General features: G+C 35.4%; 1 protein-coding gene and 1 pseudogene across 2 annotated transcripts; one reads left to right on the forward strand and one right to left on the reverse strand.

Moving 5' to 3' along the window:
* Window positions 1-8614: 8614 nt before the first annotated feature.
* Window positions 8615-60549, reverse strand: Katnbl1 (katanin regulatory subunit B1 like 1). Of its 2 annotated transcripts, none has more exons than XM_047539111.1 (10): window positions 60417-60549; window positions 37108-37238; window positions 35855-35895; window positions 34030-34309; window positions 32690-32808; window positions 32071-32121; window positions 31869-31958; window positions 31431-31520; window positions 30528-30621; window positions 8615-9508 (listed from the first exon to the last, which is right to left on the reverse strand). In XM_047539111.1, exons 2-10 carry the CDS (start codon window positions 37222-37224, stop codon window positions 9446-9448), a joined length of 945 nt encoding a protein of 314 aa, XP_047395067.1. In that variant the 5' UTR covers window positions 37225-37238; window positions 60417-60549; the 3' UTR covers window positions 8615-9445. The 2 variants fall into 2 exon arrangements, with proteins under 2 accessions (XP_047395067.1, XP_047395069.1); XM_047539113.1 differs by lacking the exon at window positions 8615-9508 and adding an exon at window positions 28608-29157.
* Window positions 47016-47349, forward strand: LOC124976210 (dynein light chain Tctex-type 1-like; annotated as a pseudogene).
* Window positions 60550-69689: the final 9140 nt, after the last annotated feature.

The raw sequence follows: 69689 nt of genomic DNA on the forward strand, positions 1-69689 counted from the left end.
TAGGAGGCCTCAGGAAAAAACAACCTTGCCAATACCTTCATCTAGGACTTCTAGCCTTCAGAAGTATGAGAAAATAAATCTATTGTTTGAGCAACGCAATCTGTGGTATTTTGTTATGGCAACCCTTGCAACTAATATAGCATCTTTGACCTCTCCCCCACATTCATCGATGTTAATGACTGACCCACTAGAGAAGTTCTTCCTCCTGGTTTTTATCCATCCTCAGCAACATAGTGAATTAAATCCAAGTTGTATTGTAGGATTAGTAGAAAGTGACTAAAAAGGAAAAGACATGTGTTCAGATGAGGATGTTTTTCAACAAAAAGTAATGTCTCAAATGCCAGTTTTAAAAATACAAGACTCTGCACATTGTGTTCATTCCCCAGGATATATGTTGAGCTAAGACTGAAGACAGCTTCAGTCTTGTTTCAGACCCAGCCAGGGGAGGAGTAAGTGTTCTTGGAACCATAGTAGAAGGATCATACTGTGCTACAACCCTCTCCCTGCATTACCACTATCTAAAGTATGAAATAAAATTTAGTCTTTCTTATGTGATTGAAGAATTTGCAAATATGTTGAAATGAAAATGACTTCACCCCAAATTTTCTAATTTTTCTTTCATATACTTCTTGGCAACCCTTCTTTGTTGTTGTCTTAGATACCTGTTAAGTTTGTAATAGGTAATCAGTGTTGGTCTTAATAACCCAGGCAGGAGCCAGGAAGTGAACTTTTTCTGTGGGACAAAAGGTAGAAGAGGACCAGTTGCAAACACCAACTGTGTTTGTGTCCCCATGTCTTACTTTTTCCCCTTATCTGTGTCAATCACACCCAAGTACTTAGTGCTTTAAACTCTTCAAATGCCATGTTTATACTTCTTCAGGTATTAGATGAAAAAGAATGTTTTTAGATAGTGTAGAATTCTGTTATCTCTGCTGTTTTCTAGGTAGGCCACAGAAATTGCACAGATGTTCAATTCCAAATTATACAGGAGGTATTCTATAATGCCCTGGGACTCAGGTTTTATAAAAGAAGCTAATTTTAATGAAATATTTTAGAAAGATCTTGTGCTAGATTTGCTCTGTTTGCCTACCTGATCCATCCTCTACATATCAACCCTGCTTTGTGGCCTGGGAGATTGGCTCTTGGAGGACTGCAAAACCTCACTTCCCCTCCCTTCTGGCATCCAGTTGATAACCAAGGGGCAGTCAGTATCAACAGGACTTCTCTTTGAATTCCCCTTAATATCACCCCTACTTCAAAGAAAGTTTAATGAGGGGATAATTTATAATCACACTTTTCAAGTATTCCACAAATTTCCTGCCAAAACCCTGACCCATATAGATTTCAAGAGGACCTATTTACCTTGATTATTATAAATAGTGTTTAAAATGAGTCCCTTCACTTCTTTCTCTTATTGGTGCCTGGCCCTTGGCTACTTTACATCATGGCCACAAGGGGGTGAACAAGGATAGGGACAAAAGCAAATCTCAAAACCCTGACTAGAAATTTTTATAAATGTTGGATTATGCCAACAGAGTTTAACTCTGGGATTTACAGGTAATAGTTCTTATCCTTTAAAATGTGTTCTTGATGGGGGGGGTGGTGTAGTTCAGTGTTAGAGTGCCTGCCTAGCAAGCACAAGGCCCTGGGGTTCAATTTCTAGTGCTGAAAAATAAGGAAGGAAGGAAGGAAGGAAGGAAGGAGTGTTCTTTATATTTCTGATTTTTTGCAACATGTTTATAGTCAGGAAAATATAAAGCTATTTTTAAAAATAAAGGAAGAAGCTAAGATGGCTAAAATACAACATACAATAGAATTTACTTTGAACTCTTAAAATGTGAATCAGTCAAAAACTAAAGTTCTATGAGCTGGGGTTGTGGCTCAGTGGTAGAGCACTTGCCTAGCATATGCGAGACACTGGGTTTGATTATCAGCACCACATATAAATAAATGAGTAAAATAAGGTGTATATATATATATATATATATATATATATTTTTTTTTTTTTTTTTTTTTTTTTTTTTTTTTTTTTTTTTGGTTTTCCGTCCTATCTGGAGTTTTCATGATCACTAAAGTGGCAGCTGTGGGAAAGGTTTTGGTCTTTCTCCTCTGTCTCAGGATTCTGCTTGTCAACATCTCCTGGTGTCACACAGTGCCTCCCCAACTAAATTTCACACATTAAACAGAAGAGATAGTAGGGGATAAGGTATGACTACAAAGTAATGACAATCATACCTTTAGTTACTTCTCTTTTATAGTTAAGTCAATTTTGTTTTGTTTTGTTTGTTTTTAATTGGAGTAACACTAGCAGGGTGCTTGGGAAACTTCAGCTGTGCTAATCCCTAAATTCCCTGCTATTTATTTGTTTTTGGTACAGGGGATTGAATTTAGGGGCACTCGACTTTTGAGCCACATCCCCAGCCCTATTTTGTATTCTTTATTTAGAAACAGTTGCTTAGTGCCTTGCTTTTGCTGAGGCTGGCTTTGAACTCTCAATCCTTCTGTCTCAGCCTCTAGAGCTGCTGAGATTATAAATGTGCACCACCGTGCCCAACTTCCCTGCTATTTATTTTAAGTGATTTTTAGCCTTTGGGTTTTCAAATCTCATTGACTTCAAGTAGCTTAGCTAATCTTTTTCGCTCAAGTAAACTGTAACCAGTTCCTTAATGTTTTAAAATGTCCATCATTCACTAGGGCCCTGGGTTTGGGTCTCCATAAAATCATCTTAAGTGGGATGGTCATGAGAGTTTCAAGAGAAATTCTAACTTACTCAATATGTTGCAAAAATAAATTACATTGGAAATACTTGCCTCAATATCTTGCAGAAATAAATTACATTGTAGATACTTCATTTTCTTCATTTGATTCTAAGTTCTCATCCCTTTTTATGGTGAAAAATAAAATAAGTGGGGGAAGTATGAAAATATGCTAAATAACCTATAAACATCTTTGATACTTGTAAATGATCCAAAATTTTAAATATCCTGGGATATTCTAGCTAAAGTAGTTTGTAAATGCTAAAATGCAATGATTAGTTACTGTATTTGAATAATAGGGACCAAGAAGTCACAGTCCTAAGAGGAAGGAATTATGTTAAAATCTTTGTGCTTTTAGGGTCTACAAGAAGAGAAAGAAGTGAAGGAATTCATTTTAAACACTTTTCAATGACCTATGGCTGCATATAAGAATGTTTGACATACCACAGAGAGTTAGGCAAAAGGATAGTCACAGAACCTGAGAAATACAGTGCAGAGGTTGAGCTCCAGCTTCAAACGGACAGCCCCACACCCTTCCTGGGCAGACCCTGTGTTGTCTGCCTCGCATGCCAACCCTTACAAGGCATTAGCCCTATATTCACATCTGTTTCTAAATACAAAATCACTCACTTAAAAAATACTGTAAAATACACATAAAATAAGATTTATCCTATTTTCAGTGTACATTTCAGTAGTATTATGTATATTCCCACTGTTGTACAAATCTCTAGAACTTCTTTATCTTGCAAAACTGATCCTATATTCATTAAACAAATTCTCATTTCCTCTCCCCCAACCTCTGACAACACCATCTTTCTGTATCTGTGAATTTGACTACTGTAGATGACTCATATAAGTGAATTCGTACAGTATGTGGCTTTTTGTGACTGGCTTATCTCACTCAACACAATGTCCCCAAGGTTTATTCGTGTTGTAGCACATGTCAGTTTTCTTCCTTTTTAAAGCTGAATAATATTCTATTGAATGTGTATACTGCATTCTGTTTATACATTCATCTATTGATGGGCATATGTTCCAGTTTCTCTACATCTTACCCACACTTGCTATTTACTGATTTGCTTTTAATTTTTTTAATAGTAGCCATCCAAAAAGGTGTGAGATAGTATCTCATTATGGTTTTGATTTTGATTTGCATTTCCTTAATGATTAGTGTTGGCCTTAATGATATGCTTCTTGGCCATTTGTTTATCTTCTTTGGAGAAAGGTTTTTTCAAACCCTTTACCTTTTTTTTTTTTTTTTTTGGTACCAGGGTTGAACTCAGGGGCACTCAATCAGTAAGCCACATCCCCAGTCCTATTTTGTATTTTAGTTAGAGACAGGGTCTCACTGAGTTACTTAGCACCTTGATTTTTTTTTTTTTTTTTTTTTTGGTTAAGGCTGGCCTTGAACTCAAGATTCTCCTGCCTCAACCTCCTGGGCCGCTGGGATTACAGGTGTGCACCACCGTAGCAGCCTTTTCCTAGTTTTTAATCAGATTTTTGTTGTTGTTTAGTTGTAGAAGTGTTTTATAGACTTTGGATATTAACCCCTTATTGGTTATATCATTTGAAGTTATTTACTTCCACTCTGAAGGTTGTCTGTTTATTTTGTTGATCTTGTTCTTTTATGCACAGAAATATTTCACTTTTATGTAGTTCAATTTATCTATTTTAATTTTTATTGTCTGTATTCTTGATTTCATGTTCAAGAAATCATTGCTAAATCCTAGGCCTATGAGACTTTTCCCTTGTGCTTTATTACTAAGAATTTTATAGCCTTTTTACTATCTTTTTATGTCTGTCTTTTCCAAATTCTTATAAGATTTCTCTGCTTCTTGTGGAATCTGAATTATTTGTCCCTTTGTGGGTAGAGTTGTTGGTCAAGGATTTTTTAAAATGCAATCATATCACTTTTGGAGCAGTTTTAAATATTTTCCTAGTGATAGATTCTTCTAAAATTGACAGTACCTTTCCATTTTTTGCATGCATACGAATCACATGAGGATTTTGTAAAAATACACATTCTGATTAGGAAGGTTTGGGTTGAGTCTGGGGTTCTACATCTCATAAGCTCCTTCAGGCTACTAGTTCATGGGCCACACTTTGAGTAAGAGGGGAGGAGACATGTGATCATCAGAGAATGGTTCTTTATTTCTAGGCAGAATATGAGGATCCTCTAATCCACATGCTAAAATACAAGTTTTTTCTTTAGTTCTTGTGATCATATGACAAGCAGTTCCATAGAATTTCATGCAGCACTAAATGCCATATTTTGTGTTATTAAGGACCATTAAAATTTGGTGTCTGTGAACTATATTTGCAGATGATTAGAGTTTACAATAGGGTCACATTATGATTTTGTGGGGGGGCCCTAGGCATTTTTGTCTTTGTAGCTCCCTTATAACACACACACACACACACACACACACACACACACACACACAATTATATTTTATAACTGCCTTGTTATAAGGATAAATACAATATAGGCTGATTAATGACTATATGTATATTCATTAGTTTTAGTTATTTCCTTCTTATTTTAAAATAAGAATTCTTGTGGGTCTCTAAAAGTATCCTGGGTCCTTTGAACTGCACTTACTGTGCTTAATAGATAAGTTGTCCTTGGTTTATGGAAGAGTAATTCAGAATTCCACAAGTAAGGCTGGAAGCCATACAATAGTTGGCAGGTTGCCGAGCTCCCACAGTTAATGGGCAGAGGCAGATAGTTCAGATTCCTACAATTTTCAGGCAGGATGCTGTCTGAAGCACTGCATCAGCAACATTGTTGTGAGTTGGTCATGATTTTTAATTGCTGCTCTTCTTGCTTTCTTAATTATATTAAATTCTGTTGATGTACTTTATCTTATAGTTTGTATGGGGTTAGCCTAGAAAGTTTCATGATAGCATTCCCCATATATGTTTTCCAAACAACAGATTTTAATTCATGTGCTATTGCAGTTCAAATGTCAATAATTTAGTCACTTATTGCTAAAGCAGGGACATTATATATGTTACATATTTTATATATGAAATTTCCCACAAGGTTTTTAGTTGTCAGAGCATGTCTATCAAGTTCATAGTCTTCTCTTATAAAATAAATACAAATAAGTCATGTGTTTCCTTTTCTGTATTTTGTTTTACATCTGCAGAATTAACTTGAATGCTGAAGAAGTAAACAATGATAGTAGAACAAACAGTAGGTAGAACCAGAGGCCAGAGAGATGGTAATAAAATACCTTGGACACATTGAAAGTGATGAAAAAGAGATTACCATGACTTCAGAAAAGAAGATCCATGGTGGAACAAAATTCTGGAAGCATAAGGGGAAATAAAGAGGAGTATGCTGACTTCTCATCCTACCACAGGAAAAAGGATATTGCAGAAGGGACTCTCTCCTGGGTTCATAAACACTGACTTGACCATAACTTATAATGAAACTGCATATGCTTTTATGCTAATAAACAATGTTGTTTCCTCCTGTGACTAGCATATTATAGCCTTGCTCTGGCTGGTCTATCTGAATGGTCACAGTAGTAACTATACTTGTCCAGCTTTTCTTCTAATGTTGACTTTACACCCAAAGGTACCAAAAGCAAAGAGTACTTACAGGCATTTTCCTGATTTGTTAATCCTGGGATTAACCTGATTTGTTATCTTAGTTGCTGCATTTGACTCTAATTGGATCCAGAGCTTTGAAAGTTCACATTCAGACAGAATACTGGTTAGTGATGCATTTGACATTAACTTGGGTTCCAGGTCAAGTTCTGGTGTATTAGAAAGGGGGGTTAAAAGGAAGTGTATACCCCTAGAAACGAGTGTTAGGACCAGAAGTTTTTAGGTAGTGATGACACAAATGTTCTTTTTAGCTTCAAAGGAGCTCATGAATCACTAGGATCTGATGTAGAATATATTTCTTATTTAGAAGAGACCTATTAACAGCTACGAACTTTTTAGAAGGTTCTGAACAACTCAGAGAAATCAAAAAATTTCTTAAAGTTTAAATCTGGTTGCTAACATTGTATCATTCTAATGATATGAATGGAACACTTACAATACTTTGAAAGAATGTAAAGTCACATTGCTTTTTCTGTCATTTGGGCATCTCTCTATAAATATCCCATGACAAAACTCATTATATAGAATTACTGAAATTTATACAAAGATGTGAATCATGAATTTAGTTTTATCAATTATATGTGCACCTGGTCATGGGACAAGAATAGGTAATTGTCAAATAGTGCGGCATGCCACCAACCTCCAGAAAATAGCAAGCGATCAGGGAGTCATTTTCTTGAGCAAAGGTTTTGGCTGATTTGAGTAAGACTTTCTGACAAGGAGGTTAGAAATAGGACTAATGTATGGAAGCTCTAGAAAAATAAATTTCACCATCTTGTGAGGAAGAACCTTTTTGGTTAGATAGAATAGACTGTTCCTGGCTTGGGCAGGGGTAACTAACAGGATGAGGACAATTAGCCACTTGGTGGAGATGCTGTAAAGAGAATTCAAGTAACACATGGCTGTGCATTATGACTTTAATCTTGGGATTTTGTGATTCTTTATTTGGAGTCTGAACAGCTGTTGTTTTCAACTGCTTGAGATTTTATTAATAGTGGTTACAGGAAAACAACCATCATTTCTCACATACCGAGTAAAAAAAGACTAAACATGTATTAAATAGAGTGCTAGCTATCATCATTAATACACAATCTTTAACAGAAAAAAAGAAAATGAAGCAACAATCATTCCATTAAAATAGGTTGTAACAGCCCAGCTGCCATAAGGCAATGCCTGCAATCCCAGCTATTAGGGGAGATTGAGGCAGAAGGATTTTAAGTTTGAAGGCAGCCTGTGCAACTGAGCTAAAAAAAAAAAAAAAAAAAAAAAAAAAAAAGGCAGTGGCCTGGGGATGTAGCTCATCAATGGAGTACCCTGGCACCCTGGGTTCAATTCCCAGTACTGCCAAAATAAATAAATATAGGTCATATCACAGATTTGCCATTTGACAACTATACTATAAATTTAGACAGGATGATGGTTCAGAATTAGATTTAGCTGTTTGTAAACTTCTGTGAGGTCATAAGTAAATCTACAGACCTCAGAAATATCATTCTCATAAAGAAAAAAAAAGAACAAAAATAAAACCCTACCATTCACAGATTTCGGTGATTTTCAAATTTCTGAATGTGCATCAGAATCACCTGGGGAGCTTATTAAACATCACATGCCTGGTCCCCACCCACAGAGATTCTGACTCAGTGGGTCTGGGTGAGAGCCTTGGGCATGTGCACATTTACAAGCTCCTTAGGTCATTCTGATGTGTACCAACTTGAGAGCTGTTGACCTAGGAGAGTAGCATTTGCATTAAGTAAGAAGTAGTCTATTAAAATTCTTAGAAGCCAGGCACGGTGGCACTTGCCTGTAATACCGGAGACTCGGAATGCAGAGGCAGGAGGATGGCAAATTCGAAGCCAGCCTGGTCAATTTGTTGAGACTCTCTCAAAATAAAAATAAAAATAAAAAGGGATGGGGATGTAGTTCAGTGGTAAAGGAACCCTGGGATCAGTCCCCAGTAAAACAAAACAACACACACACACACACACACACACACACACACACACACACAAAACATTGCTTAGAAAATGAAGTATGAGCTTCTCTTGCTTTTCTCTCCTACACACTTGCTTACTTTCTCCTCCTCGCTTTTCACACTCTTTCTTGAGCGTGCCCTTTCTCTTTCCCTTTCTTTTCCTCTCATTTTATCTCTTACTCTGCGGGGAGATACTTTGTTTGTTTAATAAACTCCCTTATGTGAAAAAAAAAAAGAAAATGAAATATGAAAACTGAGCACAAGGCTTCCTACATGGCTCAGTCATTAGCAACTTTCCAGAAGCAGAAATTAAATGTTCACACTAATACATTTGTGTCCTGGTGCTACTGAACACTTAAAAATAGTGCAGGAGACAAACCAGAGTTTGAATCCTGGCTATGACAGTTATTAACCATGACAGCTTGACTGAGTGGCTTCACTTTGCTAACCCTCAATTTCCTCATGTGGAAAAAAGAATTGCTTATTCATGTCATAGCGTTGTTAAAAGAATTAAATGAGATAGTGTAAATGAAGCAGTTGGCATAAGCTATAGGCAAGTGGAAAACAATCCATAAATGGATGTTCTATTATTATTACAGTGACTAGTCACTAGATTATTTCAGTGTGATCTTGCTATGATTAATGTGGGATTAGAAATAGGATCAATTTAATGAGCTGTATGCAACTAATATTTTACTCCAGGGGTGGGTGGAACACACAAGTGTTTCCATTATGTATGCTATAATCAAATGTTTTATCTATTTTAATTTTCTCCAGACTCTCCCATTCTTCATTTGTTTACATTGCTTACTCAGAAATAAACTCTCCTATAATTGTATAGCGAGATCATTTCACAGAGAGAGAGAAGAAAAAAAAAGGCCTGAAATGGCCACCTGTGTCACATTCTAGGCCACATAGCCGTCCCAAGATTTGGAAATCCAAGATTTGGGAGACTGATTTTATATCCAAGGCCAGAACGCCCTTCTAGAATCAGAGAAAATAGTTCTCCAGTGGTGAAGGCATATATCATAACATCACACAGAAGAGTGGTAACAGTATTCAGCAATCAGCATTAGTTTGTTCAGGCTGTTCTATCACATTATTCAGCAATGACTTCCATGCCAGATCGACTGGTAAAGATCCTGATGAGCTGCTGGAGGTCCTGTGGATGAAATTATAATTATCAGTCCACATCTCTCAAGCAATGAAAATGTAAAGGATATTGTGCTGGTTCTCAGATTGAGCAATATGCTATATTAATTCTGCAACAAAATATTCAGTCTTATAATTAATGATCCATGTAAGTCAACAAATCCCGTTGGCAGTAACAGTGTTTTCAGATGTGTTAAGGGACACCATGGCAGGGTCTTGTTTCACTTCTATTACTGAATCAATCTTCTCTTGGTATAAAAACAGGCAACGATGGATAACTGATAGGAATAGGCACATGGTTTTTGTCTGAACATTCTGGTTTAGTACAAAAATTCAGTAGCTCTTTGATTCTTTTTTTAATCATTTATTTAACAAATTTATAATGAACATTTATTTAGGCTGTACAGAGCTAGGAGCTGGAGACACAAAGGTGAGTTTGACAGACACCAGTCTTGTCTAAGAGACTAACAATACGTAAAATTAAGTATAATCAATTACATTGTACCATGATGGAGGGTATACAGGGTACCCTCAGAGCACAAAGGAGGAGAAAAGGATGGACTTAAATCAAAATTGGAAATAAAAGATAAACTAAGATTTGAAGCCCCAAGGAAGAGGTTTTCTTTTGTGGGGAAGGGTATCAGGGATTGAACTCAGGGGCACTGGACCACTGAGCCACATCCCCAGCCCTAGTTTGTATTTTATTTAGAGACAGGGTCTCACTGAGTTGCTTAGTGCCTTGCTGTTGCTGAGGCTGGTTTTGAACTTGAGATCCTTCTGCCTCAGCCACCAAAGCTGCTGGGATTACAGGCATGTGTCATCGTGCCCAGCTAGGAAGAGTTATTTTGAGAGGAAGTGGAGGGATAGTTCAAAGGAAAAAAGCAGAGGGAAGAAGTATTCTTAAAAGAGGGAACATTAAGTGTGAAGGTTGGCAATGAAATTGTAGGGTGGGTCAGACTAATTGGTTGGAAAGCATGCTGGCACCTAGTGTGTGTGTGTGTGATGTTGAGATGAGATGAAGCTGGAGAGGAAAGCAAAGCCAAGAACATGGAGGGACTAGTGAGTAGGTTATTTAACCATTATGTTCAGATGACACCATCATCTTCTACACTGGGCAGACTCCTCCGTTTGTCTGTTACAAAGGATAAGAGACAACAGTAATTCTTTTAAACTCCTGCCTCAAAGACACTTGTGAAATAGTTTCATCAAAATGTAGCCTATATGTTATTTTCTAAATTTACGGAGGTCAGATTAAGGTGCTAGGAAGTTCTAATTAGGTCACTAGCAACAGTGAGTCCAGGTCATTAAATCTGAGCAATTTCTGGACCAAATTGAAGGGAGTTAGGCAATTTTGTTTCTACTATAGGCATTGGTGCTTTCATTCCTTTCTCTCAAGGCCTATCCCCAAGTAACTATAAAATATGAAGCACACAGCAGTTTTGTGTATATTGGTAATAAAACTATACCAGTTAGAAGACAACGATGAAGAGATTCTTTCCACAGGAAGCTTATAAAGACTTTTTCTGAATGGATCTGATATTTGATATGTACTGTCTGAAATTGCTAGTCCCAGTGCAGACACCAGGTTTTCCCAGATTTCTCCAGACTGAAGTCATCAATCCCTATCCAGCTGTACCCATCAAAAAGAAAAACAGAAACAGCAAAGATGATCTCACGAAAACTGAAGGGAGATAAGAGGGAAGGACGAGAGGAGGGGGAGGAGGAAGGACAAGGGGAACAGAAGAGGAAAGACTAGGGAACAGTACTGACCAAATTATATCATGTGCATGTAGGAATATATAATAATTAATCCTACCATTACGTTTAAATATAATGCACTAATTAAAAAAAGAAACAACACTTATACAATCATATCTCCTCATGGGCTTTATGGTACCTGTTTTCACTTTTTAAATGTGTGTATCTCTTTATAAAGTCTACAAATTTTGGATACAGCAGGGATATGTAACATGTAACCAGGTCCTTTTTCAATAGATTTAAAAAAAATTTTTTTTAGTTGTCAATGGACCTTTATTATTTATTTATTTATATGTGGTGCTGAGAATCAAACCCAGTGCCCCACAAATGCCAGGCAAGTGCTCTACCACTGAGCCACAATCCCAGCCCCAAATAGTTTCAAACTCTTTGTTTATGTGCATAACGATCTATTAGCAGCAATACGTTTAAATATCTGATTAATTCAGAATGCATCTTTCCACTTATGTGTTGAAACAGAAAAAAATCAAGTAGTAATAAATTCTAATTAGATCAATTCAAAGAATTTCATCCTCAAAATGGACAAAAGAGAGTTGCTAGAGAGCCCCTAATTATGCTCTTGTTCTCTCCTTCCAAAAATAATGTCATTTAAAATATCTGAAATTATCATTAGTGTCCTTGATAAGCACGTGACAGAATCCTGTGTTTCTCATGATGCTGTGGCATCTCTTGGTGTAAACTACATTTCTTTTCTGTTAGAGCAGGTCACAAGGTTATGGTCACATGGGAAACCTAACAAAACTGGTTGGTAGAGGGTTGCCTTCCTGAAGCAAAAGAATGTTCTAGTCTTCATTTTCCTGCTACCTCTCACGAAGAGATGCATGCTAATAGCTCATTCTTTATTTTAAAACCTCTGTAAAAAAGTAAAACAAAACCAAGTACAAAATTCTCTTTAAGAGATAATTCTGATGCTATTTTTTTCCTTGTACCTCTCTCTAAAACTCAACTCAGGAAAGTCTGATTTGTAGCATTTTCCCACATCTCTGATGTAAATTACTCCCACTGCTAAGTATAACTACCAAAGTGCTGACTCTGAAAGTGGGATGTGCATAACTGTCTGTCCCCAGAGGTGGTAAAAACTGGTTCTAGTACACTCCTGCAAATGACCAAAGCTAAGTCCAACTCTAACCAGCTGTTACCTCCACTTAGGATCCAGTCATCAAGAAGAGGAGCTTTCTTTGCCCTGCTCTACCCAAACTTCTGTCTCCCAAATTGTGAGAATAAGAAAATAGGCATTGTTTTATGCCAAGTTTTTAAAAAACGAAACAAAAACAGCTTTAGATATAATTCACATAAAATACAATTCACCCATTTAAAGTGTACTGTTCCACAGTTTTCATTATGTTCAGTTACATATCCATCACCACAACTTTGGAACATTTTCATTACCCCTCCTAATCCCTTCTCCCTTAACTGTTACCCCAGATTCTCACATCCCCCTCCACTCTTCAGGCAAACAATAATCTCTTTATTGATTTGCCTATTCTGAGCATTTCATATAACTGAAATCATACAATTGTGGTCCTTTGTGACTTGCTTCTTTCACCTGTCACAATGTTTTAAAGTTTCATTCATGTTGTAGCATGTATTAGTGTTTCAGTCCTTTTTTTCTGGCAAATATTCCATTGTATGAATATCTCACATTTTACTCATCCATCACTTGATGGGCATTTGGGTGTTCTTCACATTTTGACTATCGTAAATAATCTTGTTGTGGACATTCCTGTTCAAGTTTTGTGTAGAGAGGTTTTAATTTTTCTTGGTATTCTCTTGGGTGTATACCTGAGAATGGAATTGCTAATTTATATTTCTCAGATCAACCATTTAAGAAACTACTAGACTCTCTTCTAAAGTGGCTGCAGTATTTTATATTTCTACTAGCAATGTATGAGAATTCCTATTTCTCCACATCCTAGTCAACACTTGTAACAATCTGCCTTTTTAAAAAGATATCAATTCTGGTGTATGTCAAGTGGTACTTCGCTGTGCTTTTTGACTTGCATTTCCCTGGTTGCTAATAATGTTCAGTACCTTTTCATGTGCTTAATGCTCATGTGTATCTTCTTTGGAGAACTATTTAAGAGTCTTTGCTCTTATTTTAATTGGGTTATCATTGTATTATCAAGTTGCAACAACTTTATAAAGGCCTTTATTACACAGATGATTTGGAACAATTTCCCCTATTGTTTTTTCACTTTTAATAGCACAAACTTTGAAGCACTAAAGTTTTTAATTTTAATTAAGTCCAATTTATCTTTTTCTTTTGTTGTCACATCTGAGAAACCAGACTAGTCCGAGGTCACAGAGATGTATACGTTTTCTCCTAAGAGTTTTATAGGTTTTGCTTTCAAATTCATATCTGACTTAATTTAGGGATATAGGTTGTGGAGTTCAAATTCATTCTTTTGCATGTGGATTACGTTATGGTCTCAGAGACAATTCTAAAAAGACTATTCTTACCCCAGTTGTTTTTAAACCATTGTAAAAAATCAACTTATCATAAACATGGAGGTTCCCTCCTTCCCAGGAATTCCAATTCTATTTGATATTTGTCTGTTCTTATGCTACTACTGAACTTCCTCCCTCTCCTTCCCACTGTAGTACTGAGGATCAACCCAGGGCCTCATGTATTCTATAAGGCAAGTGCTTTACCACCAAGTTATATCCTCAGCCTTTTTGAGGCAGGGTATTGCTCACTAAATTTCCCAGGCTGGACTCAACATCCTGAGTAGCTGGAATTATAGGTCTAACTACTGCCTCTGGCCACATTATCCTGACTGTAGTTTTGCAGTGCCTTTTTTCATTGTTTTTATTGGGGATTGAATCCAGGGACATTTTACCATTGAGCTACATCTCCAGTATCCTCTGGCTCCCCCCAATTTTTTTTTTTTTTTTTTTTTGAGATAGGCTCTGCTAAATTGCTGAGCTGGCCTCAAAGTTTCAATCCTATGTCAGTCTCCCAAGTGGATGGGATTCCAGGCATGCACCACCACACCTGGCTTACAGTAGTTTTGAAGTCAGGAAGTGTAAGCCCTCTGACTTTGTCCTTTTTCAAGATTGTTTTGGTTCCCCTGCATTTCCATGTTGTGTTAACCAGAAATTCTTGAGATAATCAACTCTGAACAGTTTACTTTAGCTCATTTTGGGAGGTTCCAGCCCATGACCAGTTGGTTCTCTTGCTTTGGGCCTGTTGTAAAGCAGCACACCAAAGAAGTACATGGTGAAGCAAAACTGTGCACCCTATCACAGGACAGGAAGCAAAAGAGTTAGGATTCCACAACTCCCCTCAAGGGTATGTCTCCAACAACCTAAAGATTTCCCTGTAGACCCCATCCCTAAGAAGTTCCACCTCCTCCCAACAGCATCACCCTGGGGACTTGGGGAGGGGTATGTGGTAAGATCCAAATTATAGCACAAATTTTAGGATCAGCTTTTCAATTTCTGCAAAGTCACCTGGGATTCTGATAAGGATTACATTCAATCTGTAGATCAATTCTGGGAGTATTACCATCTTGAGTGCTCCAAGCTATTTAACATGACCATTTTTATAGGTCTTCATTTTTTTCCAAGTTGTTTTCAGAGTAATATTTTGTTATATTTATTTCTAAATATTTTATTCTTGATGCTATTATAAATGGAAAAATTTTCTTAAATTCATTTCTGGTTTGCTCATTACCATTGTAGAGAAATGCAACAAATTTTTCTAGGCTGATCTTGTATCCTGCAACCTTGCTGATATGCTAGTTAAGTTTTAGGGCAATAAGTAACTGGAACACTAATCATTCACTTATTCCTACAATGTCCACCTTAACCTCTTATGTTGGCACTGCTGTAGCTCAAGGCCTCACTCCTAGCGGCTTGGGTCATCCCCCTCCCCACTTTTTTGTGCTAGGGATTGAACCCCGTGTCTCATATGTGCTAAGTTACTGAGTTAAACCTCCCAGGTTCCCCACCCCACAATAGTCTTATTTTTGTGGTACTGCAGATTTAACTCAGGGGGGCTCTACCACTGAGCTACATGCTCAGGTCCCCCATTCAAAGGTCTTTAGTAGACCTTCCTGCTGCCATTGAGTATCCTGTAATTCTTCTTCCACATTACTTTCATAATCAGTTGTCTGAAATACAAACTTGCATGCTATTGACCAGCCTTAAATAGTTCATATCAACTCCAATCTGACTCAAAACACTATAGTTTTAAAGCTCACAAAAATCTTTATTATATGGACCCTCAAATATTACTTGTCACCTTTTGGGGTAACTTTTGCTTCCTACCACAAACCTTCAAACAGTATATACTTTGCTGGGGTTATCTTTCCTCAGCTCCTACTCATCTTTCAACTTGTGGATGTGTTCCCGCTGGTCTTTCCCCCCACAGTTTGTTTGGATTTTCTACTTTGTGAGTTCACAAAGTCCTATATTTCCTTCCACTATTGAGCTGAGCATACTAGGCTGAAGTTGGAAATTGTGTGAAGGCAGAGAATAAGCCTGACTGATTTTTGTATTTCTAATACTTAGCTTCCAGTAAAATTTCAAATAAAAGCAAGAAAATGAGGCCTAAAATTGCATGCAAATAAACGAGGGTAAGATAATGAGATGTGAAGTGATTTAACTGCAGAGTTGTCTCCTGACTCAGTTTTAGGGAATGATCTAGAAAATGGAACATATAATTGATTCCTCTTCCTGAAGCTTTTTGTAATTAAAGGAGGCTGCCTTTAGCAAAACTTGGACTTCCTCTCATGAAATGTGTATCTCTGGCAACAGATTTCACAGGAAAATTAGACTTGTGTTTATTTTAAGAGTATTACTGGGGGTGCGGAGAGATGCAAGTCTCTAAATCAGGGAATTAAGGTTAGGAAGAAAGCTGGTATCCTAATTTTACTTTCAGATTAGCAGTCTCATTTTCATTTTGTGATTCTTAATATGGTGTGCCATATTCATAAATATGAGAAAAAGGTTTTCTGTATACTTTGCTTATAGATGCTTTGCTTTATGTTTACATTTGAATAATCTATACCTTCCAAATATACAAAGAAAGTGCAACAAGAAATATCTAATAAATACTAGTAAAAAACAGCTTTAGATTTAAATCACTTCTGCAATTGAGGAAAAAACATGAGGGAATACCTTTGATTTCTTGCTAAATTTTTAGCAAAATAAATTTTAAATGGAATTTTTTATTTTCCTGCTCCACCTGTAAATGGAAAGATATGGCACCATGGTTAAAAGAATTTATGTAACAGGCATGAACATGTGAGATGTACTTTAGATTGCTATCAAAACACCTGGCACTTCGTAGAAACTGATTAAAACATTAATATGATTTAATACTTCACACAAATTAAACAAATATTAGACACAAGAGAATAAAATAGGCTCTTTGAAAAACACAAAACTTGCATGAATACCATATTCTAAGGTGAAATTCTGTCAAGACTACCCTACTTTTATTCTTTACTTACCTTCTTTCTCTTATATTTTCAATGATTACACAAACATGTTCAAATGTTTAATAATTAGAAAAATATTCATTAATGAAATGCCAACAACTTTGGAGAAAAATAAAGGAGAGAGGGAAGATCACCTCATATTGCAATGCTGACTTAAGCAAGTCATCTTGGGTACAGGTATAAAATTCTGGAAGAGCTTGTGAGTGAAAATTAAGATTTGAATGCAGGGGTCAAAAATGTGATATGGGGACACAATTACAGCTTTCTTGGTTCTTCACACAAATAATGTTTAAGTAATCCCGAAGTGTTGAATGGATCACAAACTCAACCAAGTGACTCAGCAAATCTTGTTAGAAGGCAATGCATTTATTGAATGCTCACCCAAAGAAAGTGTTGTAATGTTTCTGTCAACACAGAAATTCAAAGCTTATAATCAAGCAATATTATATATTTGAGATCTTTAATATCTTAAGTATACAAAAAAGGGGGCAGGTCAGGCCACAGTAAAAGCATTTAAGCCCATTAAGGATTAAGGATTTAGATTTGCTTCTGGTCCAGTCTCCAGGAATATAAAAAAGGTTTCAGTTGATATAAAATGTTGACTAAATATGTCAAGACAAATTTGGTGTAGATTTATCAAGATAATTCTCCACAGTGCTATCAAAGCAGAAGTTGTACAGTACACTGGGGACTTATTATCATAGACCAGAACTAATTATTATTTTGGAATGTTGATGTGAAGTCAGACACATTTCTCATAATCCAGGTAAATAAAACTGATTTCACCTGATAATCACTCTGAGCCTCAATTTTAAATGCTTAAAACTTAGGTCCCCTGATCCTGCCTAGACCAGTGCTCTGTCTCCTTCTAGCACATTAGTGACTCTGCTTTTATTAAAGAACACCTCCTTCTGAATCCTTAAAAGAAAAATTTGAGGCTGAGGGTGTAACTCAGTGGTTTCTAGAATCTGTTTATCATGCAAGAGGCCCTAGGTTTAATCACCAACACCAAAAAAGAAAAGGGAAAACTCAAATTACCTAGGACATAAATGACTTTTGAAGTTAAAAAAGTTCAATAATTTCATTAGAGTCAATTCAGGGAATTAATTTCTTCTAGGCTAACCACACCCCTACAAAAGGAGTGCTTCTCAGGTCTTCATTTTGTGTTAGAAATGCAATCTGCAGTAATTGCATAACCACTGTACACTGCCAATTTCACTGTGTAAGGTAATTTTAGTTAAAATAGTATTGAAGAGAAGAGTAGGAACATTTAAAGACTATGGTTTTACATAATTTATATGTATTTTTCTATAAAAATGATATCACAAACTCAAAGATGCACTATGCTTTTACATATCATTTATAATTAAAATGTGAATTTTTCCTGGTATTTAGAAAGAGTTAGCAATTTAGAAGAAATGTTGCTGCAAAAATTTAGGAAAGAAAAAGTGGAAAACTTGACATCTAGAATTTACCAAGCAGCCATATACTCAGTATAATTCAAGATACATTGAATAGTAAGTAGTCTAGCAGATTTACAATCTAAATTACATAGGGACAAGGATTTTATATGGTATGTGGATGAAAATAAAAATGCAAATATCAAAAGGGAAAAATAAAGCAAGTTTATTTTAAGCAAAAAACTGAATTTCAATTATATTAGTTTATTTAAAGGAACATTCACCTCTGGTTTCCAAGGAGTGGTGGTGCATGCCTGTAATCCCAATGACCAAGAGGCTGAAGCAAGAGGATCGAAGTTAGCCTCAGCAATTTGGCAAGGCCCTAAGCAACTTAACTAGACTGTTTCAAAAACAAAAAACCAAAGCAAACAAAAAATACTGCTGGGGATGTAGCTTAGTAGTACAGTGCTCCTGGGTTTAATCTTCACACAAAAGAAAAAAATAAAAGAAAAAAGAAATACAGGAATTAATGGCTAAACAAGATAGTCATTATTTCAGTGTGATACCAAAGAACACTAAGCGGTGTTTAGTAATTTTTGAAATTCTTAGCCAAAAGAAGGAAACATGACCTGGAAATGATGTAATCAGAATTTTTCTGGTCATGTTCTCACGAGGAAACCTTCCTGGCAGCTATCAGTTCTACAAGTCATAATATGTAGGGTAGAAGTAAAGAATTGAAGATGAAATGTCCTTGAAAGTTATACCTTGATTCACTGGATGCCACTATTCTCAAAAGACATCACAATGTAGACAACATGCAATAGGTTAAGTATGAATACCACATATCTAATTAATTCTGTAATTTTTACTAATTTTTTGTTGTACTGAGGATAGAACCTAGGACCTTGCACATGCTTGGCGAGCACTCTACCACATTACCAGCCCATTTATACCTGTAACTTAAAAATAAATAGGGATGACCACAATTTATAAAATTCCTATTAAATCTAATTATCACTTGAATTTTGATATAAAGGTCTATCAATACCAGGGCAAATAATTTTTTCCTTTCCTGCAGCTTTCACTTAATAAAAAGCAATGCACTACATAAAGAAAAACTGATTTTAAAATGTGCAATACAGTTTACATTTGAGTGTGCAATTGCTTAGATCTGTATCTTCTTAAAAGTATAGGTAAGAAATAAGGTTTCTGAACACTTTTCCAAAACTATGGCTTTAGAACTATGGCACATCTATGGCATGAAATAGAGAACCTTAGAATACCTTTAATCATACCTAAAAACATTCCTTTGGATGTAAAACCACATTCTTAATTTTCCAAGAAAGTTTCAGAAATTTACGACACTAGAGAATTATGTAACCAGAATGACAGGAAAAAGGAGATTAGAATTAGTCTAGTTTGAAAAATGTACTCCACAGAGTCTATTTGAATTTTTAGTTTCCATTCTTTACATACAACTTAATTAGTATACAATTAAGTGAAAAGATACCAAAGAAATATTTGGTTCAACATTCAATAAATAAGTTGTGACAAATGCAACTCAATTGTACTTGTCACTACTTAATTGTTGAATGTTAAACCAAAGTTTCTTTGTTATCTTTAGCAGTTGGCTTATAATGGTTCCACACATATATTTCTAAACTCTCAATGTTACAAGCTACTGAGATCACTACTAATGATCATTACTGGAATATACTTGAGGAAGCTTGTTCTACTATTCAGTCAGCTGTTGCTTTTTTCTTAAAAGATGGAACAAAAGACTGATTAAAAGTAGCAGAGTAGAAACTCAAATCACATGAGATATGACAAATGGGGGTGCCAGCTGCTACGAAGTAGCTCATGGAAGCTGTGTATATTTTATAAATATTGTTTAATTAAGGTATTTGATTTCAGAGATATAATGTAGTTTCTCAAATATCATGTTAGTCAACAGCTGCATTAACATTTGAATGTCATTTAAACACAAAAGCTGTAACTCCTGTATCAGCTTATCTGAATAAAATATATGGGGTAATACTATTCCAAAACATTAGCTACCCTCTTGAAGAGTACATGGAACACATGTCAATTACTATAATCACTGGAGCTTTTACTTTAATTCCAAATTTATGTCTTCAAATAACTGATGAAATCAATTGTAATTTAGAGAATTTTATAAAAATATACCTTATAATTATCATTTAAAAGTTATCAGGAACTTTTAAAGCAAACTTAGGCTATTTCATATTTTGAAGATTTGCGAATGAATTCACTATACTCACTACATGGAGTCTGACAAAGCAGAAACAGTTAAATTATTAGACTAAGCAAACAATAACCTAAATCTTTAGTAGCAGATTAAGTCTTAACATGTTAGGTTTACTTTGTTTCAATGGCTATACTTTTATGTAGTTACTTTTAACAAATTAATTTTATCTTTTCTTTTAAAAGCTCATAAATAACGAAATTGTAAAACATTTTGATTCTTAAAAATTACTAGCACCTATGCAGATCCAGGATAATATTCAGAATTCACACATGTGGACATATTTATACATAATTACTACCTATACTTACCCCAATTCTTATTAATCATCATTAACTAATTTTTATTCATTCCTATTATAAAGTGACTTTCCTCCAGGACAGAATGTAAGAATTATTTTAAAATTAAGGACAGAATCTAATAAACACCATTTAGGCAGGGGAGAAAACTGTTCAATTAGAAGAACCTTGTTAAATAAACACTTTGTAGAAAATATTTTGAGATCAAGATTACTGGGAATTGATTTTTTTTAGACAAGACTGAATCCTAAATATTGACTCAATATTCATAGTACTGCCTAATGCTGTTAGTTTTATACATAAAGACTGAGCTGATGATACTCATTGAGAAAATTGTTGATGGCTTGAGAAACAGACTATGGTATAAGCTGAAACTCTGCTCCCAAATACTTAGGATCACCTTACATGTTACTTCTCAAAATATAAAAATCACATTATTTTCCCTTATAAGTTCTCTCCCTGATATTAAAAAAATAGATAAAAATTAGCAAGAAAGATAACAGAATCCTATACTAAGACTGCTTTAAAAGTAATTCTCAGAAACTTTTGGTCTCCTAGTTTCTCCAAGAAATTAATGGTAACTGCTCAGAACATATGGCTTTTTTTGTTTTGGTACTGGGAATTGAAACCAGGGGCACTTACCCACTGAGCTACACCCCCAATCCTTTTAAATATTTTATTTAGAGAGAGATCTCACTAAATTGCTTAGTACCTTGCTAAGTTGCTGAGGCTGTCTTTGAACTTGTGATTCTCCTGCCTCAGCCTCTCAAGCAGTTGGGATTACATGCATGCAGCACCGCACCTGGCAGAACATACAGTTTTAACAGGCAAAAAAGTTTTCCAGTTACCCTCAAGCTCTTCCAGTGTTTGAAAAGTAGGATACAATGTACCAAATATCAATATGTAGACTATAAAATCATTTGGATTACAAATATACGTAACACACAGAAGAAAATCTGGAAAAGACAAGACACAGTGATTCCCTTTGGGTAGATTATAGGTGTTTCATTTTCTTTTTGCTAGTGTTTTCCCAAGTATGCAGTACTTTTGTTAACTTTAAAAAGAAACATAAGAAAAATAACTGCTGTGCTCCCATATGATTCTCATTTTTTTGATAATAGTAGAAAACACCCAAGGGCATTCTCAATTGCAAGGAAATTATGCATTTCACACATTACATGAAAGTACCTTAATTTTGCACTTTATAGGTTGTCCTTAATTGCATGGATCTCATGTAAATTGTAGAAACCATACAATAGGCACAGAAGATGGTAGCTCAGTGGTACAACATTTGTACATAAGGCCACAAATTCAGTCCCCAGCAAAGTAACCAAAAGAAACAAATCATATAACAGAAAAACATATACAACAACCGTTAGACAAGCACACTTTAGCTAAAGTTTTATTTTGTGGCAGCATGAACAAAGTGAGAAGAAAACTTGGGATCTATGATCTAGAACTACTCATTTTTAGTTCCTATGCTATCACAAATGCCTCTGAATTTCTAAATTACTTCATTATACAATTTATATCCAAAGATCCCACATCCTTGCTTTACTCAAAAAGAATAAATGCCAACTATTTGTGTTAGGTACTGGGAATGTGACAAAGAACATGGTTTTTGTCCTCATGGAGCTATCAGTCTAGCAGGGAAGACAATTAAGAAATTATAAAACAGTGGCACATAGTGGTAATAAAAGAGGGCTGATGAGAGTGTATGGCAAAGGTTACAGAGACTTTCCAGGGAAACAGACCGAAGATTAAGAAAGTGATTAACTGGGTGAATTAGGGGAATACTGTTCAGATGAACAAAGCATTTGTAGAGGAAGTGTGATGTTTCCCACAAATTCAAGCAAGTTCATTCAGGCTGGTGGAAAGATGTAAACCACATACTATGGTTTGAATGTGTACACAAAAATTTCATGTGTTAAAAATAACCCCCAGGGCTGGGGAGACAGCTCAGCTGGTAGAGTGCTCGCCTTGCAAGCACAAGGCCCTGAGTTCGATCCCCAGTACCACACACACACAAAAAAAAACCCCCAAATTCATAGTTAATGTCATTTAGAGGTAAGGTCTTTGAAAGGAACTTATGATTAGATGAGGTCATGAGGGCTGGTCCCTCCTGATGGCATTAGTGGTTTTATTCAGAGGAATAAAGACTGGAGGCAGCATACTTGCTGTCTTACCATGTGATCAAGTCTGCTATGTTACAATAGAGCAAGAAGGCCCAAGCAGATGTGGAGCAGATGCTTTTACCATGCTCTTGAAATTCCTCACCTTTGCAACTATAAAATAAACAAGCAAACAAAAAAATGCGTGTGTGTGTGTGTAATTTATAAGAATACAACACACACATATACACACTTGGTCTCAGGTATTTTGTTAAAACAGAAAATGAACTAACACACTATGCTTTTTTAGACTCTCCTAAAAGGTCTTAAGGAATGACATGGTAGGATTTATGCTTTACAAATTACTCTGGAGCAGTATGTATGGAGAGTACACTGTAGGGATGCAGGACCAAACCAGAGAGACCAGGAAGTCTGCTGCAATAATGTAGGAAAACAGCTGGGTTAGTGGCAAGAGAGAAAAAGAGGTAGAAAGATAAGAGAAAATTAGGGGCTGCACCAATCCTTTTGGATTTGGTGAGTGATTCAGAAATGTTTCAAAGATCATTCAGAGGCTTGCAGCTTGACACTGGATAGGAGGGCTATTCAATGAGAATGGAAATCCAGGACCCAGGAGAACTTTTTATGTCTGGACAGCAGACAGGATGAAGGTGTATGAAGGTGTCAAATGACATTAATTCTGGAAGTATTGAATTTAGGATGTCTATAAGATATCCCAATGGATGCTTTCAATAAGCAACATTTTAGAGTCAGGAGTTAGGTTCAGGGCAACATACATATTTAATGATAAACATACAGTTTAATATCTTCTTAATTTTTAAAAATCCATGTCTATTTGGTCAACCTCTAAAATGAGAATGATAAATGCAGGTGGTAAAAGCTGCCGAAGGAATGAATGATGTTTTTCAGGGAAAGAATAGTGAGAAGAGAAAAGAACCTTATGATAGAAATTTGAAGAACATCAACATCTAAGATATGGGCCAAGAAGCCTTCAAAAGGAAAAAGACAAGACAGGTGGCCACAAAACCAGGGGTCTACACCACAGAACTGAGTCTAGAAATAGAAGGCATTTCTCATAAAGAGAAAACACCAATATGCTGACAAACTATAGAAATTGTTGGTTCATTTAAAACTTCTTTACTTGAAATAACTCATAAGGAGACTTGAGATTTTCAACTGAAAATAAATGGAGGAGAATACTTTAGTGATTTGGTTTCTCCCCTTTACTGATTTCCTATTACTTATCCTAAGTAGAGAGAAAGTAATATGGATTGCTAAGGGAAAAAGATAAGCTTTCTGAAAGTTCTTATGAGTTCTAGAACTTGTACACAAGAGAGATGTCAACCTTCACATCTCCTGCTGTTGTTGAAGCTAAGCTGCAGCTATACAGAAAGGAACTGGCAAGTGTATTACAGGGAAGGAGGGGGAAGAGGTAGGTCTTCATTCACTTGTTTGTTTCAAAGATCTAATGAAGTTTTCTTTTTCTTTTTTGAATGGAAGTAGAAAGTAAGTGGATGTAAACTTTACTCATGATTTCTGGAAGGTGAGGTCTAATTCTAATCCAAGCTCCATGTTGCAGATTTGGTTTATAAATGCAATAGAATAATTCTGGAAGCAAGTAATTCTGGTGATTCACTGTATTCCAAGGACTCACATAATAACTCTTTCTTATCCTAAAAGATACTTTGGATCAACTCTTTCTAGAGCTTTGGTGTAAATCTAGTGTCATAACAGTCTTGGGTGGGCCCAGACGTTTTTTAAAAATCCAGTTTAAATATTAATAAGAATATAGATTATGGGGCTGTGGTGGTAGCTCAGTGGTAGAGTGCTTGCCTAGCACCTGTGAGGCACTGGGTTTGATCCTCAGCACCACATAAAATAAGTAAATAAATAAGATAAAGGTATTGGATCCATCTAGAACTAAAAAAAATTTTTTAAAGAATACAGAATATTTTAAGGCTTAATAATCAAAACAAAAGTACATGGAGGCTGAATCCTTACTTGGACTCTTGGCATCTTCCATCTGAAAACTTCTTAGTTCAAAGAGTAATAATTCTGTACATCAAAGCAATAATAAATAGCAATTTTTGCGAAGAAAACCACATTGACATCTGCGGGTTAACCTGGTAATCAGCAACTTTTTGTTTTATGACTAATTCTAATATGCAAAGGAAAATACCATAGTATATGGTATGTTTTACTTGTACTTCATTTTAATTGAAATTTGGTTTTAAAAGATATTGTTAAGGACTCAGTCCAGAGAAATTTATGATGAAAATTTTAAATAGATTATTATTTAAAATACAGCATTGGAAAATGTTATCAGAATACTGGGCATACAATATGCATCATTTATTTTCATTATTATAGTTGGTGCTATTCATGAAACAAGTTAGAAGTATGCAGTGTGTAGGGATAAGCTATTTATTCTATACTCCTATTCCATAATAAAAAAGGGGGAAGATTAGTTATGTCACAGAGGTTTTTTTTGACAATCTCTGTGACTAGAAGAATTAGAAATTAAGGGAGAGCCTGGCATGCTGGTGAACACCTGTATTCCCAGTCACTCAAGAGGCTGAGGCAGGAGGATTGCCAAGTTTAAAGTCAGCCCCAGCAAGTTAGCAAGGTCCCAAGCAACTTAGCGAAATTCTGTCTCAAAATAAAATATAAAAGGGGCTGGAGATGTGGCGCAGTGGTTAAGCATTCTGAGTTCAAGCCTTAGTACCAAAAGAAAAAGAAAATTAAGAAATTAGAGAAAGTATTATAGGAGTAAATACCAACATATGATACTATTTCCATCTGAAGTAATCTCAAAAAATAAGAAGTTATGTATCCAATGGGGGTTACTCCAGGTGAACTGAGTCAGTTGCTTATAATTTTAATTTTTTTCATCAAATCAACAAAGGCATTTGGCATTACTATCTTATTCTTAAATATGAAGAAAGATAACTGGAAATGACTGATAAAATATTAACTCAAATCTTGCTTTCTCAAGCTCCTTGACTAATGTAATTAAGCACTTAAATATGATTTCTATTATCAGCATTCAATAGTTAATAGTCATCACTGTGATTAATTATCCATTAATGTTATCAACTTGCAAAATATAGAAATGATCTGTTTAGGAATACTGTTTTAAAGGTTAGCAACAGAGCACTGAACATACACAGCCATGTTTACTATTAGGACATGACATGTACTAAATATGTTTAGAGGGGTTAGGATTTAATTCCTCAGTAGCCCTTAATGTTTATTGCTGATACTTATATGATTCCCCAGTGGATTTAGATCCTTATATCAAAATACTCACATCTCAGGATTCATGTAAATAGTCAGTGCCAATTATCTTTGAAATTATTGACAAAAGTTAATTTAAAAAGTCATTAGATAATACTGTTTTCCTAATTTTTATCGCTTATTCTGGTCATGATCACTCAATACAAAATCCATTCATTTTATCTCTAGTAGAAGTAAATTACTTGATTACAATTCTCTATCACCTCAATAAACTATATGTCCCTATACCTGCAAAATTAGCAAAGTAAAGTATAGAAAACTTAAAGTAGAAAAGCTAAAAAGCATAGAGACCTTGGGTAGTTCCTCAGTTCTGTATACTGCTTGGCAGCAGAACAAATGAGCAACTACAGATAGCAATTGTCCTAAACTAGGTCAATACAACAGCCCAAACACTTTGTAAACACTTTCTTTGGCTCTTTCTGGAGATCAACACTGTTCTAATTAAATGCTGTAGCACAGAAGAGCTTAAGAGCAACAAAAGTGGTCAACAATAGTTATTTATCTAACATCTTTTATCCAAGAATCTTAGGAATCACCTAATGCTAATCAAACTCAATAACTGGGAGAGAGAAATACTAACATAAACTGCAAAGGCCAAGAAGAGAAATTAGGAATGTGTGTTTTTGAATAATCTTTGGGCGCTAAAGATTCTGCAGTTATCTAGTTCTGGGTAATGGAGTATTATTTGCCTTCAATAATCCTAAATTTAGGCATAAGAATGCAGTATTAAAAGTATAATACTACTTCTTACTATATCTCATTTGTTTGTATTATTTATTTTTTACTGATGTTTGATTTGTTGAAACTTGATTTTAAAAAATACTGTTTTAACGCTGTGCAATTCAAATTTACAAGATACCTTATTTTTAATATTTCATCTTAATATTCATAGTCTACAGTATCACACACCAATCATTTTATTTATGTTACCATTTAAGGGCAAGAGTTTATGATAAACTATATATACCATTTTCCTTGTGACCAACAGTAGAGCCTGTGAGATGGGACACTGAAGAAAGGTGCAATCTGTAGCCATGAAAACATTTTGTGCATGAGTGAAGTTAATGAATTTACAAGAAGATCAGACATATCCTTAGTCTCATTATCACCATAGTCCAAGTACACTAACTTGTTCAAATTCTTACATGAGATGATAACTGAAGGAAAAAGAACAAAAAGGTTGTACTTCACCATCTTAAGGTTCAGAGGGATGATGATGCTGGCTTATGATTCAATTCCCATATCGTAAAAAAACCTCATCTCTCAAATCATAAAAATTCAGTACTCTGGGATTATTATAAACTAAAGGCTTAATAGCCAATTACTACAACTGATGTTCATTGTGAGGGATTCATAGCTATAAGAAGCATAACTATACACACAAATAGAATTCAGTAAGGTAAACTTTCAAACATTTTTTACAGTAAGAAAGATGCTAGAGATTCTTATCAGTAGTTACTAACAGGTAAATGCTAAAGATCTGCATTCTTAAGATTACTAAAAAGAAATTCAATTTTATCTTTGCTCAGATGTCTGTTAGGCCTATTAAAGATAAGATAAATGTATGAACCACCAGTAGTGGTATTAAACCCAATCACTTTCAAGACAGGTTAGATTTAGAAATATCAAGAGATTCCAGAATTTGGTTGACACTAAAAATGGAACTAAAAAAGAAAGACTGCATACACTCTGCTGGCATGTCATACTAACCATTAGAGGAGGTAGTAATGTAAAGTGTTGGAATTTAAAGTACAAGGTAAGCATTAACTGTAAACAATTTGAAAGTATAAGTAACTCTACAAAACGTAGTAAATAGTTAGAATTCATATAAAATTAGAATTAAAAAAGCAAAAAAATAGAAATATTTAGTGAATTTACTCAAATGAAGGAAGTTTACATGATACAGAAATGAAAAATATTAGAAATCTATATACAATAAAAAGCGAATATAAATTAGCCAACTCCATGGACATTTCCAGTTAAACATTCATACAAATACATATTCACCTTTTTCTTTATAGATATAACACATACATACATGACATGAACATTCTGGCCAAAAAAAAAAAAAAAAAAAAAAATCAGAGCTTCTAAAAACATTCTCAAGTTTTAAAAATAATATGGAAAATGTTTCAATGATAACATTCTACATGAATGTAACCCCCTGACTTAATTATTTTCATGATTTCATCATGCCAGAACCATGGTTGTTTTAATTTTTTTTTTTAATTTCTTTTTTTGTTACTGGGTATTTAACCCAGGGTACTTTATCTTTGAGCTATCTCCAGCCCTTCTTATTATATATTTAGAGACAAGGTCTCCCTAAATTGCTGAGGCTAACCTTGAACTTGTGATCCTCCTGCCTCAGTCTTCTGAGTGGCTGGGATTACAGGCATGCACCACCATGCCTGGCAGGTTTTTTATTTTTTTAAAACAGATAAGGTATCATAACACATTGGCTTATTAATAATTAAGGCATTTGTATACACAGTATCTCAGTGTGGACAAAAGATTTTTAATATTGATTATTTACTATGATGTTTTAAACTTTCAAAGTCTATTCAACATAAGAAAATAGCTGCACACATTCAAGTGTTTTTTTATAAAACACAATAAAAAATTAATGATGATTGGTCTTTGTGGTTCCTAGTAGTAAGTCCTTATTTTTTCACATAGTATAAATTATATTCTTATGCAGGACTGCATTAAGATCCAGTAGTTCTTAAACAATGTTACCAGATAACCACATAAATCCTGAATGCAGCAAAGGCGAACAATCTTTGTAGTGCACTTTCACCTCATTGAAGTTGAAGCTGCTCCTTTTGGATATTTTTCCACTTCAATGTGAAGCAGATTGTTACGTTTTCATTAGTGGTTTCATTATGTGGATTTTTAAAAGAAAAAAATGGTTTCAATTTCTTCCACAGTTCACAGTTCTCAGAAGAGACCTATTTTTGGAAATCAGTCCAGGATGTTTTGAATAACCAATTGCTCTTTAGTAGATGAAATCTCTCAATGCAACTGTAATAAATAAGCATCTACGTCCTTAGAGGATAAAACAAAAATATTTCATTAGCCAGCATGGTAAATACAAATATATACATCCCATTTTCTCTTCACTTTTGTTGACTGATTTGCCTTAGTTTCTGTTTGTGGCCTGTGGAAAGTACAAGACCAGTCTTACTCGACTGGTCTATGTACTTGTTTAACACAGGCACTGACACACAGCAAGTGTTCAAGAAATGCCAGTTAAGTGCTGAGTGAATGTTTTGGTTCTTATGCTCGACCACTCTGCTTTCATGATTAACACTGACAGGAATTTAGTCAGTGCTATGTAAACTCAAGGGCTAGAGCTTAATGATAGCCTCTCTGTTTACTACCTCCAAAAAATTACAAATTAATTGAGGGTTTAACCTAAGGCCTGTTATTGGCCTTCAATAAATTGGTCATATATCACTCAATAGTCTTCAGTAATAAGCATAATACCTTAAGACCATGTTCACTATAAAGCTTTTCCTATTGTAAAAAATTAAAATTTAAAGCAAATTTCTTCTACTGTCTAGAATGCAAGATTTCTCTAGAGTAAGTAGATAAGTATATTCTAAAAATCTAAAACAACAAAAACTAAATTTATTTCTTTTTGAGTATCATTGTTAAGAATTCTATAGAGTAAAATCATACACTGTGATAACACACTTGCTTGATGTCATTTTGTTTCTGTTTTTGAAGGTATCCAAGAAGAATCCATGACATAAATTCTCTTATTTAGACTATTTTCTTAAACCAAAGACTGCATTTATAATTTTGGTTAATGCTCACTTATGATAGCAGTACGTCCAAAAATAGGGTGGAAATGTTTCTTAACAATAAATTCTTCTGTAATACAATTACCAACGGTTTATGGGGTTAAAATACCGAAATCCAAAATAGTAACATACCTTTTCCTTTAAGAGACAAATCAATAAAGATCAGTATTAAATTTATACTGAGAATTAAACAGTTCCCTTTTTCAAAAAGAATGATAAAAAAGCAAAGTAAAAATTAATACTCCAAGACCATTTAATTGTGCTCATCTTTTATTTCCTGTCATTATTACTAGTTTGATATTGTCTTTATCTGAATTTTTAACTTTTTTTCAAATATTGCTCTCTGATTGGAACTAGATTATTAAATGCTGTCTGGCACAGCATTTCTATGGTTATATATTTGAAACATATTCAATGGTTAATTCCTATTCTTACTGCCCAGGTCACTCACAAATCCAGAGGACTTTATGCCATCTGCAAATATGAGATTGATTTTAGACCTTCTTAGAATAGTACCAAATTATATTACCTAAAGATTTGAATAGTTTGTTTATAAATGTACAAGAGTATTATTTCTAATGTCTAACATTAAGCTTTAATATGAATTACCTTAGCTATATTACCAGTATATCCTGGAACCAAAGTAAGATGGTTTTCTTGTTCCCACAAGCCACTTAATTGTTGTTTTAAAATCTGAATATTTCTAGGAGGAAAAAAAGAAGAGACAAATAGTAGGATATGAACTTTGATAGTGAACACAATCCAATGAACATAATTTTTAATGTCCAGATTTTACCAGGAAAAACTATATTATTTGAAGTCAGGTTAACTATTTAAAATAGGACATGTCAATCACAGAAATTCAAGGTTATTTAGCTGTCTAAATAGATAAGAAAACAACTAAGCATTTGCAGCATTTGGAGAACCTGTTCTTGGGTATGAAATGGGAAATTCTGAGAGCTTATAGAGAAAATTGTGGGTGTTAAGGAGATTGTTAGGAGATTTTTGTGGCTTCATGACAATCTGGCTCATTTAGTCAATACCCACACATTTTCACACTAAGGTAATTCTCAAATATGATTATAACATAGTTTTTAGAATTGTAATCAACATCAGACTCTCAGGTTAATATCTAGATAGCCAAAGAACCCTGCAGAATTCCTCCATTCCTTATTCTCTTCCCCTATTCATAGAATGGATATGGGGGTTAAACCACTGTTACATTTTTTCTAAAATGAAGGGTGAGGGTTCTGCCCGGAAGGACACAGGGGATTACTGGGCTCTTTAATTTAATTTCCATGTGTGATTTTCAGAAACGAACAGTGTCTTAATATTCCTTCGAAAATGAAGAGAATAAATATTATATACTGATGATCATAGGATAAAATTACCACCCTGTTTAGTTAAATTGCTTTTCTGAAGAAAATTTCAGCAAAAATAATTATTATTATTTTTTATTTATGGTATTGGAGATTGAATCCAGGATGAATTTATTCTTAAAGTTATACTCACCCATCACTTATAATTTCTGTTTTGGATGATAGTTCTGACCACCACCTTTTTATTACAGCTTGAAGCCAGTTTAAACCAACTATCACATATCTGAAATGACATTGTATTACAAAATTCAAGTGTTTTCATCTAAGAAGTCTTTATAAGAGATAATACTATCCCCCCAACACACATACACACCGACCTTTCTACTTTTAAAAATATTTCACTACTTTTATGATGTATATCACCAAACTGTATTTTATGTAACTTGTTTATAGATGGTTTTATAATTGTTCATTAGTCATTTCACATTCTTTTCCTAATTTACTATAAGCTCCTTGAAAATAGAAACCATGTATAGCCCATGGAGCCAAATCCACTACTTATGCACTCACAACAAACAAAATCAAGCATGCTGAAAGAGAAAACTGAATTGAAATTTAGATTAGAACTTACTCTTCAAATTTGCTTTTAAGTAACGACTTTACAAGAGGCAACAAGTCTACACAGCAGCCAAGTGAGATATATTGTTTTTCTTCCTGTAAACTAAAAGAAATCCTTAAGTTATGAAAATACAAACAGGCCACAAATCACCCTTCTTTAAGCTGACTTTACTTTTTTTTTTTTTTTTTTTTTCCCTGAAAAATACTAATATTACCTGTTAGTGAGTACAGGCAGGCAATCTACCACAACTCCAAGATCTTCTATCCTGGGGGTACAAAAAGTATAGTATTCATTACTTAGCCAATTTCCTTATATTATTTCATATTATAATCTTCATACTGATTTTTAGAAATTCATTAACAAATAATCCCAGTGTCTAAGATGAGTCAGATACTGGGATACAGCAGAAAACAAAGATAGGACTTGCAGTCCAGTTTCTGAGTGTGTGTAGGTGGTAAGGGTGGGTCAGAGGTATACAGTAAACAAACAAGTAGAATATACAAAGTTTTGATGATGATAAATGCTATGGAGAAAAATAAAACAAGAAAGGAAGATAGGGAGTGACAAAATAACTTTTTAAATAAGACAATTGAGGAAGTCCTCAATAAGGTAATATTTGAGAGACTTGAATAAAATGAAGGTAATATACAGAAGGTTTTCAGTGTTCTGGTTGCTGTTAGACTGGTGATGAATATAATTTAAGCCATACAGTCTCTATGTATACTAAACATAGAAGTTTAAGTTTTTAGCTTATAAAAACAAAACAAAAAAAACCCCAGGCATTTCTAATATCACACTGAAAATTACTTGTACTGAACTAAGAGCATACTTACCTCACCAAATAAGCTACAAGTTCACTTATACTTCTCTTTCTCCAGAAAGTTAAAGCTACATTCAATCTCAAATTCCTGCTAAACAAAACTTGGGCCATTGTTTCATGATCCTGAGAAACCTGAAAGACAATAATCTAATTTGTTAAAAGCAAACTGAAACAGGATATTAAACTATTTTCTTCAATGGAAACAGTCTACTGACATAGTTTTAAATTATGCAAAGGTGACTCCTTATACTGAGCTCAAAAAGGAATACTGCAGTTGAACATAGTAAACAAATGATGTGAACAAATATAAAATCGTTTTTTTTCTTGCTACCATTTTTCTTTTAAAATCCAATAATTTATATGACAAATTATTTTTAGCTGACTCACAAACCTAGGGACTTAATTTGTAAGTGTGGATAAAAGGAAAAGGTAGACATGGGCTAGACATTACAAACTGAATGGTATAAGAAAGAAACCACAAAAACTTGGTTCTGTGACAAGTGATATAATATCATTTAAATGTGTCTACTTCTATATAATAAGGCAATACAATTCTGTTGTGAAAAGTTTAACACAGAACTAAATAAGATAAAAACTGGATATTCTCTATTGGCCTACAAAAAACATCCAGTTTCATTCCCCAGAAATAGTCATAGCTAATAGACTGATATGTATCTTTCCAAACCATATGCTAGACAAATAGGTACATATGGTTATACTCTGAAAAATTAAAATAAAAACTTATCTATACTTTTTAATCTTGCCTTTTCACCTATACTATATGAACATATTTCAACATCAAAACATAGGTTGACTTCATTTTAAAAAAATCAACAGTATATTCTCCAGTCTTCATATATCATGGTTTATTTAGATTGATTCTGGTTTTCATCTATTAATACCATGTATCAGTGAACATCCTGAAGTTTGTAAGTATGTGCACTTTTATTATGATTAATTTTATGATTAGAATAGCTAGCTGGTTTGCCTGAATAAAGCTTCCTCTAGGCAATTCTGAGGGACCAGCAAATATGCCTAGACTAAATGGTCTTTGGTGATCCACTCTTAAGGCAAGATTTGTCTGTTTCCCTTCCTTTACATCTCTATTGGCCAACTTGTTATTCTGAATATTTACAGCAGCCTGTCAATCTTACATATTGCTAATTTAGAGAAATGAAATAAATTATTGATTCAAATTTGTTCAATCTATAAAACTGTCTCAGCGAGTTACGATCACTCAAATAAGTATGTATTCAGTAGGTGCTAAATTATTCTGATAGAAGTATAAGGCAAAGAAGATAGCCAATAATGTCACAGGAATAAAGCTAAAAATGATTTAGAAAAATTACCTACCTCAGAAAAAAACCCACTGTATTTAGATGATGGGCTTTCTGTCTGTGAAGAACCAGAGTCACTGGAATTAACCAAATATGTTCGACTATCATGGCGTAATTTTTCAGGCAGGTGGCCTGCACAAGCCAGTTCATTTTCTTTATTTGCCATGTCACAGCCCCCACTTATAGGGGACTGTCTTTTTCTGTAACAAGGATTTGGAAAAGGATGTTGAACTTTCTTTCTGCGATAGATCACCTTTCGTAGTTTATCTGGGCTTTTCACAGCTTGTCCAACTGTTCTGTAATAAGAATTTATTTTCTTAAGTGAAAAGAATATGAAAACTTTTAAATGTTTAAACAGAGATTTAATAGGCCATATGTGTGACTGTAATTCACTAAAATCAGAAGTTAGAATTTAAAAAAAAAGTGTTAACTTTTAGTTGAGGAAAATAAAAAAGAAGTTACAAATCACCTGGAAGACAAATAAAAATAATAAAAATAAAGATCAAGTGAAAATAAAGACTTACTAGATATTATCTATTAAAAGGCCATTTGGGAAAAAGAAAATCACAACTCTTTTGAGATATCTGTTCTTTCTCTAACAAAGTGATAAACTCTGTCAGAATATTTTTAACATTATTTTGATTAAGGAGAAGTATATTTAATTTGAGTATGACAGAACACAAAAGAGCAAACCTCATAGAATACTGAGGTTCTCAAATGTTTTGGTGATAGGTTGGCTTTGCATTCTTAAAATTTTTCAGGGCTTAAAAATTTTTTTATATGATATTTACTGTATTAGCAAATAAAACTGGGAAAATTTAAAAATATTTGTTAATTCATTTAAAAATAATAGACTTATTACATATTATTATGGTATGAATCTTAAAAGTGCCCCAGAGGCCCATATGCTAAAGGTCTGGTCAATAGGCTGTGGTGCTAATGGGAAAGGATAGAATCTTTTCAAATAGAAGGAAGAAAGGTCATTGGGAGAATGCCCTTGAAAGTGATCCTGGACTCTTCGGTTGTCTCTTTTTCTCTTCCCAGCTACAATAAGACAAACAGTTTCTTTTGCCACATGTTCCCTACCAGGATGTATTGCTTTGCCACAAACCCCAAAGGCAACAGGGCCAAATGACCATGACCTCTAAGACTGTAAGCCAAAATAAATCTTTCCACCTTGTAAGTTTTTTTTATCTCAGGTATTTTTGCTGACCAACATACAGACTAACGGAATATTTTACCAGCCCCAAACAACTAAAAAAGAAAAGAAAAAAAGAAAAAAAAACTATTTTATAGATCAAACAACAATACAAACAAAAACAAGTAGAATAGCAATGTTTTGTTTTTGCAAATCTTTTAATGTCGTGTCACCCCTGGAAAAATACCATGCATTTGCAAGAGAGCAAATATAAATATAAATACATTTTAGTATTGTTATGAAAAGAGTTTTGACCTCACAAACTCTCTGAAATGGCTTCAGGAATTCCTAGGTCCTTGGATCACACTTTAAAAACCAGTGCTTTTGTAGAAAGGTGATTTTTTAGAGTTAGGCAGATCTGAGAATGCATGCCATGTTTACCACTTTTTGACTGACCCTGAACAAAGCAGTTTTCTTGTCTGATCTTAAGTTTTCTCACTATTAGGGGTAAGGGTACTTATTGAGTAGGACTGTTAGAAGGAAAAGAGATAATATTGATATTCGTATTAGTGCAGAGTCTGGATCAAAGGAGCTGTTAATAAGAAGTTAACTATTATAACAGAGTGTTTATTTTCCCCATATTTTCATCTTTACTTAGTTTTTGATATTTGCTGTTGCACACAAACTTTAAAAAAGTTCTTACCTATTTATATAAGCAGCCAACTGTTTTGGAGATTTCTTAACCTGAAAAAAAGAAAGTAAACAGTGGCATATTCAATACTTTACGACTGATGTCAACTAAATTAAAATTCAACAGATATATTTTTAAAAATGTTTTTAGTTGTAGATGGACACAATACCTGTATTTCATTTATTTTTTATGTAGTGTTGAGGATTGAACCTACTGCTTCCCATGTGCTAGGCGAGTGTTCTACCACTGAGCCACAATCCCAGCATTCAACAGATATATTCTGAGGTTAAAGCTTTTTCTGTCCTAAAGTTCAATCATTAGGCATAAGCTGGGTATGGTGGTGCACGCCTGTAATCCCAGCAACTTGGGAGGCTGAGGCAGAAGGATCATTAAGTTCAAAGCCAACCTCAGCAACCTAACAAGGCCATAAGCAACTTAGCAAGACCCTGTCTGAAAATACAAAAAGGGCCAGGATGTGGCTCAGTAGTAAACTGCCTCTGGTTTCAATCCTCAGCACCAAAAAAAAAAAAAAAAAAAAAAAAAAAATCATTAGGCACAACATTGTAGTTAGGTATTTGTGACAGAGCAACAAACTAATCTGCCTATTTTTCACATCTCTAGTCACATATGATGCTTACAGGGTGCTTAATATGTGAGTTGAGGTTTAATATGATTTAAAAGAAATTGTATCAATACTAATAAACTTTGTAATGGTGAACAAAAATAATTCTGAGCTTCCTCTTTTTTCGTTTGTTCTTTCTTAAAAAATATATTTTAGTTGTTGATGGACCTTTGTTTTATTTATTTATTTATATACAGTGCTGAGAATCAAACTCAGTGCCTTACACATGTAAGTGCTCTGCCACTGAGCTACAACCACACCCTTTTATTTGTTCTTTATAGTTATACATGACAGTAGAATGTATTTGGATATATTATACATATATGGAGCATAACTTCCCATTCTTGTGGTTGTACATGATATGGAGTTACACTGGTCATGTATTCATAAATGAAAATTATGTCTGATTCTGAGCTTCCTCTTGTATCAAAATATTAGAATTATAGCCATATCAAAACAGTATACTTACCAAAAATTTTTCAGAGCTTTAGGAATGTAATGGCTATACTTCTATAATTCTACTTAAATCTAGGACATTAAGCAAAATTATTACCCTTCCATTATTTAAACAATTTAACCAGAACTATCTATAGACCTGACAATTTAAACTGACCTACTTATTTCTTAGAAACCATGGACTTACCTCCTTCATGTTCTTATTAGTGAAATTAGAGATCTTTTTTCTAGGAAGATCAATAGAATGATCCTCAATAATATTATAAAAGTTCCGTTTTTTACCATTGTGAGTTTCAGATGCCATAATCTCTTAAATACCTAAAGAAAAACAACAGAAAATACAAAAAAGCAAAGAATCTGATCATTTCTTGTTAACACATAAACATCAACAGCTTCACACTGTGTAAAAGAGGGATATGAGTTAAAAAGAAGACTATCTTATACATTTTTAAAACCTTAAAACACAAAGGAAGCACAAGGCAGGGTATGCCAGGAAATTAAAGCTCTATCTGTTCTCATTCTTTAGTCACAACCAGTTGCAATAGTATTGCATGCTTCTGCCAAAGCAACAATTCAATCTCCCATTTCCCACATCACTAGGCATTTTAATGAAATCAGAATTCAGGTCCATACATTTCAATGGTATTCATGATATCACAATATATAGAAGCCTAAAATTTTAGAACATGCCTATAAAATAAAAAAGAAAAACCCTATGCAACCAGAGGAACCAAAATCAGATTGCATATATCTGAACATATATCTGACTTGCCCTATGCCTAATCTTTAAATTTTTTCTTTTATTCTTGTAGCCAGTTCTCCAAAGTTGTCCAATTCTTTTGGGGAAAAAAAAAAATCAATCCTCTCCTATTTACTTAATAATATCCAAAAGTGGAGGTGGTAGTAGAAATAGATGTTATCACTTCATTTATGAAATAAGAAAATTAGTGATTTCCCTACTTGTACATTGGTTTCACATAGGAAATTTATTTTAGGTCATATCCTGAACATAAACTCCTCCCTCATTCTTTCTTTATACAATAAAAAGTATTCACTATATGCTAGATCCTGGAGTTAACAGGATGATACTGAGATCCTGTTCTAAAGAATCATTTAGGAAGTTTTTTTAAAAATACATCTTATTGAGCCCTAATGTTAGAGACTCTACTCAGCATGTCTCTCTGGAGCAGAGTCTAAAGCAACTGCATTTTCAAAAAACTCCATGGGTGGTTCTGATGCACATTCCATATTTTCTAAAAATATGCACACACATCAAATCTTGCAAATAATTTTAGGGTACTGTAAGATGGAATCTTGCAGCTAAATAATGGACAGCCTTCCCACCTGTATCCCTAGGTTAAGAAACCTTGAGTTTTTTTGTTTTTTTAAAGTAAATAAATAATTCCAATAATTGCATAAGCATTCTGACAGAAAGGCACCTGGACAATTAGCAAAGCTTAAATGAGTCATAGAGGACAAACAACACACTGAGAAAATAGCATTCATAGAACTGAAAGGTATAAAGGAACATGGTTTATTTGGCAATCTCTTAAGTAGATACATGTGGTTGGGGCTTAGGCTGGGGGCCCGTTGTGGTAGAGAAATGAGGCTAGAGAAATAGGCAGCAAACAGACCATAAAGGGTTTTGTCCACAAGAACAGCACCCTCTCTTGTTTTTTTTTTTTTTTTTAATAAAACAAGGATACTTTTAGTTAAGTATAATGGATTGAACACATATGATTACTTCCATCCTTTCCAAAAACTTCATTAAAATGGTACTAGGGGTTTTTTAAAGGCATAAAACCTATGAGGACAAAGGAAAGAAGAAAAGATGAAGGCAACATTTTATAAACTGCAAAGCAAAAGTGGTCCTTGACTTAGCAGATCTGGGAAATCCAAATTCTAAATCTGCAATGAGAAAAGGTGAAAGCAGAATCTCTTAAAGGTTTAGGAACTGGCAATATCTACTCAAGAAGTGGGGATAAAGGTAACCTAAAACAAGTAGATCAAATGAATATTTAATTCATAGCTAGTTCCTTTCCCCATTTCAGTAAGAGACTGGAATTTTTTTCTATAATCAGTAAATGGGCTAAGGAAATGAGCAAACTTCATAGAAGAAGATTTACAAGCAATCAACGGATATATGAAAAAATGTTCAACATCTCTAGTAATAAGAGAATGCAAATCAAACTACCCTAAGATTCCATCTCACCCCAATTACAATGGCTATTGTCAAGAATACAAGCAACAATAGGTGTTGGCGAAGATGTGGAGAAAAAGGTACACTCATACAATGCTGGTGGGATTAAAAATTAGTGCAGCCACTCTGGAAAGCGGTATGGAGATTCCTTAGAAAACTTGGAATGGAACCACCATTTGACCCAGCTATCCCCCTCCTTGGTCTATACCCAAAGGACTTAAAATCAGCATACTACCGTGATGCAGCCACATCAATGTTCATAGCTGCTCAATTCACAATAGCTAGAATGTGGAACCTACCTAGATGCCCTTCAATTGATGAATGGATAAGGAAACTGTGGTATAAATACACAATGGAATATTAATCAGTCATAAAGAAGAATAAAATGATGGCATTTGCAGGTAAATGGATGCAGTTGGAGAATATCATGCTAAGCGAGATAAGCCAATCCCCCCAAAAAACAAAGGTCGAATGATCTCTCTGATAAGTGGTTGATGATACAAAATGGGGGTTGGGAGGGAGGCAAGAATGGAGGAAGGATGGATTGTATAAAGGAAAGAGGTCAGGGGAAGGGAAAAACAACAGCTTGAGACAAACACCATTACCCTATGTAAATGTATGATTACACAAATGGTATGACTCTACTTCATGTACAACCAGACAAACAACAGTTGTACCCATTTGTGTACAATGAATCAAAATAAATAAATTTAAAAAAAAGAAAGAAATGTAAAATAGAGTCCTTGGGATGGGAAACACCAGGCATAAATATGGTCAAAAGGAACATATTCTGAATCAGAGAAATCAAGTAAAAGTTTACATGCTAAATGATGAATCCTTTTACTTTCTTTCTATCACTCATGGCAAGTGGGTTTTTGGAACTCTGACCAGCCCTACAGAAATGAACGAAAGAACAACGAACACACACAGACTCCACACCTAAAAAATTGGCATTATGGTGATTAGAGCTCCCAAAGAACTGTTCTACATCTTGATTATGGTGGTGGTTACCTGTGAAAAGTAATAGAACCATACACTAAAAAAGTTGATTTTTTTTTTTTTTTTTTTGGTCACCTTGGGTTGCTTTACCACTTCAAAATTTTTCAAAATTTTGAAAATTAGGCCCTTTTCAAAATTTTATTTTGAGACAGGGTCACATGAAGTTGTCTCAGCTGGTCTCATACATAAGATCCTCCTGCTTTAGCCTCCTGAGTTGCTGGAATTACAGGTCTGTGCCATTCCCTGTAACAGTGAATTCAAGGATGAATTTTCATTTTGCATAAATTATACTTCAATAAACCTGACTTTAAAATCATCTTCAGGAGAGAAGATGAACAAATATCCATGAAATAGAAATGAGAAAAAAACAAAGCAACAAAAAAGATTGGTGGAAATTAAAAACAGAAAAATATAGTAGAAAAACTCAATAGAGGTTGGAAGAGAAAGCTAAGGAGCTCTCCTAGAACAAAGGGCAAAAAGACTAAAAAATATGAAATAAGAAGTTTGGTTTATAGGTACCTGATAAAGGGAATATGATAAAGACTAGAGAAAAAACAAGGGAGAAATTTTAAAAGAAAACTGTACAAGGTTAAATGACATGAATTTCCGGATGAAAAAGGGCACACTTCGAGTCTCATAATGGATGAAAAGGCATATCTTTGTCAAATTTCAGAGCACCAGAAAAAGATACAGAAAGTGAAAATCTATAAAAAGAACGAAAAATATGCCCTCGAATCTGAACCTGTTCATATATTAATGATAAAGACAAGGAGGAATGACTGAAATTCTCAGGCAACTTAAAATTTTACATCTAGCTAAATTATCAAATCAAATCTGGGGGCAGAAGGAAGATATTTGTAGATATTCAAAGTTAAAAAAAAATTCTTCCCAGTAAGCAATATGGGGAGGGGGGCAAGAAATGCAGATCCAACAGGAGAGATGGGATTGACGTCCCCGAACAGTCATAAAGGAAGATCCCAAGATAAAAAGGAGGTGCACCAGGAGCAGAGGACAACCAGTCTACATCAGAGCAGGTTAGGATTGGGAGAGAAGTCTTCACAAAAATGAAACTGATTTATAATAACCATCTGATGTTCATTAGAGAGAAGATGGAGACAATTGGGAAAGTGTCAAAAGAAAGCAGTACACATTTTTCAAGTGCTAAAAGAAAAAAAAAAAAAAAACTCAATCCAGAATTCTGTAGGCAGAGAAAATATTCTTCAGGAATGAAGGAGAAACCAAATGCTCTCAGATAAAAGAAAATTAAGATGATTTGTCACCAGCAGATTGACCTTAAAAGAATGGCTAAAGAAGTTCTCTTTAGCCAAACAAACAAAGGAAATGATAAAATAATAAATCTTAGAACATCAAGGAGATGGAAAGAAAGTGGTAACTGAAAATACAGGTAAATGCAACAGACTTTTGTCCTCATTTTCCAAATTATTTTTGATGGTTGAAGGAAAATTTATAACATTATACGATATGGTTCACAATATATGCAGAGAAAGTATTTAAGACAATGTGGTGAAAGGAAAAAAGGATACTTTGCTCAAACTAGTAAAATGACAAATACCAGTAAATTGTATTAAGATATGTACATATAAGGTATTATCTAAAGCCTCCACTAAAAGAAAAACTTGGGAGGCTGAGACAGAATTGCAAGTTCGAGACCAGTCTCAGCAACTTAGAGAAGCCCTAACCTACTTAGAAGACCTGTCTTGAAAGAAAAAACAAAAAGAACTAGGGATGGGGCATAGTGGTTAAGCGACTCTAGGTTCAATTCAAGGTATCCAAAAGAAAAAAAGAAAAAAGAAAAGGAAAGAAAACTGTATCAAGAATTATACTAAAAAATCCTACAGATAAATAAAAATGGAATGATAAAATGTTCAAGTAACCCATAAGAAAAGAAGAAAAAGAAAACAGAGAAGTCAAAAAACAGAACAGAAAACAAAACAAAAAAAAAAAGGTAGACTTTAAGCCCTAATATAGCAATAATTACAATATATGTAAATGGTCTAAGCAAACCAGTTAAAAGCCAGAGATTGTCAAAGAAGATTAAGAAACAACTGAATTGTATGATGTCTATAACAAATTCACTTCAAATGTGATATAAACAAAGTAAAAGGGAGGAGAAAAAATGTCATGTAAATGTGAACGTCCAAAAGCAGAAATGGCTATATTAATATCAAATAAAAATATTAGAGAAAACAGAATTACCAGAGACAGAAAAACATTACAGAATGATAAAAGGGCTTATCCATCAAGCAAGCATAAGCAATGTTATTACATGTGCACCAAATAATACAGGTAAAATATGCATGAAGCAAAAACAGGTTTAAAACAGAGAAATCTATAGACAGAAAATACAATTGCTTTTCTATGCAATTTAAATGTTTAAACTATATGATAAGTAAATTATATCTGTTTGTTTTTTTGGTACCAGGGATTAAACTGAGGGTGCTTAACCACTGAGCCACATGCCCAGTTCTTTTTCATATTTTATTTAGAGACAGGGGCCTCACTAAATTGCTGAGGTTGGCCTTGAACTCGCAATTCTCCTGCTTCAGTCTCCTGAGCCACTGGGATTAAAGGCATGTGCCACCACACTTGGCAAGTGAATTACATCTTAATAATGCAGTTACAAAAGTATTTTTTAAAATGATGAAACTATCTTTTGGGAAAAAAACAGAAGAAAGTATTTGAAATCTTGGATGGGGCAAACTGTTCTTTAAAAAAATTCAAAAGCATGATCCAAGAAAAATATGATAAACTCAATTTCATAAAAAATTAAAAACTTGCTTGGCAAACGAGAAAATGATAGGAAGATACGTGAAAAGACAAGCTACAGACTGGCAGAAAACATCTGCAAACCACTTATTCAAAAGTGGACTAGTATCTTGAATAAATAAAGAACTCTGAAAATAAAATCTTCAAACATCCTATTAGTAAATGGGAAAAGAGCATGCTAATTCCAAATACACATTTTTTTCTACCAAAAAGAGGGAGGAGAAAAAAAGATATTTCACTAAAGAGGATATATACATGGCAGTTAAACATATTCAACATCATTAGCCCATTAGATAAATGCAAAAAATGGACAATACTACACAACTATCAGATGGCCAGAATAAAATAAAAATAATGACAGTACAAAATACTTACAAGGATACAAAGAGAATGGATTGCTTATATGTTGCTAGTTGAAATACGAAATGGCATAGCTAGTCTGTAAAACAGTTTTGGCTATTTCTTTAAAAAATTAAAGATGTAGCTAGGTAATATGGTGCTTGCCTATAAATTTCCAGTAGAGTATCCACAGATTCAATCCCCTGAACTGACAAAACCAAAACAAAATGAAACAAACAATAAAACCCACCTAAAAATGTAACTACTATATGATCCAGCAATCACACTCCTGAAAATCTACCCCAGAGAAATAAAAATTTATTTCACATAAAAAATCATCATGGCTGGGCATGGTGGCACATGTCTATAATCCCAGCAACTCCAAAGGCTGAGGTAGGAGGATTGCAAGTTCAAAGATAGCCTCAGTAACTTAGCAAGGCCCTATGCAACTCAGGGAGATGCTGCCTCTAAATAAAAACATTAAAAGGGCTAGGGATGTGGTTAGTGGTTAAGAGTCCTTGGATGCAATCCCTGGTACAAAAAAATATACATATCATCATGAATGTTTACAGCACTTTTATTCATAATAGTTTAAAACTTCAAACAACCTAGATTTCCTCTGATGAGTAAATGGCTAAACAAATTGTGGTAGATATTTACCATGGACTATAACCCAGCAATAAAGTAGAATGAAGTAGTGATATATATAATAACCTGGATGACTCTAGAGAATTATGCTGAATGGAAAAAGTCAGCCCAGAATGGATTCATATTACATGAATTCACCCAGAACATAATACATGAATTCATTCATACAGCATTTGTGAAACAACAAAATTATAGAAATGAGAACTAGGGTTGTGGTTGAGTGGTAGAGTGTTTGCCTAGCATGCGTGAGGCACTGGGTATGAATCTCAGCAGCACATATAAATAAATAAATAAATAAATAAATAAAGGTACATCGACAAGTAAAAAACATTAAAAAAATGAATCAGTGATTGCTAGGTATTAAGGGGAAATTTACAATTATCTCAAAATAAAATGTTTAATTAAAAAAGTGAGTTGGGCATGTGGTACACACTTATTCCAGCAACAGAAGGCTAAGGCAGGAGGATTGTAGTTTGAGGCCTGCCTGGGTAACTTAGAACTGTCTCAAAAGTTTTCTTAAAATTGTGTGTATTGTTGTGGGGGGTGCACTAGGGATGTGGCTCGGGGATAAAGCACTTACCTATTAAGCACAAAGCTCTAGTTCAAGCTCCAGTAAATTAAAAAAAATACAAAATAAAAAAAGTAATGCAAACTGTAATCAACATCAGCTGATAAAATCTACTAGTTTAATGTATATTATGAAAAACTTAGAATGAATGTACTGACTTAAAAACATTCTGAATTCCCCTGATATCAAAACCAAAGACATTGTAAGAAAACTACTAATTTCTCATGAATACTGATATAAAAATACTAATACTAGCAAATTGAATCCAACCATGTAGAAAAGACTTAGTACATCATAACCAAGTAGGATTTATCCTAGGCACAGACGATTTGGTCAGCATTAGAAAATTGACTAAACTAAAGTAATCCATCATGCTTCAATAGGCTAAAGAAGAAAAATTACATGATCACATCAAGAGATATAGAAAAAATTATCTGACAAAATCCAATAACCATTTAGAACAAAAATTCTTGGTAAAGCCAGGAACAGGGTTACTTCTCAATATGATAAAGAACACCTAAAAAACCTACAACTAACATCATCCTTAATGGTAAAATATATGAAGCTTTCCCACCAGGATTAGGAATAAGGCAACAATGCCCCTCTCACCACAGCTTTTCAACAGTGCATTAGAAGGCCTAGCTAATGCAATAAAGAAAGAAAAAGGCATACAGATTGGGAAGGAAGAAATATGACTATCTCTGTTCACAGATAATATTATCTACAGAGGAAACGTCAAAGAATCAACCAAAAAAACTCCTGAAACTTATAAGGGATTAACAGCAAGTTACCAAGATACAAGGTTAATATATGAACTTGATGGTTTTCCTATTTATCCGTGATGGACAAAGGGAATTTAAAATTAAGAATCTTGATCACTTATTTTAGCACCCTCCCCCAAAATGTCCTCAATTCAAACTAGATCTCCTGAAGAATGAAACTAAGAGTCAAAACTCTGCTCTCTCAATGAAGTAAAAATGAGCCAGATATCTAGGTACATAAATCAAAAGAATGAAGATAAATATGTTTAATATTACAAGTCTTTGAAACTAGAGGGATTAGAAGAAAATGAAAGGCACTGACTCAACTAATCTCGTCTTTTTGTAATATGTGTGAATGTTATGGTAAGTGAAAGAAGCCACTTTTAAAAGAGCACATCTTATACTGCATGATTCCATTTATATGAAATGTCCATAAAATTAAAAATTTATAAACAAAAAATAGATTAGTAGTTTTTTAGGCTGGAGGGGAGTAGGTATAACTGCATATGGGCAAAAGGTTTATTTGTGGTGTGATGGAAATGTGCTAAAACTATATTGGGGATGATTGTAAAATTTGTTCATACACACTATGAATTGAATATTTAAAACATTAATTTTATGGAATATATGTTATACTTCAATGAAGTTTTTTTAAGTGGAAGAAAACTGTCAAATTTTAATGGTAAAACCTCATTGTAAATTCATATCTCATGAAATCTCATAGCACCTTTCAAGGGCAATAATATGGGATTATCCTTTTCCCCCCAAGAATATTTGTGGTGCTACTAGTGGTGAAACTAGTTTAAAGTTCTCTGTGTGCCACTGAAATTCTATTTGGTAATACAACAAAAAGAATCTGAAATGGCATAAAAAGTTTGGAGACAGTGATTATAGAAAATATAAAGAATGGTCTTTTAATGAAAAAAGAACAAAAGAAATAAGGTCCTAAGAAAATAAAATCAAAGACTAAGAGACTGTGAAGGGACCAACATACTGCCTTTACTTAAAGCTATTCTGGACATTAAGTATTTTCTTAAAGATTACAGTATTTTTCTTGGAAAAAAAATGGTGGCATACAGAAGGAACTGAAAGGAGGAATTTTCTTTATATAGTAGCTATTGCCTACCAGAAAGATAAAAAGGGATTTATTCATATAATCTGTTCTGATGGCAGACAAATCAAGAGGTTAAACAGCTCTAAATGTTCAGATATTCACAATTAGAAAAACTCATCACATAGGAATGAAATACGTCTGGATTTTTGTCTGTAATATCTTAAGTTACAACTCAAGATCAAGCTAATTCAACTTTTTAACATTAATATACTACAGTATACTATTTATACGTATTTATAATTTCACTAGGCGATTTCTTCTTGAAAAGTAAAACATGATTATGTCTCTAAAGACTGATTTTCCTCAAGTCACCATCACAGTCACTCCTATTATCACAAAGGTATTTCTGGTTACTTCCTTAAGGATGAAGACAGTTTATAACCATTATCTTATAATGAAAAAATAGATAAGAGGGCTGGGATTGTGGCTTAGGGGTAGAGCACTTGCCTAGCGCATGTGAGGCACTGGGTTCTATCCTCAGTACCACATAAAAATAAATAAATAAAATAAAGGCACTGTGTCCAACAAATAGAATAGAATAGAATAAAATAAAATAAAATAAAACAAAACAAAACAATAAAATAAAATAAAATAGATAAGAAATAAAGGGGTTTCAGAATTTAAAGTTTTGGGCAGTCCCCTCTACTCAAGGCATTGGAGGCGACGAGTTGGAGGAAAGATGGAAGACTACCAGGCTGCTGAGGAGACTGCTCTTGTTATTGATGAAGTGAGCAACATCGTGAAAGAGGCTATAGAGAGTGCCATCGGTGGTAAAGCTTACCAGCACAGTAAAGTCAATCAGTGGACCACATATTGTAGAACAAACTTTAAGCCAACTCACCAAGCTGGGAAAACCATTTAAATATATTGTGACCTGTGTAATTATGCAAAAAGAACAGAGCTGGGTTACACACGGCAAGTTCCTGCTTCTGGGACAGCTCTACTGATGGGAGCTGCACTGGGAGAACAAGACCATGTGCTGCATTGTCAGTGCCTTTGGACTGTCCATCTGACCTCTTTGTCCAGTCTATGACTTCTTTTTGTCTCAATATTTCTATTCCATCGTCTAACCCACCAACCATGAATTCAGTGGACACCTTTCTCTTATGTTTTATAGCACTCTCAAAACGTAGACAAATAAACCAAATGACTGCACTGTTCCATGAGTTGCACACCTGAAGTCAGATGAATGGTTCTCCATAGGTAGACGAGTTTGTATTGCCACTTGTCTTAACTCTCTTTCTTTTCAAAGGTGCTAAAAACTACAATCTGCTAGCAGAAAACTCTTTACTCTCTGAAATGATCCAAATACACTAACTTTCCATACTTTATACTTTTGTTAGAATAATAAAGTATTCAAATTAAAAAAAAAAGAATTTAACATTTCAACCAACTTTTTAATTTAACCCCAGGATATCAAGTAACTCATTCAAAGATATTAGCCAGTTAGTGGCAGATCATAAAGCTTGGAATGCCATTCCATCATACCTGTTTTTGCTAATTGAAACAATTTATTTTCAACTAGAGTATAATCAGCATTTTTAATCTGAATAATCAAACTTTAATGCTTTATTCAAGCCAAATGAGTACTACCTTTTAAGAAAATGACAACAAATCAACAGATAAACAAGCTATAAGCTTTCTCCCACCCTTTCCTCACTTCATTTGGGTAAGCCAAATCTCCTATGAGGAGATTTATAGGGCTTAAAGACCAACAAGAGATTTCCCCATGAGGCAGCTGCCAACAAAAAAATGACAGGGAAAGATGAACATACACTTTTCTCAAGAATTTCAGTGCAGGGGAGAGGAGAGAGAAGGTAAAAATGAGATATTCTGGGACAATATTTTGGGTTTGGGGATATCAATTCCTACCTCTTAAATTCAGCTATCAGAATCTTGCTAAATGCTATGGTAGCTGTAATATTTAACAGTGAAATCTGGATTAGGTTAAAAAAACAAGGTGATAAAAACAGACTTAAGAAAGCCAAAGCTGATCCACATGGGATCAGTGCCTATAATAGAACATTAAAAACACCATTTTCAAAGATGTTTTGAAAAGTGGAGGAAGGGTCAAAACATAAAAATACAGGATATGAAGCTGAGGGGTAGGGTGCTTGCCTAGCATGTGTAGGCCTTGGATTTGATCCCCAGCATGTGAATATAAACAAACATAAATAAATAAAAATAATATAGAATAGTGAATGCACCGTATGATCCAGGTTTTTCAAACAAGATATAGATAACATCTATCTATTCAAAAAGCTCTAAAGCAAAGGAAACAAAAGCAAAAATAGATAAATGTGATTATATAAAACTAAAAAGCTTCTGCAAAGGAAATAATCATCAGAGAGAAAAGACAATATACAGAATGGCCAGGCATGGTGGCATATACCTGTAATCCCAGTTACCTGTAGGCTGAGACAAGATAATCACAAAGTTGGGGCCAGTCTGGGCAATTTAGAAAGAACCTGTTTCAAAATGGAGGGGGGCGGCTAGAGATATAGCTTAGTATAGAATGTTCCTGAGTTCAATCTCCAGTACCCCCAAGAATATAAAAATTAAAAAGGGCTGGGGATGTAGCTCATTGGTAGAGTGCTTGCCTAGCACATACAAGGTCCTGGGTTCTATCCCTAGTACCATAAAAAAAATAAAAAAAAAAAATAGTACAATCATATAAACCAGCAATCCCACTACTGGGTATATATATATCTAAAGCAAATGAATGACAAAAATATTCCTGTATTCATTGTGGCACTATTCACAATCACCTAGAGATGGAAACAACCTGTGTCCATTAGTTGGTACCTGGATAAAGAAAACATATACATATACACAATGGAATACTATATAACCATAAATAAAAAGGATGAAAATGTATAATTTGTCACAACATGGATAGAAATGGAGATCATTACAGAAAGACAAGTAATACAAGATCTCATTCATATGTGAAATATAAAAGAGTTATCTCATAGGAGTTGATAGTAGAATGGTGGTAATCTGAGGCTGCGAAGAGTAGGTGGCAGGAAGAACAGAGAAAAAGGTGACCAATAGGTACTAAATTACAGTTAAACAAGAGTAAGACGTTCTGGTGTGCTCTTTCATAGAGGGTGACTATAGATAACAGTAAGATACTATACTTCTCAAAAGGGTAGAAGAGGATTTTTAATGTTTTCACTGCAAAGAAATGATAAATAGGGGCTGGGGATGTAGCTCAGTTGGTAGAGTGCTTGTCTAACAAGCACAAGGCTCTGGGTTCAATCTCCAGCACTGTAAAAAAAAAAAAAAAGGATAAATGGGGCTGGGGTTGTGGCTCAGTGGTAGAGTGCTTGCCTAGCATGTGTGAGGCACTGGGTTCGATCCTCAGAACCACATAAAAATAAATAAATAGAAGTATTGTGTCCATCTACAACTAAAAAAAATTTTTTTTAAATGTTTGAGTTTGTAGACCGGTATGCTTAACCTGATTTCAACACTGTACAATGATACATGTATCAAAACATCATGACACCTCATTAACATCTAAATTTTTTGTATTTTTTATGTCAGTTAAAATACGTTTGATTAATTTAAAATTGGGAGAAAGTTCAATCCAAACATTAACCATGGGCTGAGGCTGTAGCTCAGAAGTAGAATGCATGCCTACCACATATGAGGCACTGGGTTCAATCTCTAATGTCCCCTCCCCCAAACACAAGTTAACTCTTTATTCTTTATTGTGGGTGGGTTCAATCTCTAAGGTCCCCTCCCCCAAACACAAGTTAACACTTTATTCTTTAATGTGGGTGGGACTACAGGTGATTTTTCATTCATTTACAAGTTTCTCTACTTTCTACAAATGAACATGAATTATCTTATGATTTCTATAATCTGAAAAAATAAACATTTTAATGAGATCACTGTCTTTAAAAAAGTGGCTAAATTGTGTTAACTCTGAAAGTAATCAAAATAAGGTGGAAATACCAACACACAGAGAATCTATTTTAATTATTCCAAAATGAGGGTAACTTCATCTAATTTTCTCAATTCTTGACTTCTTACCTCAACTTAGACTTTACTCCCACTTTAAGAAAAAAAATCTTCAGTTTCTCCCTTTGAACTGATTCCTCCCCATCTGCTTTCAAACATGCTCAGGCTTCCCCTATCAACTCCTATACCCTTTATCTGTTTTCCTTTCCTGCCAAATTCTACAATGGGTGCTTTTTAGCTTCCAATTTGTCTTTAACCCTTTACAATCTTGCTTTTTATTTTGCCCTCTCATTTGAAAAAGTTGCATCTTCAACATCACTGAAAGCCATATGGGAGCCTTTATAGCAGTGATGATGCTCATCAAGGTCAGCCAAGCCAACTCTACAGACTGCTCATTCTTCATCATCAGTTAGCTCTTTTATCACTTCATGACTCTGCCCTGACAGTTCACACACTACAGCTATACTGATTCTTCAAGCTAATTTACCATTCTCTGGGTTCCTTTTCCTTCAGCAATTCCTCTTTTTATACTAAAACAGAGGAAAAATGATTTCCTGGTTTCAGCTATTTCTCCTAAACCCAGTCTCTCCCTTAACTTTGTCCTCGGTTTTTTTCGGTCTGCCTGCCACTGCTAGGTTCTAGTCAATGTGTCTAAAACCGCTTCAGTCTCCTCAATGTCCATGTGGGCTACCACATTTGAAATTAATGACATTAAAATTCTCTTAGACCAGAATCCTGGGAATTATTTTTGTTCCTCTCTCTAGCCTTCTAATAGTCACTAAGTCTTCTTAAATCTTCCTTCAAAATATTTCATGGATACATTCATTCTGACTAAAACTCTTCCACTGTCAGAACTATAGCCCCTCAATTCAAGCCAAATTATTGTATTATTTGATTTCCTGCCACCAGTCATCTCCTGTTCCCTACAAATCATCATATACAGCATCTGCCTTTAGTAATTGTGGAAAAATGTTACTGAAGATTTTTCCAAGGTATGTTTAAAGCATCTATACAAATTTTAATGGATGCTTTATTCTGTTCAAATAATTGTGGATATGCTACATGTAAACTCTTTCTTTAAAATTAAATATATTAAAAAGGCATTTATAACTGGGTACCAAATACTGAAGGTTAAAATGATTAATTTTTAATTACAGGTGAAAACACAAAGTAGTCCTATTTTTTCAATGGGTGGAAGGTTTTATTTTGGGGGAAAAGGAGAGTTTCACTGCAATAGTGTTAAATAATAATATCATACTATTGGACACCATATGAAGGGCTGCAGATATAGCTCAGTGGTAGAGTGCCTGCCTTAGCATGCACGAGGCCCTGGGTTCAAACTCCAGCATTACATACCAAAAAAAAAAAAAAAAAAAAAACCATATGCCAGCCACAGTGTGCACCACTGCACCCAAGCTCCATTACCTATATTATTAATCAATATACTATACTTTCTCCCAACAAATATGAGAGATTAAGGGCCAAATGTATAAACAGATATTGCATAGATCTTAGAATACACAAAGTTTCTAATGCATGATTTTTGGCAGGTCATTTATTCTATTCTGAATCTGTTTCCTCAAATGAAAAATGAGAATATTGTAGTAAAGATCAAAATGAGATTACTTGTTAGTATTGCTACAATGTTTATATAAAATGTAAATATACATATTATAGTGTTTTGGAAGGTAATTTGGACAACAATGGAAAGTAAGTGAAATATAGCCACATTTTGCTACATACTTAGACTGGAATTATAATTTATCATCCAAACCACGAGTCTTTGGGAGTGAAAGGAGGTACTATTAAAAATTATGCTGGAGCAGGGTGCAGTGGCACATACCAGTAATCCCAGCAGTTTAGGAGGAGCTGAGGCAGGAGGAATGCAAAGTTCAAAGCCAGCCTCAGCAACTTAGTGAATCCCTAAACAACTTAATGAAACCCCTTCTCAAAATAAAAATTAAAAAGGGTTGGGGATGTACTCAGTGGTTAAGTGTTCAATCCCTGGTACCAAAAAAATTTAAAAATTAAAAATTATGCTGGGACAATAGGCATAAACCAAGTTCATCTCAAGCAAAATTAGAATGCAAGGATATCCCATCACAGTTCAAATGTTTAATTTTCTAGATCAATTTTTCTCTATAAAAATAACCAGCTACTCAGCAATAAAAGGAACTATAGATCCACATGCAGTAATGGATCTCAAAGGCATCATACTAAGTGAAAGAAGCCCAACTCAGAGGGATACAAGCTATACAATTTTATTTGTATGATAGTCTGGAAATAGCAAAAGTATAGCCTGGGGCAGGGAAAAGTTGACTACAAAGGGATAAGAGGAGGCTTTCTGGTAGAGGGACATATTTTAAATCTTGACTGGTAGTGATTTCACAACTGTGTGCATGTCAAAACTCACAGAAACGATACTTCAGTAACCTGACTTAAAGAAACTGGGTCCAGAGCATGTATCCATGGCTTTTCACAGGGGTCCTTGGGCACTAGGGACTTGCTTGACAGAGCTGAAAGATTATGGTTCCCCTGGGCCACATCCTCTCCTCTCCTCTCAGTCCTGGAGGTTTCAAAACATTCCTTAAAATATTTGGAATATATACTTGTTTTTAATGGCAATCACCAAGACCAGCCCTACTGGTTTTGTGTACTCTACTCAGCTGTGTGGGCTGGGTCAGTCCTGCAGACTAGGCTGGAGATACACTGGATGCCCTGTGTATGCAAGGGCTTGAAGTGAGTATTCTCACTTGGAGGATTGTGGGAGTTAAAAGTTTAATCTCAAAGGCCTTGGTGTTCCTACTGCCTCTCTCAGCTCTCTGGAAAGATTTGTGCTATTTAGTAGGTATCACAACTTACTAATTGGTTAAAAAAAATTAAGACTCATTCAACCTTAAAGTCTGGTGTAACCTGAAGTTTAGGTCAAAGAGACCTAGGTTCGAATTCCCAGCTTTCCCACATACCTGCTGCTATATAATCTTGGAAATGGCTGAGTCTCACTTTCTTCATTGATGAAAGCAAAAATGTTTATATATCTACCCAGCCTTACTTCAAAAACAGTGAAAAAATCTGCAAATACTGAAATAGAATTTGTTTTCTAAATAGAGGAAACCAGGATAAAGAGAAATGGGAGTAAACAAATCAAACAAACTGTTGAAACTTGAGGAAAGGATATTTTGAGTGTCAAAGAGATTTCAGAGCAGTAGGCAAAGTTTGGCAGAATACTGGAATATCACATAGAGATCAAGGGAAAAGATGGCAAAAACTTATGAAAATGACACATTAGACCTTTTACAAAAGGAAATGGGAGGAAAATTGTGAACTGTTATAAGTATACCTGAACATAAAACTTAATTTCCTAACTTTAGATCTCATTTTCTATAATTTTGCAATTAAAACTTCCTGTCTCTCCTAATGTTTCATTTTTCTTGAAACAACATGTTTCTACTCCCTGAAATACCTCCTTTCCTGCCTTTCCTATTCATAAAAGCTTCTCTTATCATTTTTTACTTCAAATCTCCCTCTCTGAAGCATTTCTATCTCTTTTATTTTTTTTAACAGCACTACAAATTGAACCCCAGGACTCTACCATTGAGCTACATACCCAGCCCTTTTCTCTTTACTTTTTGAGACAGGCTCTCACTAAATTACTAAGCTTGGCCTTGAATTTGTGATCTTCCTGTCTCTCCCTCCTAAGTCCCTGGGATTATAGGTGTATGCCATTTTGCCTGGCTCTGAAACAGTTCTTAATTATTGTCTTCATGTTCTCTTTACTTCACCCACCTCTTTTGTATGTAGTTAATATGGCACAATTTAGTTCTTAAACAACTACATGACTGAGGACCTAAATTTAAGATATGACTGGGTACTAATGGATCCAAGATGTATGGATCTCTTCTTGCCAAATTAGACTGAAAAACTTCTCATGGGCAGGGATTGCATTTCTATGGCTTAACATAAACAACATAAAAAGTAATTCAACTATTAATGTAAAAACACATATATACACCCTTCAGTGAGCAAATGAATATCATCACAAAGTACTAGTATTTTAAGGTTCATTTTTTAAGTTATTAAAAGAAAGAAAGCTATGTATTCATTTCAGTGTATTAATTCAGCACCTACTATTCGTCAAGAGATGAATAAGAACAACATGTCTGCCATGCGCTGTGGCGCACACCTGTAATCCCAGCGGTTTGGGAGGTTGAGGCAGGAGGATCTTGAGTTCAAAGCCAGTCTCAGCAATGGCGAGGTGCTAAGCAACTTGGTGAGACCCTGTCTCTAAATAAAATACAAAAGGGGCAGGGGATGTGGCTCAGTTGTCGAGTGCCCCTGAATTCAATTCCTTGGTACTCCCCACCCCCGCCAAAAAAAAGAAATTAAGTAAAGCTCTCTAATTAAGCAACCACAGTAAAATTCTTATATACTCAAAAATCGGAATCTAGAGCTTTCCCTATTTTGATATTTATAGTTCTTCTCCAGAAACAGTTGTCCAATCTGGGCCTGAATGGAAAGCAAAAGCAGAGGCGATTCAATGCACACAGCAGGTTGACAACAACCAAACCACTTATCTATCTTAGCATCACAGCCAGACATTATATGCCCCCTGACATGATACAACAGGAAATACGCATTAGTAATAAATATTTTTGCCAAAAAAAAATCTAACCTGAACATAATTAGCTGGTACCAGTTACCATCTTAAAATACAGAAGAGAAAGGAACCTGTTAACACTACCATGGTAATGCAACTAGACAAATGTGAAAATGGAAATCCCTTGAACACATGACTCAGTTTCATTAATTGACATCTGCAAGAAAAAAAAAAAAAAGAACCTATGTATTATAAGAGTCTTAAGAACTACATTAATTAAATACAATGTAAAAGTTATGATGAAAAGCTATTCTTGAAAATTATTTATATTCCATTTGTGGAATTAGAATGACTGAAACAAGATGACCAAGAGTTGCTGGGTACTGTGGTGCATGTCTATAATCTCAAAGACTCAGAAGGTTGAGGCAGAAGGATCTCAAGTTTGAGGTCAGACTCAGCAACTTAGTAAGATCCTGCCTCAAAACAAAAAATACAAAGGACTGGGAATGTATCTCACTGGTCAGGTGTCCAGGTTTAATCCCAAGCAACACCACCCCCTGCCCCCCGCCCCCCCAAAAAAGTCAAGAGTGCAAGTTTTTAACTGTTGAGCCGTGAATCCTCCATGGATAAAAGACCAACAGTTTATCAATATATAAGATTTATTTGTGGCAAACTGTTAATGATGATGATATTACTAGTATAAGGAATGAGATGGGCATAGGCTTTTGCAAACAAGAGTAAAAGGCAAACTGAAATGTCAAGTGTGTTCTGAAGTAAGATCTGGTGATGGACAATGCTGTACTTTGTGATTAGGAGGAGCACTCAAGGCAGTAATTGCTTAATAGTTCTGAAAGGCTACCAAGTGAATGATGGATGCTTTACTATTACCAAGCAGCATTTTTATACTGTTTAAGGGTGACTCAGTTGTACTCCAGCTGGTCTGTGGTCTAAGTTCTTTCAAGGTACTTGGAGCATTTGTGTTCTACTCTAGCAAGTTTGTCTTTCCCCAACAACTCATTCCTTCATATCTTCACTCATTTAATAAATATTAATGTATGTCATGGGCTAATTACCACTCTAGGAACTGGGAAAATATCAGTAGACAAAACAAAGATCCCTTCCCTCCTGATGCTTATATTCTAAAAGAATTTAAATTCCATTCTAAGATTCCTTTTGGAGCCTATCATATGGGAAGAACTTGTACAAATGCCTCTAGAAGAAATCACCTATAATTAATGCACAGAAAGACATGAAAGACTAACAATTGCCCCATTCTCCAGAGGTCTCCCCTTGAAAAGTAACCATTTCATAGATTCTCACAGCTGGACCTTGAAGATAATTTCAATTTAGAATGAGATTAAGTGACTTGCTTAAGAACACACAGTTACTAATAGAAGAGCCAGTCTTTGAGCTGTGACTTCAAGTACCAGTGCCTTTCCCACCATAACATCAAACCACAAGTCCTAAAGCTGGTGAAAAGGGAAGATGCTAGAATGAACTCAAGACTCATACATAGATGGTACTTTCTGAGTAACTTGTTCATGGCAAAAAGAACTTGAGGCAGTGTGTAAAACTGAATAAAACAGAGGTGGTTACACAAGAAAGCAGCCAAATTGGGGGATTTTTCAGAACACCCTTGATCTCTACTCTTATCAGGCCTCAAGAATAAGAATGGTAAGTTTAATACAAACTTCTCCAAAGTAAAAGGATATAAAGCAGTTAGTGAGAAAATACTTAGAGGTGAGCAAGAAAGAATAAGCACAGTATTTGACCTGGTAAAGAAAAGTCAAATTATACCCCATCTAATTTGAAAAGTATACACTTCTAGTAAACACTTTTTGTATTATGCTTAAGGTATATTTCCCAGAAAGCACCAAATTAACTGATATTATTAATATCTTAGTCTATTTTCTGTTGCAATTACAGAATACCAAAGATTAGGTAATTTGTATAGAAACTTTTTTTGTTTTGGAGGTCAAGAAATCCAAGATCAAAAGGCCCCATGGAGTGAGGGCTTTCTTGCTACATCATAACATGGTGGAAGGCAACACAAGGTTAAAACAGAGTATGTGAGGAGAAAAGTGAGCAAGACAGCAGAAAGGGGGATAGAACTCATCAGAATTTAATCACTAACCTATTCCCATAATAATAGCATTAACCAATTCATGAGAGTGGAGCACTCAGGATCTTAATACTCTTACAATGGCAATTAAATGAGTGGGGGGGGGGGGCGTTCAAACAATAGCAATCAAGTATAATGACTGATAAAACATCAATGTAATTGATTGGCATATGTTATGACACATTCTGTTACTGGTCAAGCATTTTTTTTTAAAGTTGTAGATGGACACAATACCTTTGTTTTATTTTTATTTATTTTTATGTGGTGCTGAGAATCGAACCCAGTGCCTTACATGTGCCACTGAGCCACAACCCTAGCCCTGGTCAAGCATTTTTAAAGATAACTCCTACTCCCTTGAAAAAGGAATAAGTTATACTCACCTCTTGTTTGTAAAACTGTATCAACCTGTACATTTTTAAAAAACTCAAATTAGTCTTCTAAGCTCTCAAAGTGAAGATTCATGACCAACAAAGTCTTATTTAGTATTTTAACAGGAAAAAGTGTTTGTTTCCAAAAAGGGGGAAAGAGGGAAGCTTGCTAAGAGAGAACTGAAATATAAGTTTTGTATTTTTAAAAAAAGTTAAAAAAAAAAAAAAGAAAGAAAAAGAAGACTAATTTTAGGAGGTTTAGGTAAAATGTAAGTTGACAGATACCAAGGATCTTCATTAAAATCTCATTATATGTTTCTATGAATTGCAGTTTACATTTCTAAAATAAAAATTAACACAAGTATTCTAATTTATTTCAGTGTCTCTATTTTCCTTTTAGCTTCCCAGATATAAATTAACCTTGGAGATGCCATAATGACATTTACCTTCCATTGTTTTTAATAGTTAATCAATTATTGAGTTCTAATACTTCTTCATTTAAAATGTCTATTTCAAATGAAAAGAGACATTATCACTCATACTCATGCTCCTGAAATTTATCATTAATGCTTATCTACAGCACATGCAAGCAGAGGCTGACCATATAAACAATCAAAATGGGGTTCCTCAACCTCAGCACCACTGACATTTGGAGTAATTATTTCTCACAGAGGGGCTGTCCTATTGTAAGATGTTTATCAGTATTCCTGGCCTCTAGCCAGATTGCCAGTAGCATCCTCTCTCCCACACTGTGATAGTGCCAAATGTCCCCTGGAGGGGAAAAATGTACCAGTTGAGAACAACAGACAAAAGTTTTAAAACTTTCAAAAATCACACCTTGCTCTTTGCTTACACTCATATACATCAAATGTGTGTCTTGTACAATACTCCTCAATCTTCCTCACACAATCTTACTGAACAGGAATTCACCACTGTTTACTTACTGTTTCCAAGAAAAAAATCATTTTGATTCCAATTCCAAGTCTCTGAATATCCTGCTATCTCACTAAACCCCATCTATCTTTCCATTCGATGTCCTATGTAAATCCTTCAATTGTTGGCTTTTTGCTGAGCTTTACTCAGTTCAGTTCAGCATACAGCCAATTTATTAACGAATAGTATCATGTACATTTTTGCTTTTAATCTCATATTCTAAAGGTTTGTTGCCTGGAACATTTCTTTGATAGAGCCAATTGGGTCTTATACTGTGCCGGGCACAGAAGCAATCAAAAGGTTGGTAACTAAGTTTTGTTATAAATAAGTATAAACTACTAGTTTTTTTTTTTTTTCTTCAAGTACTGGAGATTGAATCCAGATGGTCCTACTACTGACCACACCTCCCGATTTATTTTGAGACAGGGTCTTGCTAAATTGCTGAGGCTGGCCTCAAATTTGCAGTCATTCTGCACAGCCTCCCAAGTTGCTGGGATTACAGGTGTGTACCACCACACCCAGCAAACTGCTGATTTCCTATGAAGTGATTGTGTTTTTTAAAATTTTCCCCTTGATGGGGCTAAGAATTGAACTCAGGGCCTTGGGCATGCTAAGCAAGCACTTTGCCACTGAGCCACATCCCTGACCCACTAAATTGCCAAGACTGGCCTAAAACTTGCAATCCTCCTGCCTCAGCCTCTGAGGTAGCTGGGATTAGAGGGTCACACCATGGGGTCAAGCAGGAATACATAGGTTTCTAACTTTTCTCTACACTTGAGAAATGATACAAAAATATTAAAACTATAAACAACAATACACATATGAACCTTATAAATTTCATTTACCTTAAATGATTTAATGAATATTTTGTTCAGGCACAAAATAGGTATGGTCAACACAGAGAACTCAATTAAATGGTATATGAATTAATTCATGTGTACACAAAGGCAAACTCTCACAAACGTCTCCAAGGCTGACATAAATGAAGAGTCACATATAAAGGAGGTAGCACAGCAGCACAGTTAAAAGACTGGGATTAGCCTGCGTGGGTTCCAGCTGCATTCCCTGGGTAACTTTGTACAAGTTACTAGACTTCTCCATTCCTCAGGTTCCTCATTGTCAAAATGGGGATAATACCACTATCAGTCCAAAAGCAAAGTTCTTAAAACAATGCTTAGTACATAGAAAATGCAAAATAAATATTACTCATTATTTCACTGCCAGTTATTAGCCAAGTAAAAGCCTCAATGTATAAAGTGCTGATTCAGTCTGAAACTGGTTTAACACATACACATGCGCTTACACACACAAACACACATATCCCAGTATGCTAATTTTATACACAAGTTTAAGCTATTAGTTTCTCAGATTTTTACAAGTGCTAAACTTGTGATTAATACACAATTTCTCTCTCATTTTTTTCCAAATCTGCAAAAAACTGGCATAGATACTTCTATTTTCAATTAACCTTATAAAAGAAAACAGATCAACTATTCGTTATCTCCATAAGTAATCTCATTTAATAGAATAAAGCCCAGGTAATGTTACAGAACTATTTTCCAGAAAATACAATGAGGTTTTTAGAGTTGCAATCAGCAATTCTTATGCGGTTATGTCAAGATTTTGTCCCATGAAACAAAAGCTCATCTGTCTGGGAACCAAGGACCCATCAGAAAATAAGGAAATGCCTTGGCCAGGCCTAGGCGACTGTCGAGAAAACCTGTCCTCAATCAGCTCGCCTCACACCCGGGCTGTCCTCCCCGCTCCCCGGGGTATAGATGTCGACTCCACCCGAAGATAAATAAGTGACAGCAGGTTCCGTCCACGCCTCTCCCCGACCGGACCCCTCGGGCCTAGCCCGGAGTGCCTCAGCGCCGGCGGCCCCGAGTCTCCTCCACCCCCCGCCGGCCAGGGGTGCTCCACCGAGAACCGGCGGCCACACCCGGACCGGTGCCCCGCCCCGCGACCCTGCAGCCAGTCCGGCCCGGCCGAGCAAGGCCGCCGCGGGGCCTGCAGGTGGGCCCCGGCAGCGCCAAGCCGGCTGGAGAAGCGCGGCGCGCGAGGGCCCGCACCAGCTTGGCCGTCACTTACCGGCGCCTCATGGTACCGCGGCGCCTCACCCCAGCGCCGGCGCTGGCAAACTGCCGCTGGACAGCCTAGAGCGTCCCTCAACTGCAGGGCCGAGCCCCACTAAGAGCCATTCAAACACCGCCGCGCGCGCAGCCCGCCGGGATAGCGCCCCCCGTGGGCGTCTCGAGGGCTCCGCCCAACACAGGCTCCGCCCATCTCTGTCTCCGCCCCTCTCCGGTTGCGGAGGAGTAGAGGGAGGGGGAGGGCGTATGACCGCGATGCCCCCTGGTGGCCACAGCTGTGCATCGAAGCCTCTCTGTGGCTCGGCAAGTAATACAGCAATGGGGACTGAGGGTGTCAACAAATGATCCTGCCGTCTAGGCACTGTCTAGTGGGGGAGGACTTGCCTCAACAATCTGCTAAGGCAAGATTAAACAATATGCTGTAAAAATATGGTGCAGGGAGAAATACAGTCATTCACTCCTATTTAAATGAACTAGGGCGGTATTTAAAAGCACTCTGAGCCAGGCGCAGAGGAGCACACCCACAATCCCAGAGACTGGGGAGGTTGAAGCAGAGTCGCAAATACGAGGCCAGTCTCAGCAACAACGAGATACTGTCTCAAAATAAAAAAATTTAAAAAGGGGTTGAGGATGTAGTTCAGTGGTAAAGCGCCCAAAGTTCAAATCCCAATGCCGCAGAATGAATGAATGGTTGGATGGATAAATCGCACAGAACTCTTAAGCTATGTGATCTTGGGCAAGTCACATAAACTCCTGTGTGCTTTTGTTTCTGCATCTGTAAGGTTGGAATGATAACATATCTGATTCTTAGTGTCGTTGTGGGTGTTAAATGAATTACCATGTATAAAATGCTTAGGGGAGTATCTGGCGCACAGTAAGCACTATATAATTGTTAGCCATCATGTTTTAGTTTCCATTATGTGCCAGACTTTCTTAGACTCTTAAGATCACAAAAAACGCATATTGATGCAGGACCTAGCCTCAGAAAGCAGATTCAGTCCCTCTGGGTTGGGAATGATAGAATATAAGATTAAGATTGGTTCTGTCCCTGATCTACTTTTAATTAATGAGGGTAAATTATCTTCATCTTACTGAAGCTGGAGTCTACCCAGCTTCAAGGTAAGCCTATGATCAAGGTTAACCAAAGTGTGGCAAAAGAAGTTTCCCTTGGTAGTACTCTTCCACACTAGTGAAGCCAATCAAGCAGGACATTTGAAGAAACTCTTCCTTACTCTCAGACTGTACATCCTCTGGCTCACTTTTTTAAGTACTCTTTTTAAGAGTTCTCCAGGACTTGCCTAAGGAAAAGACTGTGAATTTGTTTCAACAATACTTTGAGGGCCCACTGTGTGCCAGTCAGATGTACCTCCAGGTGCTAGAGATAGTCAGAAGCAGATCACAATGGTTTGAGAAATAGGAAAAGAGATCATTCCAATACACTACAGTGAGTGCAATCATAAAAAATATATATTCTAAATGCTGTGGGAGTTCAGAGCAATAGGAGGGGTAACCTGTCAGATAAACTACTCAGAGTTAAGATGTCATTAGGTGATTATAACAATGTATTTTTCTTCCCTAGTAACAGGATCCTTATTTAATCAAAAAATTAAGTAATGATGAAAATTTGAAGCTGTACTTTAGGGCAGTGGGAACATATTTTTAGAATATTTGCATGAGCAGTTCCTTTGAGAGCGTTTCAGATTGTACTAAGCACAAGCAGGCACATGCCTGTGTATTGGGCCACACCTGTTAATAGTTCCAGCTGGGTGAGTAGTGAAGGGAGTTGGAGCCCTGAGTTCCAGGGGTGTATTACAAAGAATATTTCCTGAGTATGACTTCTACTAAGTAGGTTGTTATTTTAAAGAAAATTAAAATTCAACACATGAAGTCACTTTCTCTCAAGCTCTTTCTTCATCATCACAAACAGGAATTTCTTGATGGCCCATTATGCAAAAAACATCATTGCTCGGCCTTCGCTAGAAGAGAATGAGAAGAGTGCAAGACATGATCCTTAACTCACAGATATGGTAAGATAATAACGGAGTTCTATGACTCAGAGAATCTGCTGTGTTAATATAGAAGAAACTCAGTTAAAAAAGGGTTTCTGGTTGACTAAAGTTTAGAAAAGAACCTCAATATTTTCATTTCCAAGCTTGTTAGAACAGAATCTCAAGCAGATTCTTTTCCAGACCCAGGTTCTGAGTTTTACTAGTCACCAGCCACCATGCCTCCAGATCTCATAATTTAGCATAAATCTGCCTTTGTATTGCTACTTTTGAAATATACACAAATATTACCATTTTGGTGATGAAAATGCATAGATACTTTTCCTATCAATAAAGTTGAAATTTTTTCCCTTGGGGCTCAATGAACTTTAAGTTTTTATTTAAAAATCAATAAATGCAGTCCATACATATATTTTTAATTCCTATATGAGTACTTGTGTTCAAAAAGGTGGTTCACCACAGGCCTTCCCATGGGGTAGTCTCCAAGGGAACTGTCTCATCCCTTCCTTCAGAGTGAATAGGCTGCTGAGTTAGCTTTCCCACTTCTCACCTGCTCTCTAAGGGGGTGCAGAATCATTCAGGGACTATGTATAGGTATCCCAGACCCATAAACACCAAAAAGAACTCTAATGTAAAATCCTATATAGTAATCAGGAAAGGGATGGTGAGGGAGGGTTTCTGAGCTGGGCCTGACAAGCTGGACAGGATTTTGATAGGTCTGGTGTTCCAGACAGAGAGGGGGAAGTGTAAAGTAAGTTCTAGGACCACTGCCCACCCGATCTAAGTGGTGTGTAGGAAGCCTTGGAGAGTAGCAAGTGCAAAGACTTAAAATGTATGTGGATATCTGGCAAGTTGTGAAGACCTGGAATTATCTAGGAACAATATTTGGAGGCAGCAGGGAGACAACAGAGACCGTGAGCAGGGAAGTGACAAAGTCAGTACTTTAAAAGGATTCAGGAAAATTAGGGGGAGGAAGGCAAGGTTGGTGGCAAGAACCTTAGATATGTAAGTTCAGACTGGAGGTTCAGGGAACCACAGTATGTGCTGCATTTATGTCACTCTCATTCGCTTAGATCCATGCTGGGTCTAATAGATGATGATGCTAGAAGAGACCTACTTGACAGAAATAGTTCATCTGTTCCATAAGTAACAATATCTACTGCTCAGCATCAGTGCCTTTGAAAAATTCCACTTTGGCAAAGTCAATCCCCACCTTTCTGTGCAGGCTGTGGAAGGAAGTAATGGCAGTATCAGATAAAGTGGTAGCAGTGGAAATGAGCATATCTCACTCCTGGTTTAGAAGATCTGTGACTGTTTCCAAACACTACCATAATACTGATGCCCTGTTTGGGGGCAATAGCAATTTTTGTTTGGGATTTTTCTGGGGGGGGGGATGGTGATAGTGGAAAGGGGGTGTTGAGTGGTTGAAGATTCTTTTCAAAAGTTTGTTTCTGATAAATCTGCAGCTCTGTTAACATCTCTATACCTGGGAAGGTGAGCCAAAAACATTTAGTCAATCCTTGGAAGTATACATAAGTACATTTTAGAGGGCCCATTTGAACCTATCAACATTTTAAACTGTATAAACTCTGTGGTAAGCAATTCTAATTGTATTACTCTCCTACAAAACCTTTTGACAAGTACTCAAGGATGTTCACAGCAATATTTTTTTTTGTAATAGTGAAAAATGGGAACAACCTAAGGGCTCATCAGTTGGGGACTGATTAACTAAATTATCACTGCAGCCTTGAAAAAGAATGAGTTAGATCTGCATGGTAGACATGGAAGATATCCAAGATAGATTAAATGATAAAAACAAGTTAATGGACAGTGTTTAGTGTTCCTGTCTATGCAATGAGGAAATTAAATAACCCTACTTTTATGTACATTTGTAAAGGGGTGACTGTCTTTTAAGTACTAAAAAGTACCTATTGTTCTCTTCCAACTCTTCCGAATTCAACTTCATCTTTGTACTAGTCTGCCTGAGCTGGCACAGCAAAATACTGAGTGGCATAAACCACCGAAACTTATTTTGTCACAGTTCTGGAGGCTGGCAGGTTTAAGATCAAGGTGCTGTCTAGTTCAGTTCCCTAGTTAGGGCTCTCTTCATATCTTGCAGATTGTTGCTTTCTCACTGTGTGCTCACATGGTGGGTTTTGGGTGAGGTGGGTGGGGTATAAAGTTCTTTGATGTCTCTTATAAGGGCACCAATGCTATTGTGGGGACTCTGACTTTATGACTTCATCCAAACCTATTTACTTCCCAGAGGTCCCATCTCTCCAAACACCATCACACCAGGGATTAGGGTTTCAACATGAGAGCTCTTGGGGGGCACAAATATTACAAAGCAATGCTTTATATGTTAATTGACTGAAGTTTTTTTTTTTTTTTTTAATCTGGCACACAGGAAAAATTTGTTCCAAAGAATCTGGATTGCTCATTCAGATGCTTGATTTAGAGATAGTTTAGCCCACTTTCAAGATAGCTGAAATTAATCCCAGAATGAATGGATGAATCCAGAGTAACCAAACTTGGAGAGACCTGTTAGGCCACAGGTACTATATCATAATGACTCACGCTATGGTTGTCATTCTTATCCTTTAATGGGATCTGTGGGAATGGCAACCTTCCCAGCTTCCTAAGCAAGTGCTGGAGGGAAGCATACTATAATGGGAACCTGTTAAAATGTGAATTGCACAACAGCCCTTCTGAAATGAAGAAAAGGTAATTGCTAAGGAAGAATGGAATTACTAAACCAACGACTTCTCCAAGCACCATACTACTAGTTCATGTTGTTACTGACAGGGGCATTTTATGACATTGCAGATTCATAAACCAAAAATTGAAGAAAAAATTGTAATATGAATAGAAATTATATGGCAACCCAATAGTAACTAACAAGGTAGAACCTAACAATTTTTTTCACTAAAGGAGTTTGAAAATACAAAGAGAATAAATGGGAGGGAAATTTCCTCTTGTTAAAATTCCACTACTAAACCCACAGAAAAAATTATCACGAATAAAATAGTTTAAGGTGGCTTTTTTTTTTTTTTTGCGGTACTGGGGATCGCACTCAGGGCCTTGTGCTTGCGAGATAAGCACTCTACCAGCTGAGCTACCTCCCCAGCCCGTAAGGTGGCCTTTTTTAAGAAGGCAATAATAATAGCAGAGTTAAACTATCTAGGATTTGCCATGGAAATCCATTTTAATTGAAGGGGCAAATAAGCCTAGGAGATTTTAGAGCCAAATGGGCAAACTCGGACCAGGAAGAATGAAATAGAATTTTTATAGAGATAATGTCAAACCGTATAGACCAAGAAAGTCTTCTCTCCACAACCAAAAGGGATCTGTTTTTGCAAATCTGGTGCTTTGAATAAAAAATTTCACTGTTCAAATTTCAGCCCAAATGCAGTTTGTCAGAGGAACATGGCATTAAATAGCTTCTTTGATTCCTAGGAAGACATACAGGATGGGATACAAAACTAAACACAAAATGTGTGGATAGCACAAAATATGGACGTCAAGGCAATCCATAAGAGCAATGGAATCATGCTTTATTTTTTACTTTCTTTAATTAACATCATATTTGCTTAAAGGCATAAAGTAAATTTAGTATTTATTTTAATTGCATATTCCCATTATCTTCCAATTCATGATTAATTCAGTTAGAGGCACAAAAAAGGAGGCTCTCAAAAACTGACCATTTGCTTGAATTATTTTTTGTAACTATTCGCACCTGGTTATTTTAGAGCAACAAAATGCTTTAGGTGAGCCGTTTTAGATCCTTGATGCATAGCAATATCACCTGGAGAGCTTTAAAAACTACTGATGCCCAGTCAGGCATGGTGGTACATGCTTGTAATCCCAGCCACTTGGGAAGCTGAGACGGGAGGATCAAAAGTTTAAGGCCAGTCTCAGCAACTTAGCAAGACCCTGTCTCAAAATAAGAAATAGAAAGGATTAGGAATGTAACTCAGTTGTAAAACTCCCCTGGGTTCAATCCTCCGTGAAAAAACAAAACAAGACACCTAATACCTGGGACCCGCCCTAAGCAAAAGAATCAGAATCTCGAAGTATGGCCCAGGCACCAATATTTCTAAAAAGCTCTTGAGTTGATTCTCATATGTAAACTCAACAGAGAACCACTATGCTTCTAGGTTTAGAATTATGGCATGTTATAATTAATAACATTTATCTTTCTAAATCCAAAAGTGGTACCTGAATAATGTAGAGAACTAGGAAAAGTACTGGAATGAACAATTTAAAAAGATGATCTAAACACCCATTACTTCTCTGTATCTATCATTTGAATCTTTTCTTCTAAGAGAACATGTGCATGGAAAGGATAGTAGATAAAACATGTTAGCTTTGAAAAGCAAGTATGATACATTCTAGAACTAGAATATACCTTTAGACACCATGTAGTATAAATTCCTTATTTTATAAACAAAGAAATTAAGGTCAAGAGTCCCTAATTCAAAGTGATTCTGGTAGTTCATCTGGAGTCAGTTTTAGAATCCAGGTTTCCCAAGCTTATGGTAATTCATACTAGTTTTCTTCCCAAAGGACACTGTATGAAAATTGAATTCTCAAATGTTTAATTTCAACTTGAAACTCCATTTTCACAAAGATCTTTGTTTCTAATGACTTATCTAATAATCTTTTTTTTTTTTTCAGTGCTGGGAATTGAACCCAGGGCTTTGTGCTTGCAAGGCAAGCACTCTACCAACTGAGCTATATCCCCAGCCCATCTAATAATCTTTTTTAAAAAAATTATTTTTTAGTTGTAGATGGACACAGTACCTTTATTTTTTATGTGGCGCTGAGGATGGAACCCAGTGGCTCATACATGGGAGGCAAGTGCTCCATCACTGAGGTACAGCCCCAGCCCTCTAATAATCTTTTTAAAAAAAGAACAAGCAGGTCTTTATAGGGAGGTTTTCATCTTTCTCTCAAGGAATTTGAGTATATATAGAGGAACTATTTCTACTGCGTTCTGAGGAAGATTCCATTGGATGGAAACCATTACTTAATTTGGTATTAATATTTTTAATGTATAGTCTAATTTTGTTTATTTTACATGTGTAATTATAACATATACGAATATGCTATGATACCATTATATTTATACCACTAAATTTATTTTCAATTTAATTTACCCACAATAATTAAATATTTATTCAATTCAGCAGTCCCCCCCTTATGCACAGCTTTGTTTTCCTTTGAGTTATCCACACTCAACTACTTACCTGTTTTAACCATGGTTGGAAAATATTAAATGGAAAATTCTATTTTTTTTTTTTTTCTTTTGTGCTGCTAGGAATCAAATCCAAGGCCTCAAGTATGCTGGGCAAGTGCTCTAACACTGAGCTACATTCTCAGCCCTGGAAAAGTCCAGAACGTGTGCTGTTCTGGGAAGCATAATAAAATCTCACACCATCTTATTCTATCTTACGATGGATTTGAATCATCCTCTCCCAACATATCCATGCTGATAATGCCACCTGCCATTGGTCATTTAGTAGCCTTCTTGGTTATCAGATTGATTGTTTCCTATCACAGTGCTTGTGTTCAAATAGCCCTTATTTTACTTAATAATGGCCCAAAGTACAAGAGTTGTGATGCTGGAAGTTTAGATATACCAAAGAGAAGTCATAATGTGCTTTCTTTAGGTGAAAAGGTAAAAGTTTCAGCTTAATAAGAAAAAAAATCACATTATGAGACTGCAAAGATTTACGATAATATTCTGTAAAATTGTGAAGAAGGAAAAAGGGAATTTGTTAGTTTTGCTGTCACACTTCAAATGACAAAAGTATATAATAAGTGCTTAGTCATTTACCTCAATCTCATCAGGTAGGTATCTTACATCATGACAAAAAGGGTCAGTACGGTCTAAAAAGCTACTTTGAGAGAGGAAGATACCACATCCATATTTTGTTACAGTATAGTACTGTATTTTTATTTTCATCATTGGTTACTGCTGTTAACCTCTTAATATTTAATGTGCCTAGTTTACAAATTTGTTCTAGGTATGTACATACAGGAAAAACAGTATATATAGAATTTGTTACTATCTGCAATTTCAGGCAGCCACTGGTAGCTTTGGAATGTATACCCCTGGGGGTGGGGGGGGCGACTACTGTACTTCATAAGTTGGAGGCAATAGGCTGCAGAACCAAAGATAATTAACATATAACTTCTGCTCTCAAGTAATTTAGTGTAGGGCATGGGGATTAGAGATAAGTGTTTGACGGGGGTATGTCAACAAACAACAATGCCAAGTGGTTAAGTGCTGTTATGCAGTATATACTAGGACAGAGAGGAATGTCCAGTGACAGAGACAGTGACAGAGAGGAATGCCCTGGTGAAGCTTGAGATGAATCTAAAAGGTCCATTAGAGACAATGTGGTAAGGCAGAAAAGAAGGGAAACAGGGAAAACATCTACATGCTGGGTCTTCCTATGATCAGATGGATACATATTTTAGAATGGTTTGGAGAGGGAAAGACTTTTCTATTTCTGTTTTAAACAGTCTGCTCTTAACTTACATTTGTAAAATTGGAAAACAAAGTGGAGATGAAAATCTTCAGTGTCTGCATCTCACCATCATCTTCAAGGGTCCAAATTCTTTAGTTGGCCAAAAACACCCTTCTCAATCTTCCCTCCAATCACACTCTCACTGCACCCTCTTCCGCCAAACTCTAGTCATATCAAATAACTTACAAAGAAATAAAAATTTTAAAAAATATAGTACCATTTTTGAATAGGTAATTAAAGAAACTATAAAGAAGGTAGAATGCCAATGATGCCGATTTTACTAGTGGGCATTTTAAATGAAAATTCTTTAAAAATGCGTACACTCTTTGATCTAGCAAACCACACTCTCTGGAATTATAACCTGAGGAACGAAGAAAAGATGTACTATAAGGATGTTCCATAACACTGGTCATAAAAGGGGTGGGGAAACAGGAAAAAAAATTAGATGTTAAATTATGACATGGGTACACAATTGAATACAAACCCATTCGCCAGGAATAATGATGTATATTATTTAATGACACTTGAAAAATAATCAGGCATATGAGGAAGGTACAATTTGATCTTACAATAAACCTTGAAAATATGTAATTGTCTAATTTTTACATATGAGGAAGTTGAAACAATGGATCTAACTTGCCAAAGGTGACAAGAGGTGAAGCCAGGATTCAAGATAATTAACATATAACTTCTGCTCTCAAGTAATTTAGTGTAGGGCATGGGATTAGA

The sequence above is a fragment of the Sciurus carolinensis genome, chromosome 2 (assembly GCF_902686445.1).
Source record: "Sciurus carolinensis chromosome 2, mSciCar1.2, whole genome shotgun sequence".
NCBI lineage: Eukaryota > Metazoa > Chordata > Mammalia > Rodentia > Sciuridae > Sciurus > Sciurus carolinensis.

Excerpts from the sequence above, each read along its gene's own strand:
- Katnbl1 (XM_047539111.1), bottom strand. The coding sequence starts at position 37,224 with ATGGCATCTGAAACTCACAATGGTAAAAAACGGAACTTTTATAATATT. Across the intron at positions 34,310-35,854 it reads TTGGCTGCTTATATAAATAG|AACAGTTGGACAAGCTGTGA; the intron begins GTAAGAACTTTT and ends TTCTTATTACAG. Across the intron at positions 32,809-34,029 it reads ACAGTGGGTTTTTTTCTGAG|GTTTCTCAGGATCATGAAAC; the intron begins GTAGGTAATTTT and ends ATTGTCTTTCAG.